The sequence below is a fragment of the Elgaria multicarinata genome, chromosome 10 (assembly GCF_023053635.1).
Source record: "Elgaria multicarinata webbii isolate HBS135686 ecotype San Diego chromosome 10, rElgMul1.1.pri, whole genome shotgun sequence".
In the NCBI taxonomy this organism is placed as follows: domain Eukaryota; kingdom Metazoa; phylum Chordata; class Lepidosauria; order Squamata; family Anguidae; genus Elgaria; species Elgaria multicarinata.
Genome location: NC_086180.1, coordinates 84677054 through 84749142, shown reverse-complemented (window position 1 = coordinate 84749142; position 72089 = coordinate 84677054). Strand labels below are relative to the sequence as shown.

At 43.6% G+C, this 72089-nt stretch overlaps 1 protein-coding gene across 1 annotated transcript; it reads right to left on the bottom strand.

The window, feature by feature from the left end:
* Window positions 1–18631: 18631 nt before the first annotated feature.
* Window positions 18632–56669, bottom strand: LGI2 (leucine rich repeat LGI family member 2). The gene is made up of 8 exons (XM_063135261.1): window positions 56452–56669; window positions 54857–54928; window positions 49024–49095; window positions 45654–45725; window positions 42358–42429; window positions 33475–33644; window positions 27417–27581; window positions 18632–19449 (listed from the first exon to the last, which is right to left on the bottom strand). The coding sequence occupies exons 1-8, from the start codon at window positions 56667–56669 to the stop codon at window positions 18632–18634; spliced, it is 1659 nt and encodes a 552-aa protein (XP_062991331.1).
* Window positions 56670–72089: the final 15420 nt, after the last annotated feature.

Genomic DNA, 72089 nt, shown 5'->3' with positions numbered 1-72089 from the left:
CAATTTAGCTCCTTGTATGATCAGGGCTTCCGATCTTGGGTTCCTGCCATATCCCATGGAGAAATGTGGGACAGCTGGTCTCAATCCAATGCAAACTTATGGCCATTTGGAAGGAAAAAATCCAAGCAGCTACTAAGTTTTATTTTTCAAAAATTAGGGAATTGGACATTACCTATTAATTTGTCTGAAGTATAACCTGAAACCTGCATGGCACCCTCCAACTCCTTTTTGTAACATCTGCCTAATGAAGACACCTGGAGATCTCTAAAACTTGCCCCAAATTTGGTACACAATTGGTTGGTCTGAATAACGGTATTGCCCAATAATGGATTTTGGATTGATTACTATGGACATCAGGAAGCACAGGCCATTGTGGAGATGTTGGAGGAGGGGTTAGGTGGTAAATTTTCCATTAAACTTGTAAATATTCCCAGGAAATTCAGGGAAGCCCCATGACTATAGTTTATTTGGAGCCCTAAGGCATTCCAGTGGGTTTAACCATTTGGAGGCAGTCCCTAAAAAACTGCTGTGTAGGAATCATGTGAAGACCATGTATAGTTTCACTTGGAGGTGGCCCCTAAAACCGACCAATGGCTTCTTATGGGTAATATTTTGAGCTGGAGATGTTCCCTTAAAACAAATACAATGCTTTCCTATGGCCATTTGGAAAGAACCAATGTATTGCAATGTCTATTTGGTGTCCTTCTTTTTAGTAAGTCCTTCAATAAACATTTGGCCAAAGGAAACAACTACAGAACAGGAGAGTGTATTGTGAAGAGGAATTACAGCAGTGTGACAGAGTTAGCAAGGGAGCCATCTTGCAGAATATGTCACAGCTGTGTCCTTTGCAGCTGTGCAAGTTATTTTGCTCCCCTAATTATAGGACTGTGCAGGATGTTCATTAGGCAACAGCCACCCTCTCTTAGTCACAGGAACTCTGCAAATTCTCAATGGGCTTTGAAAAGTAGCATATCTTTCCATAAGGGGAATAATGGGCTTCGGGGTGTTAATCTATGCAAATCTGAAATATGTAGTGAGTTTCCAAAATAGATTTTGTACTGGGCTTAAAGTGATTTTGCACCATTAAAGGAATATATTTAATATATTTATTTTCTTATTAACATTTAAGGTTTCCAAAGATGTACAAACTACATATTGAAACATTTTCAGAGTGGTGGTTGGGTCCTGTGGCTCTTTGACGACTGACACATTTATTATGGCATAGGCTTACATTTCCTCTGTTGAAGCAGTCCCTAGGCCATGAAACTTTATGTTATAATAAATCTCCTAGTCTTTTAGGTGCCCCAACATGCTTTATTGTTTAAACATGCATAATAGGAGCCAAATTATATTCAAATTGCTTCTATGATCGTATGCTTACAGAGTAATCTCATTCTTGGAGTGGGGAGCTGTATTGGATTTGGTTGCAGAAGAATGGCTGACCGTCAGGTGTGAATTCACCCAGAGCTATATGCAGTATTTAATGCAGTATTCCTCTGACATCCCTATGCTCAACCAGCAAATTAAGTCTCCTGTCCCCTGTGTGCTCCCCCAGTGGCTGAAAAATGTCAGTAGTAGTTCTATTGTGCTGTTTCCGAGCCCAATTCAAGGTGCTGGTTTTAAATTATAAAGCCTTACACGGCTTGGGACCAGAATACCTGTCACTACGTTCAACATCTAAGGTCCTCCTCTGGGTGCCTACTCTGAGAGAGGCTGGGAGTGTGGCAACGAGGGACAGGGCCTTTTCGGTGGTGGCCCCCAGACTACGGAACAATCTCCCTGATGAGGCTCGCCTGGAGCCAACGCTGCTATCTTTCCGGCGCCAGGTTAAGACTTTCCTCTTTGCCCAGGCATATAGTGGCACATCTTAATTACCCACATGTTTAGTTTTTAACGGCTTTTAATGCTTTATGTGTGTATGTTCTGTGTTTTAGAATTTTAAACTTTGTTTACTCGTTTTTATCTTAATTTTTTAGAATTTCTGTAAACCGCCCAGAGAGCCCTGGCTATGAGGGCGGTATATAAATGTAATAAATAAATAAATAAATACTTCACAGAATGCCTCTCCCGACATGAACCTACCAGTACACTACGCTCAACATCTAAGGTCCTCCTCCGAGTGCCTACTCTGAGGGAAGCTCAGAGGATGGCAACAAGGGAGAGGGCCTTTTCAGTGGTGCCCCCCCCCAATTATGGAATGATCTCCCCAACGAGGCTCGCCGGGCACCAACATGGTTATCTTTTCGGCGCCAGGTCAAGAGAGCTTCAGCTATGGGGCGGCATATAAATGTAATAAATAAATAAATAAATAAATAAATAATAGAATAAATAAAGCAGGATTTTGCATCTAGTCTGCCCTACGAAAGAGGTATTGACTTTTCTCTTCTGACTCCTCCTCCTCCCTCTCTGGGACAAACATCCCTTTCCTACCCGGAATCCACCAGGCGGTCGTAGCTTGCAATGTTCCAAGAGCAATTCTCCATCTCAAGAACAAAATCGACAATACTAAGCGTTCAAATTTGAGTGACTCAGACCGGAAGGAAACAAAACACTACGGAAAGACGCTCAACAAGCAATTCAGCTAAAAATAACCCCATTCACCTGCACTGCCGCCGCCTGTGCAGCGCCTCAGCCAAAATCAGATCCAACATCAGCACGACCACCTCATATTTCTCCAGAACCCACTTCAGAGAAAACCATGGGTTCATCTACACCAAGCAGGATATGAAAGTGGTATATAAAAAGCAGGAGCCACACTACTGTTTTATAGCGGTATTGAAGGGCACTGCAGGATCTACACTACTGCCTTATAGTGGTACTGAAGTGCACTGGCAACTGTTGGGGCCCATGACACAGTTACACCAAGCAGGATATAACTCTATGAAAGTGGTATGAAAGCAGTATATGGTATATGTCAATGGGCACTTCAGTATCACTCTAAAGCTGTAGTGTGGCTCCTGCCTTTTATATATACCGCTTTAATACCACTTTCATAGAGGAATATCCTGCTTGGTGTAGATGAGCCCCATAATTGCTGCCATTTCTTATGATCTACAGCACGGGGGTTCCCAACACAGGCGCCGTGGCACCCGCAGGCCCCTCCCATAGTGGCCGCAAATAGGCATAAAATGAATGGTTTTCGTTCACGCACTGGTTATCTCTCGGTTGGACTACTGCAACCTTCTTCTCTCTGGCCTTCCCTCGTCTCACATCAGTCCGCTGGTCTCTGTCCACCACTCTGCCGCTAAGATCATCTTCTTGGCCCGCCGCTCTGACCATGTCACTCCACTTCTGAAATCTCTTCATTGGCTTCCAATTCACTCCAGAATCCAATATAAACTTCTCCTGCTGACCTTCAAAGCTTTTCACGGTCTAGCTCCTGCCTATCTCTCCTCTCTCATCTCACACTATTGCCCCGCTCGTGCTCTCCGCTCCTCTGATGCCATGCTTCTCGCCTGCCCAAAGACCTCCACTTCCCTTACTCGGCTTCGTCCTTTTTCTTCTGCTGCCCCTTACGCCTGGAACGCTCTTCCAGAACACTTGAGAACTACCAACTCAATCACAGCTTTTAAAACTCAGCTAAAAACTTTTCTTTTCCCTATAGCTTTTAAATATTGAGTTTGTTCTGACTCTATACTGTTAGCCTCACCCTACCCGGTGCCTGTTTACACTTCCCTGTGCCTGTTTGCATTCTCTTTCCCTCCTTATTGTTTACTACAACTTTATTAGATTGTAAGCCTATGCGGCAGGGTCTTGCTATTTACTGTGTAATCTGTACAGCACCATGCACATTGATGGTGCTATATAAATAAATAATAATAATAATAAATGAATAAGACACAGCCTACGATCCCAAGATGTGACAAGGAGATGACAAAGCAACGACCCACTGACTAAGCATTCTGTGGAGGTGCTCACACCATAGTCTCAAATTCCCAAATGTGGCCACGGAATCGAAAAAGTCAGGGACCCCCGTGTGAGGCACACATATAAAATACTGGCCGTTTGGGCCCTTACATAGAGTTGCTTCATTGCTCGACACAAGGGTGGGGGAACCTTTTAGAAAAAACATTTATTTATGAAGGTTGAGATCCATATAGCGCACAACTGGTAGCAATGGCTTTGTGCATGACAGGCCATTGCAAAGGCTGAATTTGAAGAGCTGCTATTATAAAGCCGGTAGTTATTGCAATTAGTATGCAGAGGACTTTGAACCCCCTCACATCCGCTAACCAGTTCTCCTATGGACATTTAAAATCAGGAGGGTATTGATAATAGCGGATGGCAAATGTTATATTAACCACTGACCTTACACACACCACAATGAAACCGAGAAAATTGCAGTGGACCACCTGCAGCTGGGTGATGATTCAGACTGCTGAGTTACTTACACAAGAATTGAAGCCGCCACGATAGTTAGAAAATGATCATTTTTCACACAATCTACTACTAATGTCCAAGCAGTAAATAGAAATAAATGTGTTGACAGATAAGCCCCCATATGCAAATGAACAAATATTGCAAGCGAGATTTAAATGTGGCGATGTAAGCCTTTACAAAATGACCTTGAAAGACGCACATTGGGAACACTAGAGAAAAAAGAGTTTTGCTGAAATGTGCAGATCTTGCAAAGTTAAGAATTAACTAGAGAGATTCTAGCAAACAAAATGGCTCAGATCATATTTTCTGCATGACCTTGGGGAGCCAAATAGAATCTAATAAGTGGGGGTGAAGATAATGAGGAATTTAAGATCTCCATAAACTTTTCAATATTTTGCAGGTTGTTTTTAAATTCATTCATCTATTATGGTTAACTGAAGAACTGTCCTTGGTAACTGGATTGTCTTAAGTAGGGTGACCATATGAAAAGGAGGACAGGGCTCCTGTATCTTTAACAGTTGTATTGAAAAGGGAATTTCAGCAGGTGTCATTTGTATATATGGAGAACCTGGTGAAATTCCCTCTTCATCACAACAGTTAAAGATGCAGGTGCCCTGCCCTCTTTTAAATCTGGTCACTCTAGTATAGCTCCTGCACTTTAACTGTTGTGATGAAGAGGGAATTTCACAGGTGCTGGGTGCATACAAATGACACATGCTGACATTCCCTTTTCTATGCAACTGTTAAAGATACAGGAGCCCTGTCCTCCTTTCCATATGGTCACCCTATCTTAAGCCAACTGCTAGTGACTTCTGCCCAAAAGTGAAATCCTTCTGGGGTCAGATCTACACCAAGCAGGTTATGACACTTTGAAAACTGTACATGGAGCGTGTCCTGGGCCCCAACCGTTGTCACTACTGTTATAAAATGTTTTAAAGCAGTAGCGTACATCCTGCCTAGGTTTGCCTCTTAAATGGCAGTATACAACACATTAATTTCTGCATGGAACATATCACTGCAAGCATTAACATCCATGGGGAAAACGTTTCAGGCTGACTTCAGGCAAAGTTAAGCCCTTTCCAGCCCAATGGCTTTGTTTACTTCACCTACTTACAGGATTGCATCCTTCATTACCCATTGGTTCCAATGGGAATGATTTACAACCCAATCCTAAGCAAGTCTACTTAGAAGTAATTCCCAGCTATTTTAATAGGTTGAGTGTTTAGAATCACAGCGTTCAGCCGATGCTAAACTCTCTCAGTGAAATCAATAATACTTAAGTACAGGGTTATCTGTGCTTACTAATAAGATTTAGCAGCTAAAGTGAACAAGGAGGAGGAGTCAACACCGCATTGATCATTCAGTTGTCTAAAGGCCATTGGAGATCCAAACTTCATTGTCGGAAAACCATTTATCTCTGGTGACCTCTTTTCCAGCCTCTTAGCTCTTCGGTAGGAAGTTTTTTTCCACCCCTCCTAGTCAGTAAATAATTGAAAGCAGGTACATGGAGACCTGCCAATGGATGGACAAATGGGTGCCAGAAAACCCTGGAAGTTCTGCTCTTTCATTGAACAGAAAAGGGATACTAATGTGTTTTTCAGTATGGTGCCTCTGTCCGGAATTTCGAGTGGGCTGTTGTCAGAATGAAGCTTTTAAGATGTTCCCTAGTAAATTAATGAACCCTGGTTTTGTTCAAACTATTGTGCAAGGGGGGAAAACCACACAATTGAGAACATCTAAAGCATAAAAGGTGTGTTCACAGCATGGCTGTAAGTCGAATAATCTTAAGCAATTATTAGGGAGGAGAAGAAACTATCCTGGCTGAAAAGATGAGTATATTTCTCTATAATAAATACCACGTGGAACAGGATTGCCAGGTTTTGAATTTAAATCTTCTGCTCCCACTTTGTCTAACCCACGTTGTTGTCACAATTTGCATTAGGAGCAGAATTGAAAAGAACTCTAGTGTGCCTGTGTCTACCAGCCTTCCAGGGTGGTCTGACTGCTCTCAGAAGATCCAGCAGTTCAGCCTGGCACAGGAAGAGAGAACCACCTCCTGAAGGGAAACCCTGCAGAGTTTGCTGACTTTACAGGCTTGTTTTTAACTCTTTGCAGTTATGTGCTGGGATCAAAGTATTATTAACTAAGGGGCCTTCTTAAGAAATAATTATTTATTTGTCTTTGGAATTGTTAGTTGTTTTCATTAGAATTATTAAGAGTGAGGACCACTGTACATTGATGGTGCTATATAAATAAATAAATAATAATAATAATAATAACATAGGGGACTTTTAAACTAAAAAAAAATTAAGGCTGCAATCCTATTCAGGTTTAAATGAAAAAAGTCCTACAACTCCCAGCACACCCTAGGCAGGGGCATGCTGGAAGTTGTAGGACTTTCTTCTGTCTAAACATGCATAGGGTTGTGCCCTAAACTAATTCTAAATAATTTCAAATAACAATAAACAACAAACATAGACCCCCATTATTCTCAGTACATTTTTTGCTTTAGCCCTGCACAGGGCAGGCGTATGACTGCATCAGGTGTAGGGCTAAACTGAGGATGGGACATTTGCGAGCAACATGTCTAGCTACTACCACCACTACCACCCCCACCCCAAGCATTCTGTGCACCCAGCTAGTTCAGAGACTTCGCCACATAGGGGCTTATAAGCCCGTTTGGGTGAATGTACTTACACAGCTCCTGTGATGGGGAATCCAGGTAAGGCAGGGTTCCTGATGGTGGGAGCTGTGTAAGCAGCAGACACTCAACTGAACACACTTACAAGCCCTCTTGCAGACCTTTGTGTTCAGCATGTGACAGTCTCTGAGCTAGCCAGGTGCAAGAGATGCTTTGGGATGGCGCACGCTTGCTCACACATCCCCACCTCTATGCCTGATACATGTGAACACTTGCACAGGGCTTTCCTTGACTGTCATTCATATTTTGAACCCAGCTTGACTCTCCACATGAAAAGAGACCTTCTAGATCAACCTAGCAAGTCTCTCTACAACCTTCCGTGAGATATTGGTAGCTGTACAGTGGCTTTTACATCATTGGCAAATTCAGTAAATGGGCACCATACTTAATAACCAGACTGCTTGATCTGATCCAGCATGGCTCTTATGTTTGTATAAAAGCTGTTGGACTGTATTTGACCTTTCTCCTCCTGGTTCTCCTTTGTAAGCTTCTCCATCAAAGCATGGTCCCAAAGCTTCTGTTTCCACATTGTAATAGAGGGTTCTTCCATTGACCCTGTTCACACATAATGACTAACTATGGGCTAAATAGTTAGGGCTGTGCGGGAGTGAGCAAGCACCCTGCATCTGGCTCGCAACTTTACATCCACTTTCATTAATGACCCAGGAACACCTTGTTCCTGGTTTGTTGGTTGTGATGTGCAAACATGGAACTCTGGGTTGTGGAGGGAGAAACAATCCAGAAACCACCCCAGAGGGAGACATGGTTTGTTGTTGCAATGAACAACCCAGTTATGGGGCTTTCGTGGATCGTTTAGCAAAGCAAATACAATGTGGAAGTGGCAAGTGCAGTAGAAGCAGCACACTTACTCGCTCTGGCGCATCCCCTGCTAACTATGCATAGTTTAACCCATAGTTAGTTGTTATGTGCGAACCAGGCCAATGTTTTCCAATTCACCGCTATTTCTAGCCAGGACACTGTCCAGAAGGAAGCTAGGAGTTTTGTGCTTTCGATGCTTCTTTGGTCCAGTATAAAATGAAAGGAGAGACACTGCTGCATAAGAACATAAGAAGAACCATACTGGATCAGGCCAAGGGTCCATCTAATCCAGCATTCTGTTCAGAAGCCACCTTTCCTTGACTTGTTAGATAGGACCAAAGTACCTATTTAAAGTTATTTATAAGTAATTTAAGATATATATTTGAATATGATGTATGAGTGTATAGCACTTCAGGGGTGGGCTGGCCGCCCCCAGGAGGTTCTAGAGATACTGTCTGGCCCAGGAAGAGAAGAGCAGCTCCAGAGGGGTGAGGAAGTCTGTACAGCCTTCCAGATTTTAATTATTTGCAGGACTCACATGTGAAAGAAAGAAGACTCCATTTTCTTCCAAGGACAACCTGCACGACAGGACCCAAGGATTGTGAGCCAACTGTGTGAATAATGCCTTTCATTTAGGCTGTTTCTTTGCTGTTTTGTGTATCCTATTGATGCTGAACTTATTTGCATTTTCTTATATAAATAATAATGGATTTGTTGCTATAAAGCAATACTAATCAAATAGTTTAAAACACTGAGAGTTATTACTAACACGTAAATGCTTTGACTATATATAATGTATTTAACAGTATGTAAGTTTGGTATTTGTCCCCCCCCCCCCCGCCACACTCCCTTGGTTTATTATTTTAATTCAAGCTTAGGCTAATGCAACCATAGAGGTTGGAGTTCCACTGTCAATACAGACTGAACCTGCCCACTCCTCCTGCAGAGGTGGTGATGATGGTGGGGCTGTTTGCATGTAATGGTAGCAAATCGTGGATTAATTAATTAACCCACGATTTGTTGTTGCATGGGTGGGTTCCATAGCCTTTTTGAATATTCAGCTCTCCATTGGGCTTGCTACATGATGTCTGAACCTGGGTACTATAGACTAACTGTGGGTTAAATAACCCACAGTTAGTTAAATAACCCACAGTTATCCTAAATACTAATTGTAGGTTAACTGTGGGTTGTTTAGTGTCCAGGTTCAGACGTCATATAGCAACCCACAATCAGCCCGATTGGGGGTTGAATATACAAAGTGGCTGTGGCGGCGTGTGCTGTTTACAAACAGGGTGAAAAGGTAACATCCCCAAGGGGCAAGGAACATGGTGGGGGCTGTCAGCAGGCATTTGTTAGAATCTGGTCAGTAAGAGTGGAATTTCTGGTAAGGAGGTCTACAAAGGAGGGGCTATGTGGGGGGAAGCAGATCCAATTCCCATCAGGTTTGTAAAACTGTCAAGGCATGAGCTGGGGTGGGGAGGATTGTCCACCATGGAGGGAAGCAGTAGACCCGGTTCCTTGCTCATGGGTAGCTCGGCAGAGTAGGAAGCCTCCCCGCTTCTTTCATCTCTCAAGCACAGCTTTGCTGCAGCCCCTCCATAGGAACAGGCCTGTTGTCTGGGAAAGGCTCATTTTCAAGTAGTGGTGTTGGGACCCTCATTGATGGATGTTGAATCAGCTCATGAGGAAGAACCTTGTTGAACAGCCTCAGCAGCAGTTGTGTTGACGGCAGTGCCAGCCTTCTCATGCAGCGAGGTGAACTGGCCTGCTTCCGGCAGAACCGTTAGAAGGGGCAGGGTAGATGAAGGCCTCATCTACACCAAGCAGGATATTCCACTATGAAAGTGGTATATAAAAGGCAGGAGCCACACTACTGCTTTATAGTGGTACTGAAGTACACTGACAACGATTGGGGCCCATAGACACATACCATATACCGCTTTCATAGTGTTATATCCTGCTTGGTGTAGATGTGTCATGGGCCCCAACTGTTGTCAGTGCACTTCATTACCACTATAAAGCAGTCGTGTGGCTCCTGCCTTTTATATACTGCTTTCATACCTCTTTCATAGTGCAATATCCTGCTTGGTGTAGATGAGGACGAAGACAGGAACTGGTGCCCGAGGGATGCAGCAAGACTTCTTAAAGTGTTGATCAGGGAAGGGATTTGGGTTCTGCTTCAGGCAGCCAGTGTTGGCAGTCGTGGGTCAGCACTGGCTGGCTGAGAAAGGTTTCGTTTCAAATGGCAGTCAGCAGACCTGGGTGGACATTCTGAAGAATATCCAACATTGCAAGTAAACTCAGCCCTGTTACTTCTCACACTTCTGAACCAATGATTGTAGTGGACACAAGACATCGTGGCTACTGGTTTGCTAATTCTTACTTTATTCACATATTAGTAGAGTACACTTATGCATTAGTATTGTAGAAGGTCATTATTCCGCTTTCCATAAAAGAGCTATGTGTATGTACAGCCTTAAAATGCTTCTATTGCTGCCACAATACTGTGTTATACTTTTATAAACTACTGCATTTATACATCATACATAAAAACTCTGCCAAATGGCATAGTGTGTGGTTCATTTACCTCTCCTCCTTGCACATGTCTGTCTCATGTCATAGTAAGTTATACGAAAGTATGAGGTATGCATAGATATTCACTCTTGTTCTAATTTATAGGGTGTGATCCAGCCAAAGTTAAACACTTTCATCCCATTGATTTCAGTCAGATGGAAATATCCATGTTTTACCCTTGCATTGATGAATCAGTGGGACTTAAGTGTGCTTAACTAGAGCTAGGTCATACCCATTGTTCTTTCAGGCAATGGTAACAACATAGTTGCATCCAGATTCACCTATATCCAAGACCTGTTCCCCACCACCACTAACCAAATAATTTTCATCTTGCAACCTGGATTTTCCCCTTTTCTATATTTCCCACTTTTTCATATTTGGACTGTAATATGCTGGGAAAACGGTGGAAGTATGATTTGAGAAGGATACTTTATATAATGTTCTTCCCTATTTAAAAGTTGTGTACTGTTTTTGTTTTAAAGAGAAAAAAATGTCATAGAAGGCTGTTTAATTCAACCCTTTTGTTTTGGTCCACTGGGATCCCAGTGCCATCAGCCAGGACTAATCTGACCTTTCAAACACCAAGGGCATGATGATACAGCCAAAGTGATTTTTTTTACATCCCATTAATTTTAATAGGAGCATTAAGCACGTGCTTAATGAGAAAATTATGGGTATTAACTCTCACATTGAAATCAATTGGACTTTAAAGATCCTAACATTAGCGGGATGGTGTCCTCGCAGTTGATTTTGTGACTGATCGTTGTTCATTGCAGAAGGAAAAATCAGTCTGTTTTCAGAATCTAGTTTCCGCATAAACATGTCTCAGCATAATCCCAACCATGGAAATAAACCAACCAGAGTAAAGTTCTTTGCACCACATTGCTTTCAATGAGATAGTTGCATATGCAGTTCTCCGCATAACTCTCCTCCACTAACACCTACATTTACTTAACTTTGGCTAGGAAGTGTTAACTTGGAAGTGAGTTCTGTGTATTTCATTAGTTTTTACACCCAAAAATATATTTGTTTATGAATGAAAGCTTCTGACCTATTCTCACACAGAGACATGTGCACCCATTGATTTCAATGAACACTACTCTTGCATGAGAGTAGGCTGTTAATATCCCATGGCGAGAATATGACCTCCAGATCTGTAGTGATAATGCTACTATTTTAAATGTGGTACTTCGTGCAGATTCTTTGGATGCAAATCAGAATAAATTAGCTGTTCCTAAATCCCAGTGGAAGTGATGGGTTTCCAATAGTTGATTCTCTGTACTCTGGTGTTGATTTCAAAGGGATTTCAGCACAGCTAATTTTATTTCGATTACTTGCATAATCTTTCATCATTGAAGTTGGATTGGGGTGAGGAGTTGCTTTGGTCAGGTTGTGTGTGTGTGTGTGTGTGTGTGTGTGTGTGTGTGTGAGAGAGAGAGAGAGAGAGAGAGAGAGAGAGAGAGAGAGAGAGAGAGAGAGAGAGAGAGAGAGAGAGAGAGAGAGAGAGAGTCTCTCCTTGCTGTTTCATATCGTTGGCCCCGCCGGTGCTACCATAGAGGCCACTCAGGCGGCCGCCTAGAGTGCCAAGCTAAGAGGGGTGCCGGGCGCAGCGCAGCACTCACGCGCGTTGGCTGTGGAAGTCCGAACGTGGAGCCACCCACCCCACCCCAGCATCCCTGGCTTCCCGTCAGCTGGATGGGCGCGAGGCGCCATCTCACCCACCAAAGCGAAGCCAGGGACGCTGGGATGGGCGGCTCCACGTTTGGACTTCCGGAACGTGAATGGGGTGCATGGGGTCTTTGAGTGAATGCATGTGTTCATGTGTGTGTTTGGAGTGAGCGATGCTGAGTGTGTATGTGTGCACACGTGTGTGAGTTGGGGGGGATGATTTGGAGGTGATATTCCTATTAAATAATGCATTTTAGACCCATAGACGTTCCTTTCCAATTTGTTTGCTATAATTGGCATGATGTATTTCTTGCACTTTAAAATAAATTTAGCAGTTTCAAGTTTTGTGCTTCTTATTTTTCAGGAAACATCTGTTCTTAAAAATCAAAGTTGGCATTTTTGGGGTGTGTGTGTGAAAGTAGTTCACCTTGCTTAGGGCGCAAAATAGTCTGGCACCGGCCCTGATCTTTGGCCTTGTGATCCATATTTTAACTGCATTTTAATGTTATAATTACCACTCACTGTTTCCCCCCCAACTTTTGCTTGGGTTGCTAACTTTTGCTTGGGTTGTACCTGATCCAGCAAAGGAGATCCCATGCATGTCAGGATGCTGACGATCATAAACAATAGCATTTGCAAAACACTTTTGAGTGTTCAAAGTGCTTCATATACATCTGCTGCTAATTCTTGCAGCAGCTCTGTAGAACTGGTGACTATTATCATCCCCATGTGGTGAAAAATGGGGATAGACGAAGCGTCTGCCTCTTGGCGGGGGGCAAGACGTGAATCATTGCTTTGTAGTTGCACCCCTTTGAAGCGGCTGGATCTCTCTCTCCAGGGCACACCCTCATCTGGGGCCATGTTTGATACACACAACTAGTTTCCTGTAACTAGAGTTGCATCAGGACCAATGTATTTTAACCTTATAGAAGCTTGCTTAGGCTGCATGGACCCTTGGATTATGTTTGATTAAAATCTCCTTCTGAAGGAAGTGTGGCTTAAAATGTCTTTATGAAAGATGTCTACTGAGAATGGTCGACTTCAAAATTGATCCATTCATGTATTTGTAATGATGCATTTTCAATACCGCTTTGGCTTTTCAAGGCAAGTATACTAATGGAAGGGATGCATCTGGCTGTCAGCCATGTGCTGCCCTGTTATATCTTGCTGCATGGGACTCTTTTATGTAACCCTGAGAGACCTATTAAAAAACGGCAAGCTACAAAATTGAAGGGCCCAATTAAATAAAGTGATGTGAATATACAGAAATCTATTGGAATTGAGGGCACCCAATGTCTTAACAGAAAAATGCTTGCTATCTCCGGTACAGTTAGTAACATAGAAAGCTGCCCTATAGTGAATAAACAACTGGTCCACTAGTTAATTGTTGTCTGTATTGCCCATCAGCAGTTAACAATTTGTCTGAAATTAATATTACAAACAGAGGCCTGATGCAGCCAAAATGAAGTGCTTTTAAGTTCCACTGAATTCAGTGGAAGATTTAAGCCAGTGTGGTATGGCGGTTAGAATGTTGGGCTAGGACTGGGAGACCACCGTTTAAATACAAAGTGAACCATGAAGCCTTGAGCCAGACACTGTGGCCATGGCTAGACCAGGTCTGTATCCTGGGATCATCCCCGTGCATCCAAATGACACGTAGGGGATCCCAGGAGCAGGCAGGGACGACCCCTCCATTTGTCTGGGATAATCTTTAGGTCTAGCTAAGGCCTGTGTTTCAGTCTAACCCGCCTCACAAGGTTGTTGTGAGAATAAAACTGAGGTGGAGAGAGAGAGGGGGGGAGGGAGGGAGAGGGGAGGAAGAAAGAAAAAAAGAAGAAAACCATCTGTGCTCCGTAGACGAAAGGCAGGATATAAATGATTTTCAGTACTATTACTACTACTAATTAAATCCTGCCCAGTGAAATAAACAGATATTAACTTAGGTGGATCGTGTCCTAACTCATACATAGTTCTTAAAAGCTAGAAACTGTGGGCACGTTCAGACAACCCACTAAGCTACAGCTAGGCTGCTAATCCTTTGGTAGCAAATGGTGAGTGAGCATGTTTAAACCATGGTTATGTAGCCACCATGATTAATCAATCGTAGTTTATTGTATCTTAGCAAATTGTCATTATACACCAACATGATTAGGAATGGTTCACATGACAGGCTAAGTCACGGTTCGCACAACATGCTAAGCCATAATGTTTAGCTCAAAATGCTTAACCACCGTGCCGTAACGTGTCATCTAAACATTATTTTCTTCTACTGTGCATTAAGAAATACTTTCTGAAAACAAAGCAACTCAGACTCCATTTTGATTATTTCCATGGATTCAGTATTTATATTAACTAATACTATCATATCGTGATATATTTTCTTCACATACCACGTCATAACATAGAAGTCAATAATCATGCTTATTGCCAGACATGCTGTTCCTTTCCATGAACAGGAAAATTGAGGTCAACTAGTGCAACAGTGGAATCAGGGAATTCTAATATGATTTGTGGGGTGCAACAAAATGCACCTCTCTTACTTTATAATGAAATTATACTGGGTGTGGAGGAGCACAATCCAGTGATTGTTACATGCATAGGGTGACCCTATGGAAAGGAGGACTCGGCTCCTGTATCTTTAACAGTTGTATTGAAAAAGGAATTTCAGCAGCTGTCATTTGTACACATGCAACACCTGGTGAAATCACAACAGTTAAAGCTGCTAAAGTATAGAGTGACCATATACAAAAGAGGGCAGGGCTCCTGCAGCTTCAACTGTTGTGATTAAGAGGGAATTTCACCAGGTGGTGAATGCATACAAATGCTGCTGAAATTCCCTTTTCACCACAACTGTTAAAGATACAGGAGCCCTGTCCTCCTTTCCATAGGGTCGCCCTGTACATGCACTTACAGCCCACTGAAACAAATGGAACTGAAGAATGAAGTGCTTAGGTCCCCTTGACTCCAGTGGGATATAGGCATACTTAAATTTTCTCTGCATTGTAGATAGGGATAGCCATGTTGTGTCTGCTGCAGCAAGAACAACAAAGAGCCTTATGGTGCTACTAGTTTTATTTTGGGATAAGCTTTCATGGTTGCATCTGCCAAAGTGGACATTAATCCATGAAAACTTATGTCATTTAGTAGTCATTAAGGTGCCACAAGAGAGGTGTTTTGGGGTGGGTTTCTTTATTTTTATTTGGGCCATTACATTTATTGTTCTAAATGCCAAATATTGCTATATCCAAATGCTGAGAATGGTCTCTGATACACAGGCATTTACAGTGGGGTTCGGGGAAACTTCCAAATTGTCTGGGCAAAGTCCACTTTTGGTGATGATTTTTCCCTCTGGCTGAGATAAAGTGGCATAGCTATATATAAGACTGCTTTATAACCCTAGTGGAAGAAGAGAACACAGCTTGTTTCGGGTGAACACATCGCCTTTTCTCAGCCAGCCATGACAAAGTCTCCACACACTGTAGGGTCACTCTAGTTATGATGAATGAAGGCTACAACCTTCATTTTATCATCTGTAAGCTGGAATGTTTCTTTTCAAAGCCCGCTGAACAACGTCGATTCTTGAATCATGCACTAGAGCTGCTTCATTTTGGCCTCAACAGAGCTTTTCAACAGCTGGATTGCCTGGAGAGACCTACTGCTAACATTTTCAGTGCTTCATTTAACACCAATGTGAACAGCTATTGCTTCACTGGCTTGTCTCAAATGGGTAGGGGGTAAAAGAGAATTTGGCCTGCATGGTGCAAAAATGTTATGTAAAATAGCGCTGAAAATAAGGGAGACATCTTTTATATTCGGTTGACTGAAGAGCTCTGTAAACACTCCAAATAAAACCTTAAATCTATTTTTAGGTGGGAGAGCCTATGTTAAGGAGAGGGAGACAAAATGATTTGGCTCTTGCAAGCACACACATTCATTAGTTAGAGTTGCTAGGTTTCAAACCAGGGATCACACCTGTTAAGGTGACCATATGGAAAGGAGGACAGGGCTCCTGTATCTTTAACAGTTGTATTGAAAAGGGAATTTCAGCAGGTGTCCTTCGTATGCATGCAGCACCTGGTGAAATCCCCTCGTCATAACCACAGTTAAAGCTGCAGGAGCCCTGCCTAGCATGACCAGATACAAAAGAGGGCAGGGCTCCTACAACTTTAACTGTGGCGATGAAGAGGGGATTTCACCAGGTGCTGCATGCATATGAAGGACACCTGCTGAAATTCTCTTTTCAATACAACTGTTAAAGATACAGGAGCCCTGTCCTCCTTTCCATATGGTCACCCTAACACCTGTACCTCTAGCAATAAGAAGCGTTGCTGCCCTTGTGCCTTATGCCTCTTTCCTTACTCGATCTTACTGCTCATACTTCTCTCCCACCTGCTGTGAGCTAACTTTGAAGCTCCATTTTCTTTGCACGTAGGAGAGGCAGAGGAACAATGGGACCCAGAAAAGAAGGTATGACAGCAACCTGTCCCACTAGATTTTCATTGCAAAAGATTTAGGTATCTTGTCTGAGTTGCAACCTGCCAATATTATATTATTACTGAGACTATTTGGTTTGGGGAATCTGGCTAGGTTGTGCTATGAACTCAGCCCTATTGAACTCTGCACAGACAAGTGTCACATACTCTGCTTTAAGGTCTTCAGAAGAAAAGTAAATTTCCTGAAAATTAGATTCCCTTTCTGAGTTATGCAGATGTGGAAAAACAAGAATAGTCTTAACCTGGAATGCGCAAAGTCATTTATGTTATACAGTGGATTATTCTGGTAATGCACTGTGAACTATGTAATGAAGTATTTTATGTTGATGATCTTTTAGGAGTGAGGATGGTGGGGTTAACATGGATGCGAATGGCATTACAATGATCAATTATGTACCTTTCTGTTTGTAAACATGCTTTTCTGGAATAAATAATAATAATAATAATAATAATAATAATAATAATAATAATTCTTCAAAAACAGCAGAATTCTGTGGAAGATGGGACCAATCACCCTGAAACCACCAAATGTCAGTATAGCTTTGCATTTCTTTGTTTGAATGTGGGGAAACACAATGCAAAGTCCTTCTGCAATAAATATAGGAATATATAATAATTGAAAGCAAACTGGTTTTTGAACATAGTTTTCAAACCCAACTAATCAAGTGGCCCACGTTTGAATAAGGTCATCTTTGTGAGGTTCACAAAGGAGATTTTTTTTAAAAAAAAACAACATGTGGCGAACAAAATACACAAACAGAAGACACCAATTGACCAATTGCAAACACCAAGTTCTAGTCAGGACTTGGGATGCCATGTCAAAATTAATCAGGGAGCAAATGAAGGCAGAATTAAGAGGGCGTGATCCAGTCAAAGATAAGTCCAATTCTTTTCAATGGGAGAGTTCAACATGTGCGTAACACCCTCCTACAGAAATCAAGGGGGCTTTGAAGAGTTTAACTTTACTTGGATCCAACAGAGTGAGCAGCCAATGAAATAATTGGAGTAGAGGAACAACGAATGCGATGACATCACATTGCACGCTTCTTCTAGGGAGATGGGTTGAGAGCAGCTATACGCTTCTAATAACATCTAGTTACACCATAAAGAGCACTGTGTCAGCACTGGTGGTCTGGCTATTAACTGAACTGCTTAAGAGCTCGGTGGACCACTGAATACAGGACTGCTGTGGGCTAGTCACCTGGGAGTGATGATTAGAAAATGGATCACATGTGCGCTGCTTCCGCCTTTCCTAAAGCAGATTGGGCATTCAGAAGTTAACTTCTCCACGTTTCACTAGCTCAGAATTTAACTCTGCCCCCACCTCGAGAGGCTCCGCTTGTAATAGCTGCTCCAGAGGGCCAACAAGCTGAGCTGCTGATGCCTCCTTCTGGGTGCCCTGCCCTCCTTTAAATCTGGTCACAGTATAGCTGCAGTATAGCTCTTGCAGCTTTCACTGTTGTGATGAAGAGGAAATTTCACCAGGTGCTGCGTTCATACAAATGACACCTGCTGAAATTCTTTTTTCTATGCAGCTGTTAAAGATACAGGAGCCCTGTCCTCCTTTTCATATGGTCACCCTACTTTTACAAATTACAAGCCCTTTAAATGCCTATTCTGAAAAGAATGACTCAAACTGAAGTTTTTCTTCACCTGGTGCCTTTTGCCTCTCTCTCCTGGTTTCCCACCTCCACCTTCAATTTCCCATCAGTTTTAGATGTGTTAGGCTTAATTCTAATGCATTGCACACGTTCTCTGAGTAATAATAGGCTTTAAAGTGTCCTTACTTTGCCAGTGGTAAAATGGGCATGCAGTTAACCAAGTTAATGCAATCCCTGATTAAATATGCAAACTTCTAAAAAGTTCCGAAAACTGCTGACTAATGCCATAGGCACATCCCTACCTCCAGAGAGTGAGTAATCTGCCCTTTCCATTAGTGTGAAAATGTCATTGTACATGAGTTGGCCTCCTCCCACCTCTCTCCCTCCCAGCGCCTTCATAAACTCAAGTCAACAATTATGTGTTCAAATATTTGTGTGTGGCCTTTAAAACTGGAAGCAAAGAAAAAATCTCTTCTGTCTGTCGACACAGCTGTGAACGAGCGAGGCGCCTGCACATAGATCTCCTTAAATATTTTAAAGAGCTTCTTCTCATTATCCCACTGGAATATTTGTGAGAAGGTGTAGTCACTTCCCAGGGCTAGGTAGTGATTATTCTTGAAGGAGAAAGGCTGAAGGGTCATGGCCCCCCGTGATGGGAGAGCCTGGATCTCCACAAACTGTTTGCTGTTCCACTTCATTATTCTTGAGTCACCTATAAATCTTGTGAGTGAGATGTAGAGGTTGTCCTGTATTCGAAAACTTTTTACAGCCAACACATCTTCCATGTTCGGGATCTCACTGTGTGGGAGAAACTTTCTGGAATTTTTGTTCCATTGAAGGATGATGGGGATCTGTGAGCGACTTGACAAGATCAGATGAGATTTTCCATCTATATCAACAAACTCAGCATCTGTGTCCCGGAACCATTCATGCAGGGACTGGTAAGAGTAAAATCCCTTGTTGTTCCATTTATAAATTGTCGTCAAACCAGCTTTTGAGCTATCTGCAATGACAAAGAATGTTTCACTCTCTATCTGAAAGAGCTCTATATCATTTGGCTTTGAAATGCGGGAAACTTCGATATCTTGGAATTTCACAAATTTTGTCCAGCTTTCTTCATATTTATAAATGTGTGAGCCACCGAAAAGTTGAGCCACCACCACGAAAACTTGATCATCGATCAAAATTGCTTTGCATCCTACTATCGACTGACCTGTTGGCTCAAACAGAGCAACAATATTAGAATACAATCAAAGCTTCTAAACAAGATACTGACTAATTTCTAATTGTTTTGAATGGGCTTTAGAGATGAGGCCAGGACAATCAAGTTAGCCATGAGAAGACAACATTTCATTGAGAATGTCATACAGATACAAATTTGGAAACCTGCCCAGTGAATACGTTCCCTCATCATGGAAGGCCTGAAATTAATCACTGTCAACATTAGAGAAAACTGCATGGATTGGATATATTGTTGGTAGGACTACAAGCTTGAATCGATTTAGTTGCAGATTGGTAGATTAAAATTCTAATTTGTGGGTTTATTAGTTACCTGATCTGGCACTTTGGGTAGCTGTACCTAAATCTAGTCAGCCAAACTAAGATCACCTAGCTTGAGCTAGAAGCTGGAGCCTGAATGCAGGAAGGAAAAAGTGTGCCTCTGTTGAACCGGCAAAGACAACAGTCCAGGCCGCTAGTATTTATAGGCAAACACACCTGCTGCGCCTGTAGAGGACTCTGAAGGCTGAGCACATAATGACCATGGTAGCTCACCAGGCTAGACCCCAAACCCTGAGATCCCCGGAGTCCTCCCTAACAAAGAAAGGTTGGAGACAAGCCTGCCAGTGATATTATGGACACCATCCCATAATAGGTGTCTGTGACATTATTGCAACTTCCAGCAGCAATGCACAATGCGAGGAACCATTGTGCTTGCTGGCCTGAGAAGAGTATCACTAAAATACAGCGACTTCAATGAATGATCTCAGTGTTGGGTAACCAGGAATAGAAGTTCACTGCAATGGTTATGCCATCTGTAGGGAAGAAACAGGAATGATATACGAAACTGCTTTTTACCAGGTCAGGCTATTGTCCATCTAGTCCAGTATGGTCTTCTCTGTGGCTCTCCAAAGTATGACCCAGAAGCTTCTGTATGCAAAGCATATGCTCTATGCCCCCTCCTGTTGTAAGCTATTAACAACGGCTAGTCCTTCCTGTAAAGCCTAGTGCTCACAAAAACAAACTTGCAAACACCCTTTAAGAGAGGGGTGGGCAACACACAGCCTTGTGGGCCATTAGCCATAGAATTTTGGCAGTACGGCAGCAAAAAAGAGTAGATTTTACTTTAAAAGGAGGCACATGTGGATGTCAAGCAAAGTTGTGACAGTTCTGGGAAGGGGTGCAGCCCCAGGTGGTTTCTGGAGGGCCCAAATTTATCCCAGACTTGTTTTTTTTTATTGCTTTTCCACATTAATTAAACATACAATAAAAAATTACGTCCAAACAACCACTACATACATGCTAAATAAATGTTGAATACATATATGTTGAATAGATATTAACTATAAAATATCATACCATACATAATCATTTTGAACATAAAAGTGCACCCCCCACCTCGGGATCTATTCCTGATTCCAAAATCTTATCGTTTCTTCTGCTGGCGGTTTCCCACTTCCCCTAGTAAACACAAATATTAGGAACTGTTTCCAGATTCCTTCAAACTCATTTATTTTGGTTATACCTTTTCTCCACTTAATATTACAAGTCAGTTTATCATTAATAGCTATATCCCATACTTCTTTGTACCATTCTCCAATAGAATATTCCCCTTGAATCTTCCAGTTCCTAGCTACCATCAATCGTGCTGCAGTCAGCAAACTCGATATCAGCTCTTTAATTTCTTTTCCACATTTTAAATCTTCAAATAGTGACAGTAATGCAATCATTTCTCCCAGACTTGGAGAGGATAAACTGAATGATCCTATTCAGATGACACATTAAGCCATGGTGGTGAAGCATTTTGAGCTAAATGTTATGGCGTATGAACCATGACTTAGCGTGTTGTGTGAACCATTCTTAACCATGGTAGCTACATAACCACATTTTAAACAAGCTCACTAACCATTTGCTGCAAAAAGGTTAGCGACATAACCATGGCTTAGCATGTTGTCTGAACAGGCCCAATGACTGATGCAGACCTATGGAACAGAAGGACTGCTTCATTTAAAGATCTTTAAATCAACAGTAATCTAAGCACAACCTTGTGCCTCTGGCTTTAATTCACAAGAAAGGTTCTTCTATCCCATGATCTGCAAAACTAAAACTGATTTGCTTTAACCGTGGTGTCTCCAACTTGCTTTAACTGTGGTACTTGTAGACATCAATGTGCCCACTGACACCTCTCTTGGTACCTGCCTGGCTCCCTGGCTCTCCTGAATTTTATTTTATTTTTACATATTTTTGTAATTCATTTGTTTCAAATGGGAGGCTGACATGCTGCAAAGCAAAAGTCTGTCCTCCAGCACCATCTTTACTTGGGTTCAAAAGTGTGGTTTTGCGTTCTGGAGCTGCCTCGTACTTAGGTTCTTGGGCAAGTTGCTTTTCGTTTAATCTCACCAGCTTGCCTTCTGGGAGATGAGTGTTTGTGCTGGCCATGACCCCAGTGGCAGCCATTTTATGAATGGGCAAGTTCCCACCATGACAGCCGCTTTGTGGGACTATTCACAGCACTGCCTCAACATTCCCCAAAGGTTGGCAACTCCTGCTTTAGTTGCTGCTTGCTGCTTGTCACACCAGACATCTTCTCCCTGCCTTATCACAGGGGTGAGGAACTTCCCCCTGCCCCACAAAAGCTTGCATTGGCTCAGGTGTAATCTGTCAGGAGCCACACACAACAGTGGTGTGCAAGGCCAGAGTTTAAACTAGGCACTCATTTTTTGTTCTTTGCATGGTTTCTATTCTGGGCAGGGAGAAAGAGGCTTCTCCTTCCCCCTGCCCAACACAGAAATACAGTAATTGCTAAGAATCCTGGGGGCTGTCTATACATGGGGAAAGCCCCGGGGTGACTTCGCAGTGGCGCTGTGTTGTTTATATGATGCAGGAGCCACTGCGGAGCCATCCCAGGGTTTTCCCCCAAAGCTCCAAAATAAAAAAGTTGGGGACTTATCCCAACTTTTTTCTGTGGAGCAGAGTGACAACGGTGCTGGTCCGGAGTTATGCCGGAGGCATAGCCAGGCAGATGGCGACCCCTGACTGGTCACCATCTACCCAGACAGGGGGGAGGAGGCATATTTTAACCGCCCTCCTGTCCATACAATAAAGATGGCTAAAAGATTGGGGAGGAAGGGGGAGAGTGAAATGATCGTGCAATGATTTAAAGGGTGGAGTGGCCATTTTAACCCATGTGAGAAAACCATCAGCCCAGTCAGGGGGGAAGGGTGGGCCAGTGAGTCAAACGGCCGGTGGAACGCTTCACACATTTCCTCCAACTTCCTCTGGTGGCGTCAGCAGAAGGCTTGGCGGGGAAAGCCAAGGGGAAAAAACCAGGAGGGGCACAGATGCGTGGCAGCACAGCAGAGTGGTGGTACATGGGGCATACAGGGCGGCGGCTCCTCCCTCCTGTTTTTTCCCCATGGGTTTCCCCGCAAAGCCTTCTCCCTACAACGCCGGAGGAAGCATGCAGAGGCATTCCAGCGGCCATTCAGCTTGCTGGCCCACCCCTGCCCCCTGTCCGGGCAGATGGAAACCCCGCGCTCGCTCCTTGCTGTGGGGAAAACCCCACAGGAGTGCAAGTGCAGTGTTTGGGGACCTTGCGGCACCAATACGTCGTTGTATAGATACCCTCCTGTATTATGGGAACTGACTTGAGTTCGTCTCTCTGGTGTACCACTTTACATCACTTCTCAGTTGCCTTGGCTCACTGAAAGCCTTGGAACTTGCAGGTGAGGAAGGGAGCCATCTCTCGAAGGTACAATTGTGTCCAAACTGCCCTGCAAAAAGCCTAGTCAAAAGGAACAGATCAGTTCCGACATTTCTCCTTTAGCTCAGTGTATAGATTTTCTGGCAAAGGTGTCCGCCTGAGTACGAGGAATGACACTGAATTGGAATACTTCCTAGCACGCTAATGGGCCTGTTTATCGTAATTAGACCTAATGCAGCTAAATAAGCATCACAGTGTCCTCTATTAGCTAACAACTAGTAACCTGAAAAAGTGTTTTGACTTGTCATGTGTGAAGAGCGTTAGGGAAGAGGAAGGCAAGACCTGGAAGGGAAGGGAAGGAAGATGAAATGTGAAGGAAAGGGTAGCACCGTACCTTTAGGAGGAGATGGGAGGAGGCAAGTATTGACTAACATTATCGGCAGACACTTTTGGATGTTCCTTCAAAAAATTGCCTGTCTAACTGATAGACCTTTATATGACAATAAATAAATATGAGATCCTCGGCTTCTCCAGGTAGAGCAACAAAAGAATCCTGCCTGAAACCCTGGAGAGCGGCTGCTGCTGGTCAGTGTTGACAATACTGGGCTAGATGGATGAATGGACCAAAGGCAGCTTCCTCTGTTCCTAAAAATATCTAATGGGGTATTTTTGTCTTATTGTGAAGATTTATTACTTCTAACCTTTTCAATAAGCAGGAACAAATCTTAGTTAAAACATATATTTAAAAGACAATTCCTGGATTCCATCTTTTTGTCACTAGTCAAATTAGATGAGATCCTGGAGCTTAAAGAGTGGATTCCCCCTCCCCACCTCTCTCTCTCTCTCTGCAACTGAGTTCAGTGGTTACACTGAGTTACACTCCACAATTAATGTTCATATGCAAGAGCCCTCTTTAGATGGTAATGTATATTACTTCATTCACCTTGAATGCAAAGCGCACAACTGAAATTCAATATAAGGTAACGGATTCCCCCCTCCCACTGAGTCCACACTTTACACCTGCTATATTCATTGTAAAAAACAGACAGAGAAAAGAAAAACTCTGAACCTGTCTTGACATCCATGCTTTTCTAAATAAACTCATCATGACTACAGGATGTCTATGTGCAGACATCTGTCTGTTTGGCGATATATAAATAATAAATAAAATAAATATACAGCCTCTCTCTCCCCTGCTATGATACATCCTATGAAAACATCTAAACTTTGCTGATGGCCCACATCCTAACTTTTTGCATTTGTATGACTACTGCTACTGACAGTTGAGTCTCTTAGATCACCATAACAAACATGCATGTTCGTGGTCCCTTAACAAGGCATAACTAATCTGACTTAAGCGAACAGGAACAGGAACATTTGCTTAAGGGAAAGGGGAGAGCAAAGTCCAACTAGTCCCAAATTCTTTGCAAGAGTTTCAGGACCAGCCAGCAGATGGCCCATCAGAAATTGGCTGGTGCTCCACCAAGGCACCATAACCTACCTCGTGCTAGCCCCTAATCTGCATCACGGCCTGAGTTTTGCTTCTACCGCCAACGTTAGCTACCCTCTCCCTCCCTCCCAGAACTTCATCTCCCATCTCTCCATTTCCATGCAAATTAAGCATTTATCATTAATTTAATTTAGATGGACATTTGCCCTCCAATGGTCAACATGAAGTCTAATTGGTACTGCTGTGTGTGTGTGGTTTGTGTGTGGATATGCTTAGATAATGACCCTATGAAGTGAAGTATTTCACTTTATTTATTTATTATTGCGTTTATATCCCGCCTTTTTTCCTCCAAGGAACCCAAGGCAGCATCCATAATCCTCCTCCTCTCCATTTTAACCTCACAACAACAACCCTGTGAGGTAGGTTGGACTGAGAGTCTGTGACTGGCCCAAAGTCACCCAGTGGGTTTCCATGGCCGAGTGGGGCCTAGAAACCGGATCTCCCGACTCCCAGCCCAACACTTTAGCCACTACACCACACAGGCGTATTAGGGTGTTGTAGAGGATGTAAGTGTAACATGATTCTGTTGGACGGGTTTTCCATCAGTAGTACGATTATGGGTCTTGCACATATTTTATGCTGGCTTCCGACTTGGCGCGTTGCATAAGGAAATATGGCACCGTTTGGTCAGAGGCCAAACAAACACTCAGCTCAAGTTTGCTTGCATGCAGGAGAAGGACTCAAGGCAAGAAGAGATGGAGCTGGACAAGATGAGGCAAGGAGTGCTCAGCTGAGCTGGGGCCAGAGCTTCCCTTGTTTCTCTCGTGTCTGATTAAGACTGCCAGGCTGCCGCCCCTAAGTGAGATGTGCACAATGGCTGCCTGACCAGGCCTGCAGGGGGTCCTCCAGCTTATCCTGCTGAACGGAGAGAGGCGAGGGGGGACATCTACCCCTAAATCTAGCCCTGCGGGGAGTGGATCAGGATGATGGAGCTGAGGGTGAGGGTTTAACGCTTTTCTTCAGCACTGTTTTCCCAATACGCATTCACTCAAAGCTAATTTTTGGGTGAATTATACTAGGAAAATGGAAGAGGGGAGGGTTAACCCCCTCTTCTTCAGTACTAGGGCATTAAACTAATTTAATACCCATCTTTTTTTAAAAAAAGAAAAAAGCCAAAGAAAAAAAGTTTACTCACAGAAATAGAATGCAGGCCAGCGCTATGCATATAGAAGTGGACTTGGTGCTCAATGACTCCCATGAAGTCCAATGGAACAGAATAAACTGGCTTCGATCAGCCATACTGTTGGATGGAGGTAAAACCTCTTCTGAGATTGAGGCCATTTCTACACCAGCCTGATAGTCTGGGCTGGTCACGGCTAAGTCCCTGTGCATCCAAATGATGCACAGGGACTCCTGGGGGCAGGGGGTGATGGGCATGGGTTTTCCCAGGAATAAAGAAACCTTGGGAAAACCCGATTCTTCCTGTGGTCTCGGGATCATCCCAAGACCGCGGGAGGTGTGGGCACCTGTCCTGCCTGGTGCCATGCTTACGAATAAGCGCAGCACCAGAAATGGGCACGGTGCCACGCAGTGAGGTTCCGTGCCCATCAGGGTAGAGTGTGGCAGCAATTTTGCCACCCCTGGGATGGCGGGGGGGGGGGCGATTTCGGGGTGTGTGTTTTTTAACTTACATTTTCGGTGGAGCAAGGCCTCATGCTTAACCCACTCCTAACCCACTCCTAACCCTAACCCACTCCTTTAAAAAAAATTAAGGGGAAAAAAGGCACCCGTGATGTCCCTGCTCCCTCCTGGGATGTCGTGCATCTCATGTGCACGCTGGGGGAGGCTCTTGCGATCAGGATATCATGAGATCCTCCCCCGCCCTCCCGGAATGCTGGGAGGTGTAGAAAGAGCCTGAGAAACACATTGCACTATCCCATTGCGTTCCTCCTCCTTCAATGTGTGGGATTTAATGCACCCACTTTTCTCCATAGGAGTATACTTGGGGTGCAGCTACATCTATTTTCTCCCCAATGTCTTGAAGAGCAGATTAATATAGATTAGCTATACTACAGGGCATACCTACCTTGTAGTATAGCTGTTTGAAGCTGTTTACTCTGTTCCATATACTTCCAGGGCTTATCTACACAAGGCATTTATTGCACGCTGGTCATTCCCTACACACAGTTTTTTATGGGGTCTTTAGACAATGTCGTGACCCTCCAGTTTGGCTTCTGTGTCTAACCAGCACTTTCGGCGAGCTTTTTTAGGGCAGGGGAAATGCAGCTTTAAATTGTAAAAGCAAAAGAAATAGCTTTTTTTCACTTGTGTATTTGTGCTATTCTGTCCTAACACATCGCCACCTGGAGGTTAAGTAGGAAAGGAAACGAGCTTTGCGTAGTGAACTGCCCAGAGAGCTTCGGCTATTGGGCGGTATAAAAATGTAATAAATAAATAAATAGTGCTCGGATCTCAATTCTATGACAAAATTGAAAGTTGGCACAGCGGATCAACACCCTCTGTAGCAGAGCTTCATATTGGATCACTTTGCTCTGTATCTCATTTCTTTGTCAAGCAATAGCGTGGCATGTTGTGGCCCTCAGGGATCTCTGAAAAATATTAAGCGCCATAAGTGTAACCATTTTGCTAGCTAATGCTAATTTTTATTTGCCCACGGACTCCAACTGAATTTCAGCAGAGATCAGTGGGAGTAATCTCAAGGGGCAATCATTGTCCTCATACATTTTTTTTAAAGAAAGCAGTAAAGCCTTTAGGTAATAATACAGATAAGGCATGCATTCATTTTTACCAGTAATGTTGTCATAACTCCTGAAGTTCTTCTCAATGTGATCCCATTCTAGCACCATGCAATTTTCCATGCTGGGCTGCGCAATGGCCACATAAACGTCGTTTTTCGAGTGGAATGTGTCAACCGAAACTGACTGGTAAGGTAAAATCTGATGAATCACAAAATCTGAAAACACATATTTAATTGAAAACACACACATTACAATTGGACTCGGCAGAACACGTGCAGAAACTAACAGGAGATGCCAAATTTCTTACTGGAAAAGCCTGGCTGGGAGAAAAAACTTTGCGGGACAGACATCAGAGGGAAAAGGGGGGGTTTAGTTCCCCCACGATGTGCCCCGCTTGCACTTTAAATCACCTTTCTCCACCCCACCCCCCTTGATTTGGATCCGATTTGTATTTGAAGACATAGATCAGACACGGTCCTGTATAGTTTAACCCATTAACTCCAAGGATGTGTGCTAAGAGAACAACCTTTCTATGCTTACAATGTGACTTACACCGATCAACAACAGGTATAGTCCCCCATACCTCTTCCTAGCTTTTGGGAGTTCCTCTATGGGCTGTACACCTTAGAATGAGAAATTCCGAACTAATTTGTGAACAGAGCATTAATAAGCAAGCATGTAGTATATTCTATGCTGTGCTTAAGTAAAGCTAAAAGAGGAAATCTTAAATGAGATATCCAGTTAAGTGACAGAAGCCAACAGCAAACGAGGGAATCTCAGCAATTTGTTTCACAGTATGGATTCTAAAGAATTCCGCTTCACGCTGCCGGAATACTCTACAAAAAAACCCACACATTTCTATTCTAGAAGTAGACCATGAAATTGTTCTTTCACTAATGTCATTCCTCTGCTTTCTCAGCATTTTCCTTCTCCTGCTGCTATTTTGAAAACATTTTGCTGATTTTATCCCTTTTAAAGCTATTTTCCCCTTTGTTGCTATTCAGATCAAGTAGCAGCTGTGTGGCTGGAAAATCTCCAAACCACCTTGCCTTGGTGCCTCTCCAGTTACAAGGTCCAAAATACCTTCCATCACATATCATACAAGGTTCAACCCCACATCAGCACAGGGCACCTCTCTCTGGCCTGAAGTTTGTAATGTGTTCTTTCCAGGGTACAGCACATGGGGTAAAAGTCAATAATAATACTTCTTAGCATTTATATAGTGCTTTTCCTTGGTAACCTTACAACACTGCAAAATAGGTCAGTTCCCATTTTATTGAGGGAGGGGGAACCAAGGCTGAGAAATAAGGGCTTGCTTAAGGACCACCCCCACCCTCACTTAGTTCAGGGTTGAGGTGAACTTGAACCAGGAAATCTCAACTCATAGATTATGGTCTTACTACCATATTTCTTCGATTGTAAGACGCCATCAATTGTAGGACACACACTAATTTCAGTACCACCAACAGAAAAAAAAAAACCTAAGACACACCCGCAATTCTAAGACGCACCCCATTTTTAGAGATGTTTATATGGGGGAAAAGTGTGTCTTAGGATCGAAGAAATAGGGTACGACATCACAGTAGAAATATTGCAGTAGTGAGTTGATTGGTGCATGGACATAAACACTGGCAATTATAAACACTCACATGTAGGCACAAGGAGATTACGTACAAACTCACAGAATCAACAGGGGATTTTGCACATTGCCTTGTCAATATGGATAATTGCCAAGAGATATTAGAGAATGTGAATTGATCAGAGGCGTTTTCATACATAGCCCAATTAATAAACATAGCTTTGCACAATGTCCAGGCAACGTGCATAGTCCTCTGTTCCTCCTACCACACACATAGAGAATATGTACATTGATTGGCCAAAGCACATACTTCCTGACTGACATTGTCCACCGTCACATATATCCCAACATCACATGAGGACTAAGCATGTTGTTAGGGCAATACACAAAATCTTCTGCTTGTACTATCAGTAATGAATCTCCAAGCCTTCATGCTCAGTCACCGGTTTTTATGCACATCCTCCACTGAACTCATGTTCATCACAACATACACATTTCTGAAAGTGTATACAACAGAAATTTTAACTCTACCTATCCAGACACACAGAAGTTCATTTACCAATGAGAATACATTACTGGTAATAACCACTTGTCCTTGAAATGAAGATGAGGAAAGGTGTATACTACAGGTGACCCAATCCCAGAGATATCTGGTTTTGCACCACCAGCAGTGATCTGCTTTTGTACACTCCTCGGGAATTTAGTACTTTCTCGTTTTGATGGCAGTTTATGTGTGTCTTCACTTTGGGTATATTTTCTGGCACTTGTTGTGAAGTTGGAAGGCACAAAACCCTTTTACAGGAGGGAATCAAAAGAAATGGGGTCTGGACATTGTGATGTATTACAGGGTAATAGTACATGTAGCTGGAATTTGGGAGAACAGGACACAGCATTGCCATTCTGGCAGTAGATCTATGCCATCCATCCATAACATTAAGTTCCACTCTTAGTTTTGGCTAGACTTATGCTGCTTTGTCTGAGTGGATCCAGGAAGATGAAGCCCTTTTAACAGTGCAACCCATAAGTTTCAATATGTTCAATGAGTAAGGATCAAACTACACATTACATCAATTATGCAGCATGTAGCTGAAGATAACCTTTTATTTTACTCTAGAGTAAGTGTGCACAGCCCCAGTTTGGGTCTGGGCCAGGAGCAGAGGAATAACACGCACCCCGTTTTTTCTGGCTCAGTTGGCATCTCTGGGCATTACCGGCGCTGCTCTTTCCCAGTTCGTGTCCTTCTTGTCAAATCGCTCTTTTTCCATCTCCTTTTATGGAATTGTTTCAGATCCCTTTTCCCTCGCTGTTGGAGTACCCCAAGGGTCTTGTGGTGTTACACCCCACAAGTCAGTTCCCTGATGCATGTCTATCTAGCATTGGTAAGTCTGGTGTGTTTAGAATGTTGACCTGACTGGGTGGTGTTAGAATGTCTTGGGAGGGAGAGGAGTGATATATAAGGGAATGACTGAGGGGATTGTGAGCGCTCTATGTGTTAGCTCTTGGTGTGCAGAGTACCTGGGTTCTGGAGAATTTGAGGTTCAGTGGTGTCTTTTGAGGGTGGTGTGCAGATAGTCAGTTGGTGTATATTAATCAATACTGATAATAAAGTTCAAGAGTGAATGTGTGAGAGAAAGGAAAGCGTGTATGAGAAGAGTGAAAGGATTGGATGAGAGGTTTTAAAAAGGGTTTTTTTTAAAACTGTTTTATTATGAAACAAAGCTTGTGAACTTTTAAAATAAAATTTTAATCAGTTTGTTTTAACTACCACAAAAATCCCACGTGTCTGTTTGGCAATTATCATCTGCAGTTATTTACATTTAACACCCACTCTGACAATAATTCACCTCAGTACATATAATTCACAGCGCTTTAACTTATTACTGAAATCCTTCCAATGTAACCCCTTTCTCCACATAGTCTGGAGAAAGGCGGTGGTTGTCCCTCACCTCAGGCTCCTCAAGTGGTGGGCCTTAGCTTGAGCAGGGAATGTCCACGGCCGGGCCTGTTGTTCAGAGCCTGTGTCGTGGCAGGTCTGTCCTTGGACCGCTCCTTTTCTTTCTCTATACCTTTCCTCTGGGCCCCCTCGTTTCCAATTCTGGTTTCCAGCATCACATCTATGCCAATGATACCCAGGTTTACCAGTCCTTTGATCAGCTTGGGGAAAGAGAGTGGGCATCTGTGAGAAATTGCCTGCTGGAGATTTCCTCATGGACGTCTGCTCACTGCCTCAAGCTGAACATGGATAAAACTGAAACCTTGTTTTTCCGTCCTGACTGCCCTTCAATACCTCCTCTCTGTTTTCAAGGTACCCAGTTGGTCCTGCTCATGTTGCCAGGGTCATGGCAGTCCTGATGAACGACCATCTCTCTCATTGTTCCTTTATTGAGAACACAACAAGGGCCTGCAATTTCCATCTATTGAACATCCGCCAGATTTGCAGGTTCTTGTCCCAGGCAACTGTAGACCTCTTTGTTTGGGCTTTGGTTGTCTCACGCCTGGAATAGTCTCCTAGTGGATCTTCCTCTTTCTTCTCTCCGCCCTTTGATCCTGATCCAGAACAGTGCTGCTAGGACTGTCCTGGACCTCCCCCAATTTGACCAAACCTCCTTCCATCGTAAGGCCTTGCATTGGCTTCCACTGAAGGCCAGAGCCCATGATAAGATCTGTGAGTCAGGGGAAGTGGAGGGCATTCAACATGCCCTATATACACATCCCCTAGACAAAAATTTCTTGATTACATTCTTGATTATCTTTCTGACCGATCTTCCCTTGAGCAAATCTGTATATTGCTGGCCGGCAATAATGTATTTATTGCTGATCTGGATGCAAAATTCGCCTTAGCTGCAATTAAGTTGAGGGCTAGGCACCAAGACTCCAAACAAGTTTCGTAATAGAGAGCTGGAGATTTCGTTCTTGTATATGTACTGATCCAGTTCTCCACTCGTGAGTTCTTAATGTATGTTAATGTGATTTTTATATTTATATTCCATTTGTGTTCATTATTTTTATTTTACTTTAAATTATCCATTTGAAACTTATTTGTTTTCGCTTATCTTTCTACTTGTTTTTATGATGTCGAATTGTGATGGCTTACTGCTTTTAGCAATAAAGATTTCTTTCATTCATTCATCTACCCCTGGCCTTTAAGGCCCTATGGTTGCACCACCCAGTTTACCTTTCCTCCCTTTTGTCCTGGTATGTTCTGGGCCGGGCCACCAGATCCATGGGTCAGGCCCTCCTGATCCATTATACCTCACGAACTGCAGTGCATCGTGCATTCCGGGACCTTGTCCCTCAGCTGTGGAATTCACTCCCCCCTGCCAGTGCGGTTGACCAAGAGTTTGGAGGTGTTTAAGAAAGGATTGAAAACCTTTCTTTTTGAATAGAAGGGGGTTGGCTGGTTGTTTCTGAGATAAAGCATGCTGATGGTTTATGTGGTGGCCATGGCAGATTTTATATGGGTGTTCACAGTTTTATTGTTACATTCTTTTAATTTCAGTTAAGGTCTTTTATTAGACTTGTTGTATTTATTCCATTTTTGTAAACTTTTGACCTATTTTATCTCATGTACAGCCCTTCGTTAGAAAGGCTATATAAATATTATATTTTATTATCATTATTCCCTCCCTGCAATGTGTGTGTGGGGGGGGGGGGTAAAAAAAAAGAAAAAAGCCTCCATTTGGCATCATCAGTGACAACACAGTGGCCAGCCAAATGTCCTACTTGTGGGCTTCCTCTGGGCATGAGTGCAACAACACCCTCCTGCCTATGTTCCCCAGAAACTGGTTTATAGAGAGATACTGCCTCTGACTTCCTGACTGTTAGAGCAGTACGACAATGGAAACAGTGACCTAAGGAGGTTGTGGGCTCTCCCACACTAGCAGCCTTCAAGAGGCAGCTGGACAACCATCTGTCAGGGGTGCTTTAGAGTGGATTCCTGCATTGAGCAGGGGGTTGGACTCGAGGGCCTTATAGGTCCCTTCCAACTCTGCTATTCTATGATTCTATAATACTGGAGATAATATATAGCCACCAGAACTAGTAGCCATTGATGGCCATATCCTCCATTTATTTATTTATTTATTTTACATTTTTATACCGCCTAATAGCTGAAGTTCTCTGGGCGGTTCACAGTTTGTCTAATCTATTTTTAAAGCCTCCCAAGTTGATGGCCATCACTACAGTTGCTGTAGGATATTCCATAGTTTAACTATGCGCTCTGTGAAGAAGTGCTTCCTTTTATCTGTCCCAAATCTCCCACCATTCAGTTTCATAAACATTCTTTTTAATATTTTATCAGTGGAATGGGTTCGTGATGAACAATGATTGCCTCCCGACTCATCTGTCATCAGTACTCATGCAAAGAACAATTAAAAACAGGACAGTTGCTACGTTGCTAACAGAGCAAAGAAGTCTAGCAAAAGACATTAGCAGGTGTGACAAACATTATCAGTGTTCTGGCTCATGGGCTTCGGTAGTTCACACTCTTACCATTATTCATTTTCAGTAAAGTGTAATTTCTAAAATACCTGTAGTGGTGCATTCATCATCAAAACTTGAGACATCATTTAACTTCTTGTCCTGAAATTCTGCTGGACCAACACACAGGACATCAGAAACAGTGGAATTTGTCATCTTTAACCACAAAAACAGCCACTTGGCTTTGCAGTCACACTCAAACTTATTTCCCCTTAAATCTCTAAAAAGACACACAAAAAATAAACAGATTTGAAAAGGTTGCTATTGAGTCAAAGGTCCAAAATTTCTTAACATTCCTTGCAATATTTAATTTAAGAAAAAACACATTTGAACAGTTCAGAATTGGTTGTGGTCAAAAAGTGGGTGGCCCACAGATTCTGCTCATACATCTGACCCATTGAAGTAAATTGGGCTTGTCTGGGGCCATAGCTAGACCTAAGGTTTATCCCTGGATCATCCAGGGGTCAAACCTGTTCATCAAGGTGACACACAGGGGATCCAGTGCTCAGGCATGGATGATCCCAGGATAAACCTTAGGTTTAGCTGTGGCCTGGCAGTAATACATTGCTGACAGAACTCAAATGCGCCACATTTCATATTGCAATGTTTGTATGGTGCAAAGATACACGTGAATACATGCTGTCAAAGAATGAGTGTTACCTTGTGCATAAAGTAAAGGACATGCCTATTCATTTGCTGGACCAAGCCATCAGAAGGTGGCAACAAGGAGAGTGCAGGAAAGGGCAACTAAAATGATTAAGGAGCTAGAGACTCCCCTATGAGGGAAGGTTACAACAGTTGGGGTTGTTTAGCTTGGAAAAAAGGAGGCTAAGAGGAGACCTGATAGAGGTGTACAAAATTATGAATGGTGTGAAGAACGTGGATAGGGAGACATTTTTCTCCCTCTCTCAAAATACTAGAACCTGGGGTCATCCCATGAAGCTGACTGGTGGGAGATTCAGGACAAATAAAAGGAAGGACTTCTTCACACAGCGCATAGTTAACTTATGGAATTCACTACCACAAGACGTGGTGATGGCCACCAATCTGGATGGCTTCAAAAGGGGGTTGGATAAATTCCTGGAAGCAAAGGCTATACTAGCCCTGATGTTTGTGTGCTACCTCCAGTATCCGAGGCAGTAAGCCTGTGTGCACCAATTGCTGGGGAACATGGGTGGGAGGGTGCTGTTGCACCATGTCCTGCTTTGTTGGTCCCTTGTAGACAGCTGGTTGGCTACTGTGTGAACAGAGTGGTGGTCTAGATGGACCGTCGGTCTGATCCAGCATGACACTTCTTATGTTCTTTTCGGTGGTGCCTCCCCAATTATAGAATTACCTCCTTGATTAAATCTACCTTGTGCCAACATTTTTATTTTTTTGGCACCAAGTTAAGACCCTTCTTTCTTCTCAGGCATTTGATGGAATATCTTAAGGCTTTAATCAGATCCTGGAGTTATTGTTGATTGTTCGAAATTGTTTTAGATATATGTGCGCCTGCATTGCCTGTCTACACGTTAGTATGTAAATCGTGTTTACATTTTGTATAATATATTTGTAATGGTTTTTAATTTTTGTAAACTGCGCTGAGAGCTTCAACTATTAGACAGTATAGAAATGCAGTCATTGAAAAATGAAATGAAAATCAAAAACTTTGCAATAGAGTATTTGCTTATTATTTATGAACCCCAATATAATGCACAACTTTCCACAATTATTACACTGGTAGCTCAAAGTAACCAATGAAGTTTTATTTATTTAATATTGTATTTTACTCTAAGGAGCTCATACCTGGATGTCTCCCACTATCCTTACAACAAACCTATGAGGTTGTCAAGGATTTAAATGCAGGTCTCCCTGGTCTAAGTCCAACTGGTGCCACTTTATCCTCCAGACAGTGGTCCAAGAGCCAAATATGTATTTTGTTCCCCAAACTGATCCCCTCACAATATGGTCAAGCTCTACAATAAAGTTAGTGCCACCTAGTAATAAGGTCTCAGCAGTTATGGAAATGTCTTCAGGCATAGCAGGTTAATTCTCCAGTCAGGAAAATTACAACAGAAATAATAATCTAAAGAGGGATGTCATATTAAACCAGACACAGTCTTTATCTCTTACAGCCTAAAAAATTTCTTAATTGCCTTATGAGTGAAACTGCTCAGGCTCTTTGCCAGGTAAAAACTATCTTCAGGGACAGAACAAGCCCATGGGCCTTCCTTGCTAAACACCAGGGATGGATAATTTGGAGACATTCAGATGATGATGGGCTTCAACTCCCATCATGCCTCACCATTGGTTAAACTGGCTAACAATATTCAACAGTATCTGAGAGCTACAAGTTGCCTGGCCTTTGACTGGGCTAATGCAACAGTGGGTTATGCTAGGCCAGTGTGGTTGTTGTTGAACAGTGGGTTATTGTGCTGTCTGAACACAGTGCGTTTTCCATGGGATTGCTTGTTAATGCAGTGTGGCTTGTTAACTACTCTGAACAACGCAACAAGCATTGGGTTCTCAAGGTGGCTTGTTTGAGAAAAATAAACCACACTACATGGTTAACAAGCCACACTGCGGAAAATGTGCTGCATTCAGACAACACGATGACCCTCCCTATGGAAAATATACACAATAACCCACAGTTCAACAACAACCCACACTGGGTGTCCTAGCATGTTGTGTGAACCCAGCCACAGGCTTCCAGGTTTTAGCAATCTAATCCAAATCACTTGTTGGAGCAGTAGGTAACTGCTTAAGTTAAGATAGGGTTCATCTACACCAAGCAGGATATTCCACTATGAAAGCAGTATGAAAGCGGTACAATTATTATTTATTTATTTATATAGCACCATCAATGTACATGGTGCTGTACAGAGTAAAACAGTAAATAGCAAGACACTGCCGCATAGGCTTACATTCTAATAAAATCATAATAAAACAATAAGGAGGGGAAGAGAATGCACCAAACGGGCACAGGGTAGGGTAAAACTAGCAGTATAAAGTCAGAACAAAATCAAGTTTTAAAAGCTTTAGGAAAAAGAAAAGTTTTTAGCTGAGCTTTAAAAGCTGCGATTGAACTTGTAGTTCTCAAATGTTCTGGAAGAGCGTTCCAGGCGTAAGGGGCAGCAGAAGAAAATAGACGAAGCCGAGCAAGGGAAGTGGAGACCCTTGGGCAGGTGAGAAACATGGCGTCAGAGGAGCGAAGAGCACGAGCGGGGGAATAGGCAGGAGCCACACTACTGCTTTATAGCAGTATTGAAGTGCACTGACAACTGCTGGGTCCCATTGAAACATACCACATACTGCTTTCATACCACTTTCATAGTGTTATATCCTGCTTGGTGTAGATGTGTCAGGGCCCCCAATAGTTGTCAGTGCACTTCAGTACCGCTATAAAGCAGTAGTGTGGCTCCTGCCTTTATGTACCACTTTCATACCACTTTCATAGTGGAATATCCTGCTTGGTGTAGATGAGCCCATAGTCTTTCCCAATGGCTGTCAGGGCAGTGCCACACATAAGAGAAGCAAAGGAAAGGCGCATAGGTTATCAAAATAAAACCAAAGTCATCCAAGTCGATCACAGCACTGAACAAATAAACAACTCTCCTATATGAGAGCAAGCTGAGTTTTAGAGTCATATTAGAAAACAAACGCTGTGGTGATTTATCTTCAGAAGTAAAATTTGCAAACCTTGTTACTGACATAGGATTTTTTTCTAAATGAAAATTATGAAATTAGATTTCTGCATGTAGTAATGGCAATCGTTATATAATTGTTGCCTGCTTAGAGTATTCTGGAATGGTGGCTGTATTATACTGTTTCATGTCTTTTACAGTGCATCTTACTAGAGGCTTGCTTGCAGCCAAAGACTTGGCCGGTTCTTCCTAATCAATATGTGATTTTCCACCTCTGCAGCTGCTGGCCAAATGCAGCTCTCTTTGGCCTCTGCCCATTCTTTTCTCCCTCCCTTCTGGCTCTCTTTTCTTCCCCCAATGTCCAATACTCATTTCCTAAGCCCCTACAGCTTTCCCTGGCTGGCTCCTGGTTACCTAAGCTCATACGTCTTCTATGCCTCCTTTTCTTAGCTTTTCTGCCTGCCCTGACTTTATTTAGGGTGTAACCAGCTCAGGAAATGAAAGCCAGAGACTCTTTGTGACGTTAGGGTAGGGTTGCCAGCTGACTAGAGAAGCACCTTTTTTTTTTTAACCTCAGGGACAGTTACTAGAATTCTTCAAAAACCATTTAAAAATTTGGGATGCCTCCCAGAATTATTTGAATAAACAGCAGCAGTGATATTTTCACTTAGAGTGCATGCATGCATATTAAGGTACCAGCCCCCCAACATCTGCCTCAGTTTTGAACTCTGTATTAGGAAAGGGGCTAGTATACAAAATGTTGGGGCTTGCAAATTAAACAGATGTAAACAGCCTCCACATGCACTCTAACACCCATTTTATTTATTACTTAAATTCAATATTATTTATTTAATAATCACGCACATCAAGAACAAAGCAAAGTCTCTAAAAATAGATCAATAGTTCATATACTTATAAATATTCTTCTAAGTAAGCAATTCTTAATTTGTAGCATTAAATCATCCCTAACAATATATATGGATCTATATTATCTTGAACTTTTCCAATGGGATATAAACAAATACCATTTGTATATCATCCTATTCTCGTTTTGTCTCCCACATCCCATAGCCTGTTTAGCCCTTCTCTAAATGGCAGTAACTCAACTTTCTTCCAATTTTGAGAGATGTACAGGCTGCTGTTAGAACCATTTCAACATCTTAACTGTGGACCAAGCCCCTAACATAACCAAACAGTACTATCTAAAAGTAGTTCTTAGATGTATGTTGTCCTTGGCCTTACCTAGATGGAGCTTTATCCCAGGGCAATCCCCTGGATCGTCCCTGTGCGTCCACATGGTGCACAGGGGATCCCGGGATCAGAGAGGGATGCTCCCTCCCTTGCCCTGGGTTCTCACCCTCCGTGTTAGGCCCGGTTTTTCCATGTTCTCAGCCTTTTACACCACAAAGTATCAAAACTTCTCTCTTTCTCCAGCATAATTTTTTTCTCAGTCCACAAGGGCTACGGAGGAACCATCTACAAGCTAGGTTGTAAAAGCTTCTTCTTCTTTTTGAGATTCATACTTAATGTCGCCTGAGGTTTGTTGATCCATAACCACTACCATACTTCTGGTGTTCTTTCCCTGGGGAGATCATTTTCCCCGGCCACACACATTTTAAATCAGGTCCTCCAGACCCACTTCAAGTTGAGCTGACTTCAAAATGGGGCTTGCAGGACATTGCCCTGCCGTTTCCCCCTTTCCCAAGAAAAGAGAAAAATCCTTGGAACTTGAGGAATGAGAGGGAGTAATAGGTAGCATTGAGCAGGAAAGACCCTGCACTCCTCACCCACTTTCCTGCCTTCCACCTCATGTTACCCACCCCCCTCCCCAGGTAATATTTTTTCTTGAAGGAGTGAGTGTGGGGGGGGGAGTCTTACAGATGGAGGGGAAACTGAACTGTTTATGTCAAAGACTCAACTATGGGATGGGTGAAAGAGTGAAAGACCCAATTTGTGGGATGGGTGAAAGAGTGAAAAGAAAACCACCATTTTGCTTCAAACCAGGGCATTGCAGTGTTGTTTCGTATGCTAGCCTGATGGCTGTCTCAAAAGTAATACCTTTTGTAATTATTTTCAAGGTTGAATGTATTTTTCACTACTTTTACTGGACTACTCCTTCCAACCTCTGCTAGGCATCTCATCCTCATGTCGGAAAGCTCCAAGAACCCCATCCTCTAACTGACTCAGGTCCTCTGGACGTCTCCCCATGGGCTGCACAAGGCTTTTTGAAGACAAATGTTGGCAACCCTACTGAATGGTGCTCGGCCAATCACTGCCAGGGGCATCACCAGCAAAAGCCCATTATGCATTATAACAGGAGAGCCAGCATTATTTATTTATTCTATTAATTATGCTATGGTGTAGTGGTTACATAAGAACATAAGAAGAGCCATGCTAGATCAGACAAAGGTCCATCTAGTCCAGCATTCTGAAACCCACAAGCAGGACACGAATGAAATGGCACTCTTCCAGTTGTGTTCCCAGCAACTGGTGCACATAGGCAATCCACCTCTAATACTGAAGGTTAGAATCCTGAAGTTAAAATTACAAGCCCTGGCTTCAAAGCCCCATTCAGCCATGAGGCTCACTGGGTGACCTTGGGCCACTCTCTGTGTCCCAACCTAACCTACCTTACAAGGTGGTTGTGAGGGGGTGGGGAGTGACCACTTTCTCCGCTGTGGCACCCCAGCTGTGGAATGAGCTCCCCAGAGAGGTCCGCCTGGCGCCTACACTGTACTCCTTTCGTCACCAGCTGAAGACCTTTTTATTCACTCAGTATTTTAACAACTCATTTTAACTTACATTTAAATTTTACTGTTTTAATTCTGTATTTTAATCTTATATCAACTTCTGCTGCGTGCTTTTATCCTGGTTGTGCTTTTTATACTGTATTTTGTATTTGTGTTTTTAGATTGTTGGTTGTTTTATTATGTTCTTCATGGTTTTAATTTTTGTGAACCGCCCAGAGAGCTTCGGCTATTGGGCGGTATAAAAATGTAATAAACAAACAAACAAACAAACATGGATGCTATCCTGACCTCCCTGTAGAAAGGGCAAGTTTTAACAAGTAATGAACGGTAAGTACAACAGGCGTCTCTTATATGATCTTAAGTGCCACAAACGATGAGACACTGCTGGTATTTTCATTAAGTAAAGACCACACAGAGAAGGATTTGAAACACCAGACATAAATTTAAAATTCTTAAAAGGAGTCTCTTCTCAAGTTAAAAATCTAGTCGTCTCCTAAAACGTTTCCTGCTGAATGTGGCTTTTGGTAAAACATCTGCTTTCTCTTACATGCATTGTCAAATAAATGCTTAAACTAGGGCTTTCTGACACGGATATGACTCAGCATCACATCTCTATACCACTTACACTTTTTAAATCCATGGCAGTGGACCACACTAGACTCAACAGAGTTCTGGGTGCCTGTCTGCACCCCATGTTTATTTATTTATTTTAACCAAAAAGCCTTTGGAGACTGCAGTTGAGAGCTGAAGATCAGCTGGTGGGGTGGGGGTGGGGTGGGGTGGGGGGCGGGGCTGCTTCAACCTAGAATCATAGAACAGTAGAGCTGAAAGGGGTCTGCAAGGCCAATCTTAAACCTTTCACTTACTGCCATTTTCCCACCTAAAATGGCACCATCATCACCTCAGTGAAAAGATGCATCGTCCACATTACTTGTTCCTGCAAGAACGGGCTATTTAGTGTTGAAAAATAGGAGGGAGTAAAGAGTGAAGCTGTCTATCTCCTTGCACCCTTCAGCTTTCCCCAACCCGGTGCCCTCCAAATGTGTTGGACTTGAATTCCCATAATCCCCAGCCAGCATGGCTGTTGGTTGTCCAACACATCTGGAGGGCACCAGGTTGGGGAAGGCTGCATTTGAGTGACAGCCTCCTCTCACCAACCCCATGAACATTTTTCACTTAGTACTTCTACTCCTTTTTGAGTGCCTGTGACAGTTGGGGGTGCATCCACACATGCACATTCATGACACTGAATGGTGACTTTTCTGGGAATTAGCCAACACTGATCAAACACCACGGACAGAGCTTTCATATCATGACCCATCACCTCAAATGCAATTGCCCCGAACCAAAAGCACCATGTACATTGATGGTGCTATATAAATAAATAATAATAATAATAATAATAACATGCCAGTGCAAAAAAGGGCTGAATGAGTAGGCCTCAGAAAACCTACTCCATGTGCATGTAGCCCCAGTCAGAAACTCTCTAATACAAATAATCATCAGCTTGGGCAGTGGAAGAGAGACGCAAGATCGCCAGAGCAATTCCTCCCCACCCTCCTTCTGAATAGATTATCAGTATTATTGAAAATAATTTAACTGGGGTGGTGTGTGCTGACTTGGCGAGTTCAGATGATCCCTCATGGTGAGGGACATGAAGATTGTGGCTGTTCCCCCAGTCCCCATGCATGCCACCACACCTGTGGCTGCCATTTGCTTTATTCCCCATGCTGCAGTGCAGATTCCCATCGTCCAAACTCAGCGCATGGAGGGAGGGGGTTGTACCCACCCTACAACCTCTACCACATGCCATAGGTTGTAGGGTGGGTATGCCTTCCTCTGCACTGCCACACCACATGCCGGGTTTGGACACCACGTGGGGATTAATGCAAACAGTGGTCGTGCATGCATGAGGGTGGGGGGCAGCAGCCCCAATGGTTGCTTCTCTCATAGCAATTGTCGGAACCCAGTCAGTGTGTCTGTAGCCTTGGTGTTTGAATTGAGCTTTCAAGTCTGTCAGGTGCAAACGCACCACCAGTTGGCACACGTGTTTCCTCCTATTGGATTGGGACACATGGTTTTCAGTGGGATTGTTTCATACATTCAGCTGTGAGTTATCGAATCTTGAGTAATGAGAACTTGTTTGTTTGTTTGTTACATTTCTATCCTGTCCAGTACCTGAAGCTTCCTCATACATGGGAACAGCCTTAATATATACATTGATTTGGCAAAAGGTAATTTAAAAAACAGCGTTGTTTGAATCCAAAAGTTAAATGAAGTGTTCACACAGAAAAAAAATATTGCCATGGGTTTGATCCAAACTTAGACATATTTAGAGCAGACCTACTGAAGTCAATGGGACGAGTAAATTTTCCACTGGGCAATCTATTTAAAAATAAAGTATAGAAGGAGGCTGCCAAAAAGCATAAATCAACGGGTGCATTTATTTCAATTGGTTTAAAATGCAACAAACAAATAAAATTCCAAGCATGGGTTTTAGAATTCGCAGAAGGACAAGCATGAAATAATACAAATGACTTTGTTTAGCTTTACTTACAATTCAATGAGAGAATCTAAATCACTGAAGACATCCCTTGGCAGAGCTTTAATCTGGTTATTGGCCAAAGAGCTGGAAAAGTAAAGTTAGGTGTTAAATTAGTTGAAGAGATGATAATAACTAAATACAGCAACACTTAGCTAATGTTAACAGTTGGGCTCTACCCAATTCCCAATGTTGACAATGACTAATAGGATTATGAATGAAATGAATAAACCCTTTTAGAGTTAATGAAAATCCAAAAGACTCTGACTTACCTCAGAACTATGGAAGGTCACTGTTTTTTGTCATTTAGGATGGAAAAATGCACATACTGCACGTGGAATTCCATATCTCGAATACTATTAATCTGCGTATTCAACCCCTTTTGGGCCAGATGTACAATCTTCCTTAGAAAGGTTGTAACTACTCCTTCCTCTTTTCTCAGAAGCCTGCTGTGCAAAATGCTTATTGGCAGCTGGGACCCAAGTCATGATCATGAAGCCAATGCCACGCCCAACCACCAGAGCAGTGTTTCAAATTAAAAAGTAGAGTCACTCCTTCTTTTTGAAAAGAGCAGTGAATAAACATTTAACTGGATAAACATGCCAGACTCTTTTATATAGTATACACCATGGAGGCCGGTGGCTCCAATTTCGGTGGGGCTATGAATCCGTTCAGCCAGAACCAGGCAGAACTCTAAAGTAGCCCAGCACCTTGGATTACTACTTTAGAGCTCTGACTGGTTCTAACTGAAACCCAGCATGGACTCACAGGTCCACTGAAATCCAAACCACCAACCTCCACTAATCATACGTACATGCAAACAAACATAAATCCATGCCGAACACCCATGTGAATCACAGTAGGGGAAGTGACTTCTGTAGGCAGGTACATCTGTACCAGGGCCTGGCTCATGCACGCTTGTCACTTGATGACTGAGTGGTCAAGCGACACTCTCAGGGCGCATAGAAGGACAACTGCCACACTGGGGCCAGGCCTCAGAGCAGGCTGTAGGCAAGCTGTTGTTGGACTCCAACTCCCATCAGCCCCAACCAGCATGGCCAGTGATCCAGCACTATGGGAGCTGTAGTCAAAAACACCTGGAGGGCACCAGATTACCTATCCTTGCCTCAGAGTATCGTGCATGGGTACGGGAGGCTGCAGGAATGTGGCTGCAGCCAGCTGCTGGTGTTGTTATCCCAGGGGAGAAGGAAGACAAGGAGAACTAAAAGCAGCTTTTGGAACACTGGGAGGGAGCCCTGAGGGAGAGAGGCCAGAAGCAAATGGAATATCGCTCTGCCTATCACTGAGAACCGGGCTGAGTGGCTACGGCAGGCCAGCTTCTGTCTCTGACGCCGACCTCTCTGTTCCAGCACCACCAGGGCCACTTGGGTTTGTTGCTGCAGTGCTCCTTCCCTGGCAGTGGCACAGCGCACGGCTTACAGACTGCAGCAACTACTGCTGACTGGCTCATGTGTTAGCTATCTGAGACCCAGCACCGCAGAGGGCTGTTGGAAAATCAAGCGATGGGCTTGCATGTGCGAACTCCGGCTAATAAGGCTGAAAGTAAATACTGGATTTTTAAACGTCAACATGTATTAATTAAAAATGTTCTCAGCATAAATGACTGTATCTAAACGTAAGCTTGTTTAAACCCTGAAGCTGTAATCCTGAAACTCTATACTTCATATTCCCCAAATCATGGGCTGACTCCAGGTTTTTGGCGGGTCCTCAAACACCACAGCCTCTATGAGTCCCTGAGACAGACAGCCATCATGGATCCTCCTGTGTCTTCTCCCCAGCCCCTCATATTGGACCCAGAGGGTGAAACAGGAGGACAAGTAAGTGAGAAGAAGGCAGCAGTGATCGATACAGTATAGTATTGTGCACATGTCAGAGCATGCAAATAAGGCTAAACAAAATGGTGTCCACTCTTGGGAGCTGTGGTTGATGTGTCAGAAGTGGCAAAGACTCCAGCAAATGCCTAATCATAGGGTGACCCTATGAAGAGGAGGACAGGGCTCCTGTATCTTTAACAGTTGCATAGAAAAGGGAATTTCAGCAGGTGTTATTTGTATATATGGAGAACCTGGTGAAATTTCCTCTCCGTCACAACAGTTAAAGGTGTAGGAGCTATACTGCAGCTATACTTTGACCAGATTGAAAAGAGGGCAGGGCACCTGCAGCTTTAACTGTTGTGATGAAGAGGAAATTTCACCAGGTTCTCCATATATGCAAATAACACCTGCTGAAATCCCCTTTTCTATGCAACTGTTAAAGATACAGGAGCCCTGTCCTCCTTTTCATATGGTCACCCTACTTAATCATCCTCACTGCTAATTGCAGGGCTTGCCAAATTTATCTCTCAGACTCTTCCAAAATCAACCAAATCTGGCAAGTCTATTTCCACATTGACAAAATAATTTATCTTGAATCACAATGTATTTTCTGTTGTGTTTTGTTGATATTCACACACACACACAGTCATGTGATAAGCTAGGGTGACCTTATGGAAAGGAGAACAGGGCTCCTGTATCTTTAACAGTTGCATAGAAAAGGGGGTTTCAGCAGGTGTCTTTTGTATATATGGAGAACCTGGTGAAATTCCTTCTTCATCACCACAGTTAAAGCTGCAGGAGCTATACTAGAGTGACCAGATTTAAAAGAGGGCAGGGCACCTGCAGCTTTAACTGTTGTGATGAAGAGGGAATTTCACCAGGTTCTCCATATATACAAATGACACCTGCTGAAATTCCCTTTTCAATACAACTGTTAAAGATACAGGAGCCCAGTCCTCCTTTCCATATGGTCACCCTAGATAAGCATTTAAAAAGAACCCTAGTAATGAGCTCCCAACAGAAAATTTCTCTTCATATGTAAGTCGTGAGAGAATCACAGTTGATCTGTGAAAGGGGGGGGTCATAAATGGCTCAGAATATGTCACTTCCCATCCTCAGCTGAAGGGTCATTTGATTCTTTAGCCTTTAACACAAAATGTTTCTCTACAACAATGATGAGAACTAGGATGTTTATTGTTCCATGAAAAAAGTATTTCCATTAAAGGTGCAAACCTATGCATGTTTAGGTAGAAAGTACTACAATTCCCAGCATCCCCCAGCCAACATGGGAGTTGTAGGATTCCCCCTGCCCCCTGCATCTAAACGTGGATAGGATTGCACCATAGGTCAGATTCGATAAAGGGTAGGAGACCAGATTTTTGCCCTGCAGAGCACTGTATTTATTTAGTTGTGAGTACTGGAAAATGTAATTTTATGTAAGATATAAATAATTCAAATTAGCAATAAAAGACTTACAGGTGTGTCAGGTCTCGAAGGCCACGGAATGCATTTCTTGAAATGGTTTCTATTTTGTTTCCTTCAATAAATCTATGCAGAAAGATTTTGTTGTTGTAAAGACATACGTTAAGGGCAGATTTTAATGCCAGAGGAAAAACAGGAAGTTCAGCAAAGGGGAAAAAGCTAATATTGAAGAAAAGGGGGGGGGGGCTACCAAGTGAACAGCCAGATTCCCCTATGCTTGGCTTAAGGCTCTGCTGTGATTTGATTAATAAAGCCTTTAGTCAGCCTGCGTCAGAGCTCTTGATGGGGTTTGAATCAGACTGCAAATGTGCTTACATCGCTTTTGATTTTAAAAACTGCCCTTGCAACCCAGGTACGTAGTTGAAACAATCCCACCATACAATCTTGACCTATATTCACAGTACGCTATGTTGGTCTGAGGAATGGCTCCCAGTTTCAGGACTAGGAGCACAGAATCTGGCTGCACTTTCTGTTTGAATCTTTCCTGCGGTTGGAATAAAACTGTAATTGAATATTTTTAAGAGGCATTAGATGCAAAAGAAACAATGCCAGCTAGGAACTCATTGATTTAGTCTTATTTCCTGAAACATTTATATTCCTCCTCTTTTGAGTTCAGGGTAGCAACACCTTTAGCAGCTGTGAAAAGATACAGCCATAGCAAAGTATTTAAAATCTTTAAACGCGTATTTAACCTTCCTACTGAAATCAACAGGATTTGAAATGTTTATTTTCATTTATTTATTTTAACATTCAGACCCCACTTTTCTTAAAACATGAACTCAAGGTGGCTTACAAAAAAAGTTGATAGAATACACCAAACACATAAAAACCATGCAAATTATTAAATAAGTTTCTTAGGATAGAAGCAAGAGCACGATCAAGCAATTCAGCGTAATAACAGGGAGACAGAACTCTTAAAATATGAATTGTGTGGTGTCTTTGGGTTGGATGTTGTCCTAGTCATGGAATAGTCGCATTGAAATCAACGGGACTTGAGTGACTTGTGACTAACTGATTTTAATGGGTCTACTCTGTACATAATTGAGTCTGGACACAATCCTTGGATGAGGGGCAGCTATAAAGCTACTTGGGGAGGGAAAAACCTGTGGCTGTTACTGTAATCTTTATTTGCTCCTTTTGACATTAATTACCAATCTCACAGAAGGTGCGATGATCAGAGCACATGACTGAATTGGGTTTGGTGGAGGTTCATTTTTCAGCAATACCTTCTCATTTAACTTTCTATAATTCAGCTTTTCAGTATGATAAGCAGCACAGACATAAATGAATCTCCACACATAACACATCACAGTTGGAGTGAGATCACACTTGTAACACCAGCTCTTAATCATCGTCACATGGGCTGGGATCCAAACAGCTCCTTCAGGCTCAGCGGGATTTTTAAAATTATTATTATTTGCTTTAAACAGCAGTCACTGTCCCATCCCATACCTAAACACAATCTGCTTTTGAAAGTCCGCCCAGTTTTAAAAGTGGTTTCCAGTGTGCCAAGGAGGCTGGTATTTGAGAGAGATCATTTGAAGCTCTCCTAGGGGTGTGGAACTAGTTTTGTGGGTTTTTGGAACCCTGGCCATTACGTCAAGACCAGGGCCGGTGCTACCATTAGGCCAACTAGGCAGCCGCCTAGGGCACAGACCTCAGAGGGGCACAGTACTGACCTTTAAGGGTCACAGTTTTATACAAATTAGCTGTTTTAAGGGAAAAAAAGTTCAAGTTTTGTGCTTTTTATTTTTTCTACAAAACATCTGTTTTTAAAAATCGAAGTTGGCAATTTTAGGGGTATTTAATATTTTTAATTGTTGTAAACCGCCCAGAGAGCTTTGGCTGGGGGGCGGTATATAAATGTAATAAAATAAATAAATAAATAAATAAATTAGGGGTGGGGTGCAAGTAGCTCGCCTTGCCTAGGGCACAAAATAGTCTGGCACCGGCCCTGGTCAAGATGTAAAACCATCACCAAATATCAAAAACATTTAAAAAAGTAATCTGCAACTTATCCAATTCTGAACAAGACCTTACAAGATACAAGGGCTAGCTCTACACTACTGCTTTATAGCAGTATTGAAATGCACTGATAATTGCTGGGTCACGTTACACGTAATTGCTTTCATAGTGTTATTTTCTCCTTTTTATGCCATATTATCCCAAATATCGCAACAAACGTCATTCTGTGTCCTACGAGGTATAATTGCATAAGAAGGATATAGCGTTACCATGATGGGATCTTAATGATTTGATATAAGGTGTAGATCTGGCCTAGGTGCCAGAGGCCCACTTTACAAGTTATAACTTGCAAGAGGTAGCAGAAACATAAGTAAGATTCCAGTCTTCAGTTTTCCACTCCAAGTTGCAATGTGCTTAAATGTACTTCACATGCAGAACTCTCCCTTTACAACTGAAACCTAATCATCTCCTGTTGGAGAATTACATGAGTAGTTCGCACTTCACAACTTATATTTCTGGTGGAAATCAGAAATATGAGTATACACACACACACACACCTGCCTAAAATGTTTTGCTGCCTGAGGCAAAGGACAAGATGCCCTCTACCAGAATTCCATGTACAAAAGCAGATTAGCAGTTGAATTTTCTTTCTGTACTGGCAATAGGACAGCATCGTCCACTGCACCTAAGGGCAGGGCTGGCCCAAAAGATTTTGCTGCCAGAGGCAGACAAGACAGCATCCCCACCCGTCCATGTACAGAAGCTGACTGGACTGGCAGCTGAATCTTACTTCACCACTGGCAATGGTACAGTGTTCACCATATCTGAGGCCTTAGCTAGACCTAAGGTTTGTCCTGGGATCATCCTGGGGTCGTCACTGCCTGCTCCCGGGATCCCCTGTGTGTCATTTACATGAACAAGGATGTCCCAGGGATGATTCCGGGATAAACCTTAGGTCTAGCTAAGGCCTGAGACGGTAGGCCAGTTTAGGTTGCCCAGGACAGGTTGTGTGCCATCCACAGCTCTGTTCTCCAACAGACTGGAACAGCAGGGAGGCTGCCCCCGCTGCCCTCCAGCATCTGCTGCCTGAGGCGGTCGCCTCACTCGGCCTAATGACAGGGGTGGTCCTGGCAGCAGAGTATCTCTTCTCTACACCTCAGCATTTGCCACCTAAGGTGGTTGTTTCACTCTGCCTAATGGAAGGGCACCTTCTCTGGAGGTGACATCCAGAGAAAGGAACGTGAATTGCTTGACACCAATAGAGTGGGGAGATTTTCCCTCAGGGACAGATTTTCCCTCAAGGACAGATTTTTCCCTCAGGGACAATGTGCTGGTAAATCATCAGAGAAGCTTCATTCATTTCAGTCTAAGCTTAATACATAAACAGCAATGGACTTACAGGTATTCTAGATGGAAAAGACCACCAAAGGCATCATCCCGTATTATAGTAAACGAGTTAGAATTCAGCAGTCTAAAAAAATTGAATTAAAATATGAAGGGAAAAAACACATTAAAACATATCACTATAGAATTTATTTATGGCACTGTAAAGACATACTCAATACCGGACATCCCTTAGCAGGTTTCTTGAGAATGCACAAGAAGAACTGAGGTCAAATCATTGATAAATGATAGATGAATTCAGTAATAAATGGGCATTTAATACGCTCCCAACCTTCTTATGCAACCAAAGATACTTTGCCGTAATAGACTTAACAAGAAGGCATTACACCTGAAGGCATCTAAAGTTCCATAGCTTTGCCATATGTCTCATAGTAGAAAATGATGCACGAAGAGGGAGGAGCTATGTGAATTTTCCAAAAGTGCAGATGGCAGAGTGGGGCGGAGGGTTAATAGTTTTCCAATCATGACAGATGTAGCAGAGAGGGCGTAAGCTAAAAGAGGAGAAATAAATTAAGAGACCGGACTGACAACCACAGACAAATGGGCTCTGGTCTTATCGTCCAAGTAACAAAACAGAGGTGAATTTCAGATGGAGAGTGGAGAGTATATTTAAGTGAATGGAGATGGCCAAAATGTTTTGAAAAATATGGCTTCTTCAAGGGCAAGAGTTCAATGCATTCTCCTGTAACTTACTGACATGCAGCTTAGAGGCAAATTCCCAAGTCTCCCTTTCTCTCACTGAGAGTACAGCCATGGAAGGTATTTGTGTCTGCTGAAACAATAATTCAGTAAACACATGGCTGAATATTTCCCTTGTCAGGTGAGACTTTCTTATTAAGGTAAAAACGTTGTTTCAATCAACTTGTCCAATTAACAAGGAACTAATAATATGCTGGTTAGGAAGAAGAAAGGAGAATTGCAATCTAGGGTTGTAGCCAATGTTAGTCTAACATTTCCATGGGTCTACTCGAAGTAGGATGAACATTAAATACACCCCCTAGTTGAGCAGATTCCCAGGAATATAGTGGTATGGTAAATAAAAGTTCAAAGAAAAAGCAATATAATGGGTGCGAACATTTCATGATGCAATTGATAGGCTAGCCTAGTATTCCTAACATTTTTTACCTGGCTCATGTTTGGTGTTGTAGAGCAACACTTCACATGCAATATTATACCATCAAACTGAAGGCCCATCAGCTTTGACAGATGGAGGAGGGAAGAAAGATAGAGAGCAACCGCTCACTTCACCCACTTCTCAAGCAGAAGAACGGGCTTAGTGGCCCCTTGCTCCACCAGGGTGCAGCAGCAATAACCTCTGTGATGAATGGGATAGCAAAGAGATTGGGGCTGGAATGTCTTCTTCTACCCATTCCTTGATTCTGTTTAATCACTGAGGCCATTTCCAGAGACAAACCAGGGGGGCAGGCAGGGACATTCCTATTTTTCCAAATCTGACCTTGTCCCAGTTACCCTAAACTAAGAACAGTCCTGAGAAGGAGTTAAACGTCACTTCCCCTCCCTACCCAGCCAGACATTGCATTTGGGAGATTGGGAGGTAGAGTTACCTTCAGAGGGGAAGAAGGATGCTGTTCCCTCCAGGATGCCCCTTGAACATGGTGGCTCGGGTACCCACTAATTAGAGGGAATGGTGGTGTGTGAGGCCCACTATAATGTTGTGCCTAAGTCAGCATTTTACTTTTTCCCATAGGAATGAATGTTAGCTATTCATTTACATTGAAGAAAGTAAAAGGGTATATTCAGGGACACCAGTGGAGTGGGATGTAGACCTGGGCCCTTTCTACACCTAAGGATTATCCCAGGAAAATGGAGGGACCGTCCCTGCCTGTTCCCAGGATCCCCTGTGTGTCATTTGCATGCATAGGGATGACCCCAGGACGATCCCTGGAAAAAAGGCAGGTGTAGAAACGGCCCTGCTCTTCGCCACTGTTGGTTGGTCCCATCCATCAAGGATCAATTCTGCTCCTTCTGTCTGCATAGCCCAGGGATAAGGAACCTCAGGCTAAAACCTGGTCCTCTCATCTAGGGTGCCCCAGTTGCCCTGCTCCCTGAACAAAAAAATCTGTGTTCTGGATTTCTTCCGGCAGGCCTATCCAGTGGAATTTTAGGATGCTTTTAGGATGCTTTTTTAGGATATTGCAACAATGTATACTCTGGTTTTAATCAGTATTTTATATATTTTATACATACTGTTGTTCCCCGCCTTGATCAAAATGGAGAGGCGGTTAAGAAATATTATTATTATTATTATTATTATTATTATTATTATTATTATTATTATTATTATTATTATTATTATTATTGAGCCTTCACTGATACAGGAGGTTCTCCTCTTCAGTCAGTTCATCCTCCATGAGTACAGAGTGACAAAAGTGATGAAGAGGGCCAGGGCTGGAGCACCCCTTCTCCTCGTACCTTGCTGTTAAGCTTTCCTTGAGCATCAGAACAGGGCTCTAGCATGTGACAGAATGTTAGGAAAGTATGAACTGGGAACTGTTTGATAGATGGATAAATGGGCTTGTCATTCTACATCACTGGCAAACATTTACTTAGCATGACAGTTGCCAACTTTGCTGACTCAGGCTTCTGTTGTCTCATTTATGTTTCATAGTTTAGAAGGCATAGAGAGCTGAGCGAAAGAAAAAAAAATCAATGCCAAAATATAGCCATCATTTAATAACCATAGAAAATATTAATATGAATATCCATATCCTGATTGGTGTAGAAGATGCTCTTAGCTCTGGCTGGGAGTGACCAAGCCAGACCAGTTCTAGACCATCCTAAATCAGCATGATGGTAATAGGTGATTGTATTGGATTTTTTTTTTTTTTTTTAAAAAGGAGTTAGAAGCTACTGTCTTGGTTTTACTACATTAGGTGTTAGATTAAGAAAGCCAACATATATGACTATTGGGACAGGAATCTGTTCTTAGAAGAAAGGGGGTGTCCATAGTGATCCCAGTGGAGCAAAAATATGCAAGGCAGAGGCAACTGAGCAGAATCATATTCTTATAGGTCACTACACTACACTACACTACACTACATCTGGTACACTACAGATGTGCAGGGATAATCTCATCTTTCAGACCATTAATTCATAGTTGGGGGGGTTATGCTCCACTTCAGGGAAAAAGAGAATTTATCAGGTGGGTGATGTCATTCTTTTCCTTGGAAGGATGGCTAAATCTGCACGATCCCTTCCTATTGCACAACAACTGACGATCCAAACCCCCACCCGAAGGGCATGTTGAGACAAAAGGATCTGGGGAACCACCTCTATAGTTGTAGTTTTCCAACAGATACCACTGGATGCTAGAGTTACCACTGAGTTCTGCCCAAATTAGAAATGTTGCCTAGAGTTCCTAGTTTCAACTTGAGTGAAAGTGGTCAAACTACGTGGGGAAATTTACTATAATCTACAGGGTGGGTTTCAGACGATTCCAGCAGGACCCCCTGGGTCTGCTACCACTCGCTGGAGATACCATTATAATAAAATGGTGCTTGCAGCCTGCACTGTACTGAACTTTTTAAAGTTTAAAATTTAAAGTTTTCAACATGATTGCTTAAACAAAAAACAAACAAATACATGACCGCTACAAATTATGAGAACAAATATTACAGCAGCCACATATCAGAAATGGGTAAAGAATAGAACTAGTTTCAGAGAAGTCAGACTAAAAAGATCAGAATTACTAATTTATCAAAATCAACCACAATTCTCAATAAACTGAGGTAGCTGGTTAGTATAGGACAAGAGGCAAGGTTGCCAAATGTTACATTGCCAGGTATATTTACAATTCCTTAAAATTGCCTCAATATATCGCTTTGCCAACTGATTGTACAATTTGGCAGTTGACTGTACAGTTCCCAAGGGAGTCATTGGGAGTAGGATGGATGGCCAGATTTTCAATCAGTGTGCCACGGGAGCTTTGTGGTTACCATCTATATTGGTCGTTGAGAATGGAGGAGGATGGGATAGAAGTGCTACGGTGTTTGGTCAATTGCCCTCGTGCAAGCTCTCTTGGTGCCTGAGGGGAAAGAGCACAGTGGCGTGATGCAGCACTGCTGCATCACACACCCCTTACCTTTTCCACAGCCCGCCGACGCTGTCATGCCATGTGGAGAACCACACGGCTGGAAGAAATGGTTGTGGAGCAACCCCGAAAGCCCCACAGCTGCTGTTTCCGGTTGTGCAGCTCTCTGTGCGACAAGGCAGAGAGGCCCCACCAGCCACTCTCTCACTGCAGCAAATTCCATGACAGGAAAGTGGCTGAAGGGGCTCTTTAGAGAACATGGTGGAGGCAGCAGGAATCCTGGTGAGCCCTCGTAGGAAGGCACGGGGAGCAATGCAATTTGCCGCTCCTTCCACTCCACCGCCTGCTGTGGGTTCCTCACCTTGCTTCATGGTTCTCAAACCAAGATGAAATTTAATTGCTGAGGGCAACCACCAAGCCATCAAAGGAGGTCTTCTCTCCTCCCTGCTCATTGGAGGAAGCACCTCCTGAAGATAGCACTCTTCAAATACTTAAAAGGTATTTTAAAAGGAGGGCCAGATCTCTTCTTGATCCTCCCAGAGTGCAGGACACGGAATAACGGGCTCAAGTTAAAGGAAGCCAGATTCCAGCTGGACATCAGGAAAATCTTCCTGACTGTTAGAGCAGTACAGGAAGTACAGCAGTACAGCAGTACACACTAGAGGCCTTCAAGAGGCAGCTGGACAACCATCTGTCAGGGATGCTTTAGGGTGGAGTCCTGCATTGAGCAGGGGGTTGGACTCGATGGCCTTGTAGGCCCCTTCCAACTCTGCTATTCTATGAGTCTATGATTCTATGACCTGCCTGTTTCCTGATGAAAATGAGGCCTGTGGAGCCAGGGACTACAGTATGGAATATATGGCAGACCAACATAAATATAAAGGGCAAAGTAGGGAATAAGACCAATGCTGTATTGGGACAAAGATGAAGGAACATTTTGCTATGTGGGGATACTAGAGCAAGGGTGCAGCACCTCTTTCAGCCTGAGGGTCAAATTCCATCTCAGAGAATCTCTTGAGCCACATAGCAGCAGTGCGTGAGGCCAAAGGTAAAAGTGGGTGGGACTTAGGAGAGGCAGTATGAATAGGATGGGGAAAAGCGACTGCATAAAAACTGAGAAACCACCCAATGATTGGGGGTGGAAGAAGGCATGGCTTTCTGGGAAACCCTGGAGGGCTAGTTGTGGCCTCTGGGTCAGAGGTTTTCACTCCTATGCTAGAGAAACATGTGGGGCTTAATCATGGTGGTGTCAAAAAACCTGAAAACCTATTTCTTGGGGTGCTTCTTCAACAACAAATCATTGCTGCTGCTGCTGCACAGTCCCCCTCCCCCAAATTTTAGCATAAGTCTTGAAAAAGAATGCCAGACACCAATGAAGGCCAATGTCTGCAGTGTGCCCCACCCTCATACAAACAACATGCATTTCAGAAGTCGCTTTATACTCTCATGTCAATTAAAGTAGATTTCTGCCAGTGGAGTTTCAACCAAGCAAGTGTTCACTTTCTTTCCTTTTATAAATCTTCCACTTTTTGACTCAGAGGACTGAACAGTGGAAAAGTCGACTTTGACTGAAAACCATCTCTCAGGCTTTCCCAGGTTGTAGAAAATTAACATTCACCATGCCCTTTTGCATTTCATAGGGAACCCACAAAGGTGAGTCCTAACCTGTGATTTCGAAAAAGCTGTTTTAAAAATCAACAATGCCTCTACCCAGAGACTAACTGTCTCCCTTACTGTTGTTGGTTTTTTAAAAAACAAATTAAGGTGCAATACTTACAGCAACTGCAAGGAAGGCATATGAGAAAACATTCTTTCTTTTATTTCAGAAAAGGTTCCATTTACCAGACTCCTGAAGGGGGAGGAAGGGAACAGGAGGGGGGGGGAAACATCCACAGGAACCAATCACAATGTTGTTTTATTGTAGCCCTTTCACAATCTGATGCACTCCAGATGTGTTGGACTACAACTCCCAACATCCCCACACATGCTGGGGATGATGGGAGTTGTAGCTCAACACATGGGGGACACCAGATTGCAGAAGGCGTTGTCACATTCTCTCCCACTAAAGACCCCTCCCTCTTCCTTGTATTTGACCCAACTATAGATGTTTACTTTTTTCCAGTTCTGAACCTGCCTCTCAATGGTTTTCTGTGCTCTCTTCACCCTAATTAATTCTACTGAATAATCCTAAATGCGGTGTACTTTTGACTGCTTTTCTCTCAAAAAGTGAAAGGTGATCCATTTTGTTTATCCCCTTGCATAATGGACTTTAAAGATTTGATTTGATTTTTCTGCAAGAAAAAGAATTCAGTGTGTGACACAGGATTAAACAGCGCGATCCTGCGCATGTCTACTCAGAAATAAGCCCCACTGAGCTCACTGGTGTTTACTCCCAGGCAAGTAGCTATAAGATTCCAGCATAAGGGGTTTATGCTATTATTATTATTATTATTATTATTATTATTATTATTATTATTATTGCTCAGCTGACTTTTAAAAAAGCAAATCAAATTGAAAAACCCTTCATTTCCAAAGGCAGCTAACTCACTCTATTGTTCTTAGAGCTTTAAATCATCTTTGCCCCAAGGTAGTTAGTGTCTGAATAATTTCTCATCCAGATGTAAATGATTTCTTTTTCACTCTTATATGGCCACTTCCTTCTCTCTCCCTAGTTAACTGAGTTTTGTGTGAGGGCCCTTTGGTTCGCCCCAACCTTTCCATTCTCTGGAACCGTCTGCTCAAGCCCTCTCTTATCATGCTAATGAAATACAATAATAATAATAATAATAATAATAATAATAATAATAATACCACCACCACCACCACCACCACCTTTCGGACAGGAACCATGGCACCCTCCTCACTGCTGCACACAACAAGGCACTATTATAAAGACCCACGGGGAGGCCGGACACCTCCCCGTCACTAATTATACATTTGGGGTTCGCGCATACTACGAGGAAAGTTCAAAAGGAAAGGGAGGGGAGCCCTGGAGCAGTGGAGGCTGGTGGCTCCGATTTCAGTGGGGCTGTGAATCCGTTCTGGGTTTCAGTCAGAACCAGCCGGAACTTTAAAAAAACAACAGCAGCTATCCAAGGTGCTGAACCCCGTCCCCGAACTAGAGTCAGAACCTTGGATAGCTCCTTTAGAGTCCTGACTGGTTCTGACTGGATGGATTCTCAGCCCCACCGAAATCGGAGTCACCCGCCGGCCCTGCCCCTGAACTTAACCTCCCCTGCTCGCAGCGGGAGTGGGGCGGCGGCGGGGTGTGTGTATGGGGGGTGGGGGTGCATTTCCTTCGCCACCCCTCCCTCCCTCCCTCCCTCCCTCCCTCCCTCCAGCCCGCGACCCTCCTGCCTCGGCTGGACTTACAAGGAGCTGATGTCGCCGGGGAGGGCCCGCGGCACGCTGGGCGCTCCGACGCAGATGATGGATTCTTTGGTGCAGCTGCATGTGGCCGGGCACCGGAGCGGCTTCCTCACCTGGGCGCGCTGCAGCAGGCACGCCGCCGCCAGCACCAGGAGCCAGAAGGAGCCTCCGCCGCCGCCGCCGCAGGCTCCGCCGCCGCCGCCGCCCCGCAAGCGAGCCATGGTGCGCCCGCCGCCGCGCCCGCCTCGTGGTCCCCTTTGGGCCCCGCACGCGCGGCTGCTTGGGAGGCGCCGGGCCGGCGGCTGCGCCCGCTGCTGCTGCTGCTACAGAAGAGGAGGGCAGTGGAACGGGAGCCAGGCAGCATGCTGCACCCAGAGGTTCCCCGGGAGTAGCTCGCGCGCTCGCTCGCCCGCTCGCTCTGCAGCAATAGCAATAGCAGCAGCAGCAGCAGCGGCGGCGGCGGCGGCTCCACCAAGGCGCCTTCTCTGCACTAGGCGCCTTCCTCCACCCCCCACGACTGACTGACTGACATCAGCACGTCGGTCTTCCCCCCCTCCCTCTTCTTCTTTTCCTAACCCCCCCCCTCCCCGCGTCTCATGAATAATTCATCAAAGGCACCCTTGCGAGGGAGAATTTAAAAATAATCCCACTTACACACACATACATAGACATACACATAAACACACACGCATATACCCCCAAACAGCCAACCCAGATGGAAGCTTGGGGCTCTGATTTCGGTGGGGCTGTAAATCCGTTCTGGGTTTCCGGTGAGAACCAGCTGGAGTTCTCTCCAAGGAGCTCTTCAAGGTGCTGAACCTCGTTTTATAATTTATTTATTTAAATCGTTTGTATCCCGCCCGATATCATTAGGATCTCAGGGCCAAAAAAAGCATACAGTAGGAAACAATAAATATACACAGCTAAAAACAAATTAAGCCATGAACCAAGTTAAAACAATATACAATTTAAAAGCAGTAAAAAAAAAAAAAAACTGTTAAAACAAGGTGCCATCTTAGTGGATTTAACCATCAAAGGCTTTGTTTAAAAGCCATGCTTTTACTTGGGGTCGAAATGAAACCAGTGTTGGCTGAAATCAGCGTTGGCGCCAGTTGGTTCTCCAAGGGGAGCGCATTCCACAGTCGGGGTGCCACAACAGAGGAAACCCTCTCCCTTGTCCTATCATAACGTATATGTTATATTGGTGGGATGCAGAGAAGGGCTCCTCCATCCGCCCCCACCCCAAATAATAGCTCCTTTAGAGTTCTGGCTGATTCTGACAGAAACCCAGAGGGGATTCACAGCCCCACCAGAATCAGAGCCACCAGCCTCCACTGCCCCTACCCAGCCCTGTGGCCTCTTCTAGGCCGTGGCATAGCTAGGGCTGGCCCCCAGAACCTAGGAGGGGAGGGGGAATGACCACTGAGAGAGTGGCAGGTGATGAGGGCAAAGGAAGCAAACACCGTTTTATTCCTATGTTCATGTAACTTAAAATGCAAAACTGCACATGCTCAGAGAATCTCCCCCCCCCCCAATCAAGTTTGGCAAACAGTTTTGTCGCTGTTCTCACTCTAACATATCAGGAATGTAGAAGCAGTTTTAAAGCATGGGACGATAGTTGGAGCGTGGATGGGGGAAGAGAAAAGTTAGCTGTGTGCTACACATGGCTGCCTAAACCTGCCCCCCATCTCACAACCCCTAAGACCATTAAGTAGTCCAGGGTCTAAAATAACCTAGCTGTATCACTGTTTCAAGGGAGGAAAGGATGGGAATAAATCAGCTATACACACACATTTCAGCCTGGTGTATTCTGGGTGTTTAGCCATTTCCAGGGCCTTGAAAAGACGGACAGCATCAAGGCGCTTGTTCTATGAACAAGCATGATCTTGGAACCCTGTTTTGTTTTCGTTTATTTCTTAATGTGGAATTAGGAAACAGACCGTTCATGCCCACGAATGGGAGGCAGGAATGCCATGTATGCCATAGGAACACAGGAAGCTGTCAGACCATTGGTCCTTGTAGACCAGTACTGGAAAGTGGCAACACTGACTGGCAACAGTTCTCCAGCGTTTCAGGCAGGAGTTTTCCTGGCCCTATCTGGAGATGCCAGGAATTGAACCTGGGAACTTCTGAATGCAAAGCAGGCACTCTACCACTGAACCACGCACGCCCCCATTCTCCCTTGGCAAAATGATGGGGTACAAATGGCACAGATGTTAGATCTTACTCAGCACAGCTGGCTGGGAAATGCTGGGAGTTGTGTGATGTTTTTCTGTCTAAACATGCATAGGATTGCACCCTAGCCCACTTTTAAAGCCATCAAAGTTGGCCATCATTACTTCTTGTGGTAGTGAATCCCATAGTTTAACTATGCATTGTGTGAAGTGTGAAGTATATGAAAAGTAAGATACTTGCTTAGTCATTAAAATTGTGTATGTATGGCTATCTCAGGGTTAAACAGAGAAAGACTATCTGTGTGCAATTACCTTGAGATACACTGGGAGCTATACAGGGAACCTTGCCAGGATTCTCTTAGGACATTAAGGGGTTAAGGATGAGAGTACACCAAAGATCCTTGAGGCCAGGTTAGCCTGACCACAGCTGTTTGTAATGTAGATAAGAACTGTGTAGATATGTATGTGTATGTAGTTTCTCACTTTTGTAAAATGGAACTGAACTGCACGGAACTGTAAAAGAAGCCTGAAGCGAATAAACTAACTCTGCTGTGTAAGACCTGCATGGTGTGCGTTTGTTTCTGAGCACTGACAGAATCCCAGAGGAAAAGTTTAAAAATCCAGAGACATTCATGCATCTGAAATCATGTCCAGTTTGACCTTCAGTCTGTTTCAGAGGGGAGGGGCTGTGGCTCAGTTTTGCACACAGTAGGTCCCAGGTTGAACTCCCAGCATTCCCAGCTAGAAATCCTGGAGAGCTGCTGCCAATCAATATCAGTAATACTGGGCTAGATGGACCAATGATCTGACTCAAGCCATATCTACACCAAGCAGGAAATGACACTTTGAAAACAGTTTGAAAACTGTCTATGGAGTGTGTCCTGGGCCCCAACAGTTGTCACTACAGTTATAAAGTATTTTAAAGCAGTAGTGTAGTTCCTGCCTCAGTATAAGGTAGTTTCCTATTTTCCTAGATGTGAAATCAGTGTACGGAATAATTAGGAAAGTTATTACAATGGGGAGACATAAGAAATGGGGTCCCCCAAGGATCTGTATTGATACTACTACTTCATAAATGGTCTGGAGTTAGGGGTGAGCAGTGATGTGGACAGGTAAATAAAAGGATTGCGAGGAGCTTGAAAAAGCTCTCCAGACTGGAGGAATGGGCATTAAAATGGCAAATACAGTTCAATGTAAGCAAGTATAAAGTGATGCACATTGGGCTGAAATTCTAACTTCTCATATACACAGATGGGGTCTGTAATGACAGTGGCCTGGTTCAGACAACATGCTATAAACCAAGCCGCTTAACCACAAAATGGTTAAGGGAATGCATGAATTTTGTGGTTAAGCAGCTTGGTTTAGTGTGTTGTCTGAACCAGGCCACTGACAGACCAAGAAAGAGATCTTGGATGATGGTGGATAACCTGATGAAAATGCTGACCCAGTGTACATGAATCAGCCGAGAAAAAGATGAACTCGGTGTTAAAGTTAATTAGGAAAGGGATTGAAAAATAAAACTGCCAATGTAAAAATCTATGGTGCCACCATATATGGAATACTGAGTACAGTTCTGGTTGCCACACCTCAAATTTATATTCCATCTTTCCTCCAATGCGCCCAAAGTGATGTACAAGTCCCACACTTCTGTGTTTTATCGTAACAGCCCTGTGAAATTGGCCAGGGTGAGAGGTAGTGACTAGCCTGCAGTTACTCAGTGAGCTACATGGCTGCGTGGTCATACCGGTTTGGGATGATAGGAGTTGTAGTTGGGTTAACATTGCAGTGTACTTTTAAGAAGAGAGGTGGTTTGCCACCCATCATGCTACCCGATGCTTTTTCAAGAGGCCCAACAGATAGCATGGTATTTCGCCAGGTATTTCGCCTTTCTGTGCTTAGCCTTTAGATCTCTATGCAAATGTAAATCCCCCTGAGTTCAGTGGGACTGCCAATTATGTATGTCTAGGATGGCAGCTTCACACCGAAGAAGCCTGGCTGTTAACTGTTTACACTGATCGTAATAGAATGAGGTCCTGGGAGGAAGAATTAAGAGCGGCTTTGGTGGTGTTGATCCTGGCAGAGGGAATGTAGTACGATGTCTTTGGGCAGCAGGCACTGCCTCCTGAGAAAGCCAAAATGGGCAACAGCGGGAGAGTAGAGATGCTGACGAGCTGAAGCCGCCCCTGCTTCTCTCTTCTGTGGAAACGTTACTGTGTCCCGACCTTCGGAGCAACTGCGTCACAAACAAGGATCCAGGGCGAGGAGTGCTGCATCAGTTTTGGCCACCCCACATTTTATTTATTTAGTTTATTTATTATTGCATTTATATCCTGCCTTTTTTCCTGCAAGGAACCCAAGGCGGTGTACATAATCCTCCTCTTCTCCACTTTATCCTCACAACAACAACCCTGGGAGGTGGGTTGGTCTGAGAGTCTGTGACTGGCCCAAAGTCACCCAGTGGGTTTCCAGGGCCGAGTGCGGACTAGAACCCTGACCTCCTGACTCCCAGTCGGACACTCTAGCTGCTACACCACACATTGCGAGTAAGGGAGGGAAAAGCTACCCTAAAAATGAGTGAGGGAGAAGAACACATGTGGCTACAGGTAGTATTTTGCAAGGTTCCTAGTGCTTATTTCCCACAGAGGCTGAGGCCTTCGCTAGACCTAAGGTTTATCCTGGGATCGTCCCGGGGTCGTCCCTGCCTGCTCCCTGGATCCCCTGTGTGTCATTTACATGAACAGGGATGACCCCGGGACGATCCCAGGATAAACCTGAGGTCTAGCTAAGGCCTGAGACAGCAACACTTCTACTCTATTGTAGTGCCAATGCAGCATCTCCAACGCATGATGGATAAGAGCAGTAGCAGCAGCAGCAACTCACTCACTCTCTCGGACTCCTACCACCCAGGAATGCTGAAGCCATTAAGGAAGCAATCCTATGCATGCTTAGATTTTTAAAAAAGTCCTACCACTCCCGTTAACACCCCAACCAGCATGGTTAGCCGAGCCATGTTGGGACTTATAGGACTTTTTCTTTCTTTCTGATCTTGCATAGGATTTTTGCCCTCTAAAGGAGGTGTAGCTGATAGGGTGACCATATGAAAAGGAGGACAGCGCTCCTGTATCTTTAACAGTCCGGGTAGGTACATATGGGAGGAGGCTATGAAGCTATTTCTCATCTTTCAGCGTAAAATACCTCATAAGGGTAAAATGTTGTGAGGCTAAAATGAGGGCAGGGCGGAGAAGAGAACAACATAAGCTAGGGTGACCCTATGAAAAGGAGGACAGAACTCCTGTATCTTTAACAGTTGCAAAGAAAAGGGAATTTCAGCAGGTGTCCTTTGTATATCTGGAGAACCTGGTGGAATTCCCTCTTCATCACCACACTTAAAGCTGCAGGAGCTATATTAGAGTGACCAGATTGAAAAGAGGGCAGGGCACCTGCAGCTTTAACTGTTGTGATGAAGAGGGAATTTCACCAGATTCTCCAGATATACAAATGACACCTGCTGAAATTCTCTTTTCAATACAACTGTTAAAGTTACAGGAGCCCTGTCCTCCTTTTCATATGGTCCCCCTAGTGTAGCCTAGCAGGTAAAGTGCTAGACTTGGATTGGTAAGATTGTGGTTCCAATAACCCATGACGTTTACTTGAGGGTTCTGCTAGCTGGGAAGTTGCAGTCCCACACATCTGGAGGGCCCAAGGGTGGGGGAGGCTGGGCTAGGGCAAGTTACTATCTCCTGGCTCAACTTTGTGAAGTTAGAAACTTGCTTGGTCCGGGGAGGAAGGGTGAGATTAAAATGTGACAATCCATTAGAGTCCTTCTGTACTTTTTGCCTTTTCTACTCCGCTACTAAGAGCCATATTTAAAGACGAAGGCTTAAAATCACATACGGTTGGTGCAGTGCATAAAGTTGTTGGTGCTACTGTTATATGAATAATAAATACATAATAATGCAGTACAATTCAAGAAAGAGGAACGTCAACTAAAACATGACAATGCAGTTTTCAGGAGCAGTGGAGATGTTGGGTTTTGTTTTCTTCTTGAGCATTTTACTGATTTTTTAAAAAATGTATTTAATCACTTTCTGCTTTTCCTCCTGCAGTATACCAATGACTTTCTCAGACAACGTTTCTCACACACAGGGAAGGGAAGTAACACGACCCCATTCTGAATGTGATGCTATCTGCTTGCCCTGTTCACAGGAAGGCACGTAAAGACTATTCTATGTCTCATTCTCTGTCCACCTGCAAATAGGCAGGAATCTGTTCAAGCCTCCAGCTGCACCTGTGAGTGCTTCAAGAAGAAATAATACAAAGGTGAGTTCAAACACAGTTCAAAACCATTTTTTTTTTCAATCCAACAAAACAGGAATCTCGTTTCAGATAAAGGAGAGTCATATAAAGCTAAGCAACACCTGCTTCTGAAGTAGCCCATGCAATCAGGGTTGGAGAAGTAGGGTGACCAGATGCAAAAAAAAAGAAGAAGAAGAAGAAGAAGAAGAAGAAGAAGAAGAAGAAGAAGAAGAAGAAGAAGAAGAAGAAGAAGAAGAAGAAGAAGAAAAGGAACAGGATCCCTGGATGAGGATTGGATTCCACCCATAGAGTTGTTAAATGTGGAAGATTCTGAAACGTCTGGAGAAACTGGTACTGGTCCAAGTCATGGCTATGTTGAGTGCCTAGTGATAGCCCACTTCAGATGCTGAAGTACACAAACAGGCCGTAGCTAAAGTTTATCCCAGGATCATCCCGGGTTCGTCCCTGCCTGAGCACTGGATGCCCTGTGTGGCACTTAGATGAACAGGTTTGACCCCAGGACAATCCAGGGATAAACCTTAGGTCTAGCTAGTAACATCTGAGACAATCTCTGCATTAACAAGTAAATACCAGGAGGTAGACAGGGGGAAACTATTCTCCAAATCTAAAGATCTGTTCTTGGATCTATTCAAGATTAAAAAATGAAAATAAATCTCTTCTTTCCACAGAAGAGATTTAAGCAGATCCTTAACTCTCCTATTGTAATTAATAAGATTTAACATTGTTATAATTATTGAGCAGTATTCAATATTAACTACAACAAATGCACTTGGAATATACTGGCCACTACAGTCCAGTCAAAGTGAGGCACTTTTATCAACACAAAGTCAAATAGTCACCTGTTCCAGTTTTTGTTTTGGTGCTTTTTAAAGCATAGAAATGAGCTCCTTTGGCATGCATTCCTAGTACATGTGCCAATTTAATTGTTTATCACAATTGTCACTCAGTGTAAGGAACAAGTGTTTTTGGCCAGAAAGATAGGTACTCCTGTGAATAGTTACATGTGGTTCGAAACACAGGGAGTGACAAAGTTCCATCCTAATTGGTGCTCCTTTACCAAACAACTGTTCAACAGTACAGGTAGGTTTTTCTCTCTCTCCTTTGAACAGAAAGCAAATATTCTGTCCCAGGAGTCTGCATTAATGCTGGATTAATGTTACCAAAAGATATCGTTGCAACAGCCTTTCCATCATCTTTTCGAGGCATATGGACATCAGCAATGCTAATTACAGCACACACCTAGGCCGTAGCTAGACCTAAGGTTTATCCCAGGATCATCCCGGGTTCATCCCTGGTTTGACCCCAGGACAATCCTGGGATAAACCTTAGGTCTAGCTACAGCCCCATTCTCTATACATTTATATATGTGCCCCTTTCCCCCTGCCAGCGGAAGCCCCTTGTGTCTCATAGAATGCTGCTTTTGATGGGGGGCTTTCAGGAGCTGCCACTGGAAAGGGGAGCTAAAAAAAACAATGTATTCAGATGTGAATGTACCACCCACATAAAAAGCGGCATGCTGTGCACCAACTGGGAGCGTTCCTTCTTTCTTTCTTTCTTTCTTTCTTTCTTTCTTTTAACAAATCTATATAGCATCTCTGCTCGGAAGCGAAAAGAGCATTTTGCCTATAGTCAGCTGTTTTTGCAGCTGTAATAGCCTTGAAAGATGACGCAGGATTTGCTCTGCCTGCCTCCATAGTGCAGTCCTCTCAGCCGGCCGTTCTGAGGGTGAAAGGAGAGGGGGGGGTTGCTGTTTGGCAACTACAGGCTATTGTCCCAAACACCCTCTAGGGTCAGTTACTGTTCTTTTCAAATGGGGCTTGTCATGTAGTCCGTAGGAGTTAAGGATACCAGTTCATGATGTTTTACTTGACGATTCAGAATTGTCGTCTCCTTCTCAGATCCTCCCAGGGCCAGGGCAAGACTATTTTGCGCCCTAGGCAAGGCAAGCTACTTGCACACACATCCCAAATTGCATGGAAGTCCAAACGTGTGTGCCGAGTGGAGAGCTGGGACTGGCTCACTTCGATTTGGGACCAAGCCGTCTGGAATTCACCGGGACTTACTTCCGTGCGAACGCAACCCGCTATGCAGCCTGGCGTCCCGATCCCCTCCGCACGTTTACTCAGGGGAATAAGGCTTCCGAGTAAGGAGGCATAGGCAGATCGGGCCGCACTGGTGCCTCCCGGTGCAACGCATTCTCGGATACAAGTCCCATTGATCCATGTGCGCAGGATCAGGAAGCAGGAGAGTTTGCCTTGCAAGGAGTCCACAAGTCCCTAGCTTTCCTGGGGGAAGGGAGAGGGAGTCCCGCTTGCCCGCCTGCCTGGACAACGCAGCCTGTTTGAGGAGAGAGGTGAGGCGACCCGGTGCACTTTCCTAAGGAGTAAGGCAGAGGCTGGCTTGGGCCAGTGTCAAGCTCACCACGTGCTTTTTCTTCTTCTTCTGGTGGCGGCCTCCTGGCTCTGGGAAGGCAGCTTCCGGGTGGAAGTCCGAACGTGGAGCCGCCCACCCACCCCAGGGTCTCTGGCTTCGCTTCGGCTGGGCGGGCGCGGGGCTTCATCTCGCCCGCCCAGGCCCAGCTGAATCCTCAGGCCTGGCCAGCCCAGCTCACAGCCAACAATGCGGGTGAGTGCTGCACGGCGTTCCTCTTAGCTTGGCGCTCTAGGCAGCCACCTGAGTGGCCTCTATGGTAGCACCGGCCCTGGATCCTCCATAGATACTTTCAGGGTCTTCAGGGGTGCATAGAATAGTAGTGCATTGCTCCCTCACTTTTCACAGAGCATCTACATGATGACATCAAATAGTAAGCATTCTGCATTTTCCACATACTTCTTCTGTCTAGGGTGACTCTATGGAAAGGAGGACAGGGCTCCTGTATCTTTAACTGTTGTATAGAAAAGGGGATTTCAGCAGGTGTCATTGGTATGCATGCAGCACCTGGTGAAATTCCCTCTTCATCACTACAGTTAAAGCTGCAGGAGCCCTGCCGTCTTTTGTATCTGTTCCCTCTAGTATAGTTCCTGCAGCTTTCACTGTTGTGATGAAGAGGGAATTTCATCAGGTGCTGCCTACATACAAAGGACACCTGCTGAAATACCATTTTCTCTACAACAGTTAAAGCTGCAGGAGCCCTGCTCTCTTTTGTATCTGGTCACTCTAGCTATACAAGTAGCTCAAAAAAAATTGGGGAGGGAGATACTGTGGCCAGCAACCTCCAGAAGACTATGCTGGAAGGCTCAGTTAGAGCTATAGAACTATTTAGAAATGAACAATGAAATCTGTCGAAACACAGGCAAACAAGGCTACGTTGCAACCTCAATTTGACAAGAGAGCACCATTTAAAGGATACATTTTCTAATTTTAATCTAATCTTAATTTTAAAGCTTGCTTTGATGAATTGGCTTAGGAGAGGGAAAGGTTTAATCCCTATAATGCAACACTAAGCGTTGAGAAGTAATAATATAGATATAGCAACACAAAGAAACTGGGAAGATTTAGGAACCAAATCCAGACAATCCTAGGTCAAGGTATCTTCCTCTGTCAGTGTAATGGACAGGCATAAGGAAGTCTTCCACACAACACATAATTAACCTACTGAATTCCCCTCTATGAGCTATGGTGATAGCCATTGGTTTATATGGCTTAAAACTAGTCAACTACAATTGTTGGGCTCCCTCAGTTCATATATCACATTACAGATCGCTTATCCTCCTACACCTTTGCAAATGGACTTGGGGGTCTAGCTAGTGTTCAAACTTAACATGGAGAACTGTGTCATAAAAGTATACACCACTTTTCATTCTGATTGCTCAGTTTTCTAATCTCTTAGCCCTTCAGTATTAAACATTGCTTTGTGAGTTTTTGGAATGTTTCACTGCTTCTGGCTTTTATCTTTGTTCCAACTTTGGTTTTATTCTGTTTTAAACTCATGTTTTTTATATGACGTTTTACCATGTTATTGAATTTTACAGATTTAAGTTTTGTTTTGTGAACTGCCTAGAGAGTTTTGGATGGTGGATGGTATAGTGAAGGTATAGTGAAGGTAGTGAAGGAAAAGGAAAGGAACCTCTCATGCAAAGCACTTGAGTCATTACTGACTCCTAGAGGGACACCTGCTTTCGCTGAGTTTACTTGGCAGACTTTGTAGCGGGGTGGTTTGCCATGGCCTTCCCCAGTCTTGGCCACCTTTCCCCCAGCTAGCTGGGTACTCATTTTACCGACCTCGGAAGGATGGAAGGCTGAGTCGACCTGAGCCGGCTGCCTGAGAACCAGCTTCCGCTGGGATCGAACTCAAGCCGTGGGGAGAATTTTGGCTGCAGTAACTGCCGCTTACCACTCTGCGCCACATGAGGCCCTAGAAATGTAGTGAATGAATGAATAATAAACAGGAATATCACATTGCCCTGAATTTTATTTGTAATGTTTATATCCTGCCTTTTCCTCCAAGGAGCTCAAGGTGGTGTGAATAATCCTCTTCTTCTCCATTTTATTCTCACAACAACTCTGTAAAGTAGGTTAGGCTGAGAGTCCGCGATTGTCCCAAAGTCACCCAGTGAGCCTCATAGCTGAGTTGGAATTTGTACCCAAGTCTATCTTCCTTGTCCTAGTTCAACTACTGTACCACTGTACCATACTGGCTCTTTGACATCTTTCCTAGATCCCTTGAAAATGTGAATGGGAGTTGAGCTGGCATTTGAACTTCAAACGTAGCATTATGCCTTAAAACATACATGCCAACTTTCATTCCGAGATCTCCATTTTCAAACAGATAATATTTCTCATTACTCAGCATTCTCTGTCAGCATATAACAAGCAAACATACATACAAGCTGTCTCCCTTGAACACTGATATATGAGAATGAAATTTGGTATGAATGTTGGATACACAATTCTACATATCAGGTTTCAAGTGCATTCTAAAATATGCCCAACATTCCTGTGCACTGCAGGAGCAGGGCTGTGATAAAATCTTAGGGGCTGGTGGCGTTACATTTATATTCCGCAGTAAAGCGTTGGAGGACAGTGTTGTGAGTGCCATGCGCCCTCAGTGTGCCCCCTAAGCTAGCCAGCTGCCCTGTTGAAGTAAAATTCAACTATCAGTCCACTTGCCTTCTGTATATAGAAGTGGTGGGCACAGTTTTGTACTCTGCCTCAGGCAGCATATTCTCTTGAGTTGGCCCTGGGGAAAAGGTTGGCAGTAGCAGGAAAGTCGTATTTCAGGAAGGTTTACCTGCCCTTACTGATTCCTCGTCAGGAAAATCCTTGATTAGCTTCCGGGGAACCCACAGGAACGCAGTTTGAAAGCCACTAGATTAGACTAATTCATAAAGTCTATCAATGGCTGTTTGACCCAGCAGCTAACTGGAACCTCTCGGTGTGGAGGCAGTATTCTTGGCAAAGTCATTGGGCAGGGGCAGGGCCTGCCTACATGTCTCTCAGTGTGCAGAGAAAGAGGCGCCCGAGTGTAACCTTGGTTGTTTATAGAAGAACTGTATGTTTTTTAATCTCAAGTGTTTCAGTGAAATTTGATTCAGTCAATAGTTCATTTCACTCAGCGAACACACAGCCTCCCTCAATGTTTCAAGGGCTGGTTGCCGGGTAAACTCTTAGCAGGGGAACCTCATTTGTATTCCACACCCCCGAGTCCTGAGGATAAAAAGCCAAATACTCCTAGGAAACTGCACAAATGAAATATGGCACGCGGGAGGCGAGCTATTTATAGAAACAAAATATCAGCATTTTCCACACATTTACACAAAGCAATTTCAGGCTTCTCATGAGGAGAGAGAGAAAAGAGCAGCACTGCTGCACGCTCATTGGTTCCCCCTGCAGCCACACATTTCAGGTAGAGAGCAGCAATTGTGGAGGAACTCTCAAGGAATGGTCACTGCAGATTAAAGATCAATGGCAGGACATTATGAAGGCTGACATATTTTCACTCCTTATATGTTTCTGTAAGCATGTAACAAACAACAACACGCCCCTTCATTTAGACCAGCCTTCCTCAACCTGGGGCGCTCCAGATGTGTTGGACTGCATCTCCCAGAATGCCCCAGCCAGCAGAGCTGGCTGGGGCATTCTGGCAGTTGTAGTCCAACACATCTGGAGCGCCCCAGGTTGAGGAAGGCTGATTTAGACTATTAGCAGGATTTCAGGAGTAAAACGATGAAGTACTTGCTAGGAAATAGGTTTACCTTTCTAGTGTCGTTCAGCATACGGAGCAAAAATCTGCCATTGTTGTTGTTGCAAAAATCAGCTTTGGAGTTACTTGGGCCTCTGGATGAATTAAGCCAGTGGTTTTCAAATTGCATTTGAGGGAAAACTGGCATCATTCAGAAGCTTGTCAGGGGTTCATTAATGAGAAAACGAGTAATTTAAAATTGCATGCCCATTTCTACCAATCTTCTCTGTCAGAGGGGAATATTAGGCGTGTTACAGGGCACACTCTCTGTTGCTAAAGGTGACAACAGGCCTGGTCAGAACCCTGAATACACTGTGTGCAACTTAAAATATGCCCCTAAACCGTCTTCATTTTCTTCCTATAGGACTTGTTCAAACTTGCAATCTAACTCCTAATTACTGTACTAGCACTCTCTCAATCTGCTTCTAGTAGCCTTATGATTGCGCAACAAATCTGAATTGCATTGTAACTTGCGTTCAGGTGGACGAAATCCCAGGAGAACTTCACCAAGAGCAGAATTCAGACTACATTGCTCAATGAAGTTCAGGATTAGGGTTGCCAACCAGCCAGTATTTTACTGTTCTGCTTTGAACAGTAAAACCAAGGGGTCTAAAGAGTAATTAAACTCCAGATACGGCCTAGCTCCACCCCTACCTTGCCAGCTCCTGCTCTGGCCTCGCCTCATGGCTCTGCTGAGGCAATCCAGCATTTCTCCAATCAGAAGTTGACAATCAGACCAACTCAGGATGGTCATGAACCTACCCGTACCCTGCGCTCAACATCCAGGGTCCTCCTCCGATAGGGTGACCAACTGTCAGGATTTCCCCGGATTTGTCCTGGTTTTTGTTCTTTCCATGGTGTCAGGGGGGATTTTCTATAATTTTCAATAATGTCCTGGAATAACACACCTTCCCCTTTAAGGCTGCCATTAGCATGGCAGGAGGGAATGACATGTTTTCTTGAGGCACATCATTCCCCCACCCCGAGCTCCAATTGAGGTCTTAAAGGGGAAAGTGGGTCATTCATGGACATTATAGAAAAGGCCCCAATTGGAGTGGATGGTGGTGGTGCAGAATGAAATCCTTTCCCTTCCTCCACTCCAATCGGGTTCTTTAAGGTGGCGGGGGAATAACGTACTTTCTGCAGGACTCAGACAGCTGCTTCCCCACACACACACAATAGGTGTCCTCCTTTTTGGTTTCCCAGATATGGTCACCCTATCCTCCGAGTGCCTACAACAAGAAAGAGGGACTTTTCTGTGGTGGGCCCCCAATTGTGGAATAATCTCCCTGGCGAGACCCGTCTGGTGCTGACATTGTTATATTTTCGGTGCCTGGTCAAGACTTTTCTCTTCTCCCAGGCACTTAGCAATATGTAATTAGCCTGGGTTTGTTTTTATATGGTTTTATGGGTTTAAATTGTATATTTTTGTGATTTTTGTATATTGTTTTAAAGTGTTTTTATCCTATGTAAACAGCCCAGAGAGCCTCGGCTATGGGGCGGTATAATAATAATAATAATAATAATAATAATAATAATAATAATAATGTGAACTGGTGATTTCTCAGAGGCAGAACCTAGCAAAACATGGAATGACTAGAAGACTATTTATTTAATACGAATGAATTGACCCAGCTTCATATGGTTTGGAATAGCCCTTAGTTTAATATAGTTATTTTTTCAAGCAAACTTGTGCAGCTCTCAGAGTTGGACACATTGTGCCCACCCTGTCTGAATGGAGCCATGTACACTGGTTCATCTAGGCATGGGTCCTTGTTGGAAAATCACACTCTATTACAGAGTTAAGCAGCGGCTCTCAGTATAGGACGCAGCAAAGACTCAAAGGAGGCTAAGGATTCTTTGTTGGTTAAAACAAAGCCTTTTACTGGCAGTTAAATAACTTAGTTACAGCATACATACTCACAGACGTTCATAAAGATTTTACAGCAGCATTACAGATGGAGAGTGATAAAGAGTGAGAAACACAGACACTTATATAGAGGAAAAACTGTACAGTCAGGGAACCACTAATTGATTAATTGAAAAACATCTCCAGCCAATAATTCAATAATTGTCCAACTGAGACCTTGACATTCAGAGAATACATTTTCTGCTGACTTCTTCATTTTCTTCAGGCCTCCAGGCACTTGAAAAACAGTGGTAAAAGTAAAACTAGATCCAATCCAGGATCCAACAGTCCTGCCATAGTATACCATTATAGCCCCCTAAGGAAGGGATCTGTGCCCTCTATTCCACAGGGCTACGGCAATGACAGATGTATGGACATCCTCTTTTGTAATTATAGAAAATTAATGACTTAACCTTGCTTAGGTTTGCTTTTTCATTAAGGAACAACTATGCAGCCTGAGTATACAGAGAAAGTTTGTAAATATTTGTGAGAAAACACACAGGGGGTTCTGGAGATATTGTGAACATTGGCGCACATCATTTTCAGCAAGAAGATTCCCTTTCTTGAGGAGTACCTTTGAAAACATAATTGGATTTCTTCAAAGGCGCTCCTAATGTACAGCACTGTTATCTCAGACTTTTATCATTGTCTTTTCATTTAAAAATAGGTTAAATAAAGGACATGAAAAACAGCAGACTGTTGGAATTCTCGTCACCCATGGCCTTTGTTTCTGTGGAAGTGATCAATATTTACTTATGTTCCACTCCCTTTGCAAACGTAGGACTGCCTACAGTGTAAGTTCACATTTTTATCTCTCTCTAACTTGAGTCCACACTTAGGCCTTAGCTAGACCTCAGGTTTATCCTGGGATCGTCCCGGGGTCATCCCTGTTCATGTAAATGACACACAGGGGATCCGAGGAGCAGGCAGGGATGACCCCGGGACGATCCTGGGATAAACCTTAAGTCTAGCTAAGGCCTTAGTCAGCATATATATGAGGCCTTCATTCTTGAAGTCTTTTAATCTCTCCCCCCCCCCCCCAATTATTTTTGTGTGATTC

What these genes read in the sequence shown, in the direction of transcription:
- LGI2 (XM_063135261.1), bottom strand. Translation starts at nt 56,669, where the DNA reads ATGGCTCGCTTGCGGGGCGGCGGCGGCGGCGGAGCCTGCGGCGGCGGC. An exon ending in CTTTTCCATCTAGAATACCT is followed by an intron (nt 45,726 to 49,023) that starts GTAAGTCCATTG and finishes CTTTCTGCATAG; the next exon opens with ATTTATTGAAGGAAACAAAA. An exon ending in TTAGATTCTCTCATTGAATT is followed by an intron (nt 33,645 to 42,357) that starts GTAAGTAAAGCT and finishes GTGTCTTTTTAG; the next exon opens with AGATTTAAGGGGAAATAAGT.